General features: G+C 39.3%; 1 pseudogene; it reads right to left on the bottom strand.

Moving 5' to 3' along the window:
- Nucleotides 1-21,489: 21,489 nt before the first annotated feature.
- LOC102922696 (vomeronasal type-2 receptor 116-like) lies at nucleotides 21,490-52,785 on the bottom strand (annotated as a pseudogene).
- Between the last annotated feature and the right edge of the window lie 12,807 nt (nucleotides 52,786-65,592).

Genomic DNA, 65,592 nt, shown 5'->3' with positions numbered 1-65,592 from the left:
GAGGGTTGATTACAAGTTCTTGTTAAGGGTTAGGAATAGGACTAAGCAAAAGAGATTAGATTTAAGGTTCTTGTTTTTAAAAAAAGACAGTTACTAGTTTTAAATACTTTACATTGGATTGATTTTTTTATATTGAATACAAATTATATATATTGAGATTGATATTGTTAGAAAATGCTATATGTATATTTCTAATCTTGTTCAAGATATTGTACTTATATCATTCATTTAACAATGTAATGCAATTTGCTGATCCTTGAATATTAATTATTACCAACTATTAGGATATAGAGAAATGAAAGTTAGTAGTTAGACATTACAATCAGACTTGTAGTCACATTAGGTGTGTTTTCAAGATCAAACGGATATATTGTAGACAGAAAGGTCATTTTCAAACCCTTCAGAGATCTACAGATTATGGCATTTAAAATGTTTCAGTAACTTAGAAAATTTTTCTTATTTTGTTATTGACTATGAGACATGTTGGCTCCTGGCAGTGCCACCCTACTTCAGATAAAATATGGGTATTGAAGAAACTGCATATGGAGTTAACTTTCTTTTTGGCAAAAGTTAGCCACTGAACAACAAAGTATCCTCGAATCAACTGCTGACAAACAGGACAGACGGGACATGAAATAGAGGACTAGCGATTCTTGCCAAAACAAGTGTGGTTGTGGCTTTAACAAAAGGCATCTTCTGAGGCCAGAACAATATGGCACCATGCCTGAAGTGGCCTTTGCAATCCAAAAGGGCACAGTGCCCTTTTCTTCTAAGGCAACTGAACAGGCAGTGACTGATGACTTCTGATGTGCAGTGGAAGAGCAGCTGAAACAGTTATTCTTGAAGAGTAACTGAACTCACACCTCTCAATAGTAGACTGACATTTAATAGAGGGATGTGGGGAAGAATGGGATGATAAGAAAAAGACACACACACACACACATACATACACACAGAGAAAGAGAGAGAGAGAGAGAGAGAGAGAGAGAGAGAGAGAGAGAGAGAGAGAGAGAGCCAAGAAGAATGGACAGCTGAATGCAAAAAAAACATAAAAAATTTCCAGAATTTAGAATCATAAATCATGACATGATACTACTGGAATTTATGTGGTTCTGGTACATGGAATGCTCTCAACAAATGTGAGGTCAAACTGTTGACCCTGTGTATATCCTAGTTCACAAATGAGTCTCTGTCAGATACGATAAGCCTATAGGCTGAAGATGATGCTCCAATGGTGTGGAGAAACCCTGGGTAACTGTCCAGGCAGCTGCCTGTTTCTGTCAACTCACATTTATTTTGGAAGCTGCTTGCATGCATTTCCTGTTTTTATTTTGGTTAGGTAATATTTCCTTCTTAGGTCTCTAAGGGAGTTATAGTTACAGTTTAGATAGTTACAGTTTTCCTTGTTAAGAATTTTAGAAAAGAAACTCACTGAAGAGTAAGTGTATAAATTTGAAAGACATTATAAGATAGTTCTGTTAGTAATATAAGTTAGGATAGAAAGTGAATCAGGTACATTTTGGACTTACCAAAATAGGAGAGATAATGGAATTATTTTCTCTGAATTTGTCAAATGCAAATGGACTAGACATTGTTTAGGTATTTATTGCTTGTATATATGGAATATAGTTATTGTATTATTGTATATAGTTTTTCTTATATTAGTTATAACTTTTTTACTTTCATTAAAAGAGAAAGGGGGAAACACAGTGATATTTTACATGTGCTGAAGTGGGATTTTATTTGTATGTTAATAAATAAAGGTGCCTCAGGGTCAGAGCTAATAACAAGCCATAGCAAGAGCTAGGCATTGGTGGCACACACCTTTAATCCCGATCACAATACAGACAGATCTCTGTATGTTCAAGGATACAGCCAGCATGGAGACACACACCTTTAATCTCCATACCAACCATAGAAGACCTGGAGGTCTGTATAGACAGGCAGTGATGTGGAGGTCATGTGGTTGGGTTTACAACCAATGAGAAGCACAACAGAAAGTCAATAAAAAGACAGATGCACAGGAAGTAGGTCTCTTGCTGAGGGGAAAGACAGCAGCAGCAGTGAAGGGTAAGAAAGTGATTTTAGTATCAGTTCTTAGCTACTGCTCTGACCTCTTGGGCTTTTAACTCTGCATTTGGCTCTGTGTTTCTTATTTAATAAGATTGTTACATCTATATCCAACTTTGGTAGAAGAATGGGTGCCTGCTCTCACTGCAGTTAGATATACCAGGACTCACTGATATCCATGGGATTCCTGCCTTTATTTAAAGAATAACAGTGAAGGAGGATTGGATGTTGTGAGGTTGGAGGGTAAAGGAGGGGGAACTTAGAAAGAGGGAAGGGAGGAGACCCTTTGGGTGGAATGTAAAATCAAGAAATAAATCAATAAAAATATAATAATAAATACAAAAAATGAAAAAGAAACAAATACACAAAGAAGATAAAGGGAAGCAAATTATGACAAAAAGTCTACAAAAATACCATTCTGTCCATTTTGTGTTATTCAACCAATCCTGTGCATGGAACTGGTCCTGAAATTTGTCTAATAATATACTCAGTGAGACTCCACTGGAGAAAACAGATTTTCCTTTTCAAAGCAGGTATCAGTTTCACATAGCTTCTTTTTAGGGGTGAGAAGTGGTGTCTACTTGCTCCTCACAATTATGAGACATCATCTGAACTTGTACCATTTGAATCACAACAGGTCTTGGGCATGCTCACACAGTCTGATTGAGCTTATATATGTGTGAGTGCCATTGTGTCTGGAAGACAATGCTTCCTTGGAGTTATCCATCACCTTTGACTCATAATTCTGTCTGTCTCCTCTTCCACATAGATCTCTGAGCCTTGAGTTGAAGGAATTGATGAGACAACTCACTGAAGACAATGTGCTCCAAAGTTCCTCGCTCTCTGCACACACTCTCCAGTTGTGGATTTCTGGGTTAGTTCCCATTGACGACAAGAATCATCTTTTCTGATGAGAGCTGAGTGAGGAAATGATCAATGAGCATAGCAGAATATCATTAGCATTCTATTTATTGCTGAGTTCCTTAAACAGAATAATAGTATTAGATTTTCATATATACTGAGGTTCTGGGAATCTTTATCCATGTCAGGTCCAGTTCCATTTCATGGACTGGACATTAAATCCAGTCATACATTGCTTGCTTAAACCCCTAGTATTTATGTCATTATTGTACTTATGTATCATACAGGCAGGTCATCACTATAGATCACAAAGTCTGTAGGTGGATTGGTAGTTACAGTTCTCCTCTGGTAGAATGCAGAATACCTTCCAGTACCATAAATGCAAGTCAGTTCAAGCACTAGCTTGACTTTTCCATGTTCAATGAAATAATGAGGGACAAATAGCCAAACGAATGGAAACACATGAACTATGAACCAAAGGCTGTGGGGCCCACAACTGGATCAGTCCCTCTGAATATGTGAGACAGTTGATTGGCTTGATCTGTTTGGGAGGCAGCTAGGTATTGGTATCAGGTCCTGGGCTAATTGCATGAGCTAGCTGTTTGAAACCTGGGACTTATGCAGGGACGCTTGGCTCAATCTAGGAGGAGGGGAGTGGACCTGCCTGGACTGAGTCTATCAGGTTGATCTCAGTCCTCGGGGGAGGCCTTTCTCTGGAAGAGGTGGGAATTTGGGGTGGGCTGGGGGGAAGGTGAGGGGGCAGGAAGTGGAAGAACAAGGGAAACTGTGGCTGTTATGTAGAGCTTAATAGTATTGTAAAATAATAAATAAATAAATAAATAAATAAATAAATAAATAAATAAATAAATAAATAAATAAATAAATAAATAAATAAATAAATAAATAAATAAAACAGAAATAATGAGTTGTGTCTTCTGCCATAAAGCCTTAACGGAAACTTGTGTAGAGTAACCCATAACCTTGGGAATAGTCAATGATGTTTGGTAGTTTCCATGGATCCCCTTTGGCTAATGACTCACCAAGATATGTTACCTGTTTCTGGCATTAGATAAATATTTGGTGCAGAAAATGTCTAGCTGGGGCACTGTTCCCCCTTGATTTGGTGATTCCATTCAGACTTCCTTTACACATGTGTGAATACTTTAGGAACCTTCCAAGTAGCAAGTATCTCAATAGTTTTCAAATGGCCTTGAGTGTGAGTTGTCCTTCTAAACACACCCACAATTACCACTCTCTGCCATTCCCTCCCTATTTAATCCTCTAATTCTAGTTTTTCCTGTACCTTTGCATAAAAGTATGTTCCATTTTCTCTTCCATGATAGATCCTCTCTACACTGACCTCTTACTACTTTCTTGACTACTGTGGTTATTCAGATGGTAGCATGCATATCCAAGGTTTAAAAACTAATAGTCACATGAAAAAGAAAACACATATTTGTCTTCTTTTGCATGGTGGGGTCTTCAGTACATTCCTCAAGAGTATTTTCACTATGTTCAATATTTACTTGTTAATTTCAGCAATCCTTAAATAAAGATTATTTATTATTTTATATCCTGACCACAGTTTCCCCTCCCTCCTCTCATCCAAGGCTTTCTCGCACCTCACTTCTTCCCTGCCCTCATCCACTCCTCCTACTTTTCATTCAGAAAGGGTCAGGCCTCCAGTGGTTATCAACAAATTTTGCCATATCAAGTATCAGGAAGACTAAGCACCTTCTTTTGTATTAAGTCAGCCCAGAATAAGGAGTAGGGTCCCAATGCCAGCAACAGTTTCAGAGATAGCCCCTGTTCCCACTGTTAGGAGTTCCACAAGAAGACAAACCTACACAACTGTCACACACGTGCAGAACACCTAGGTCACTACCATGCAGGCTCCCTGTTGTTGGTTCCCTCTCTGTGAGCTCCCATGATACCAGCTTAGATGTTTCTGTGGGTTTTCTTGTGATGCCCTTGATGGCTCTGGCTCCTATGCTCCTTGCCCTCTCTCTCTCCAGTAGGATTCCCCAAACACAGAACAGGGTCTGACGGTGGGCCTCTGCCATTGTCCAGGAATTACTTTTAAAAAATTACAACTGAAAAAAACCCACATAGTTCAAATGTGCTATGATTTCATTAACCATTCCTCATTTGGTGAGATTCTAGGATGCTTACAATTTCCAACAATTATAAATAGAACAAGAATGAAAATGATGAACAGGTGTCTGTGCAGCAAGATGCAGAATTCTTTGAGTATGTTTCCAAGAATAATATTGCTGGATTTTGAAGTAGATAGATTTACAACCTCATGAGGAATTCTCACAATGGTTTCCATACTGGCTGCACATGTTTTTACCCCTACAAGCCATCAATAAATGTTTCTCACTCTCGGAATCCTCACCAGCATATGATGTCACTTGTATTATTGGTCTTTCACATTCTGATTGATTTAAGAGGAATTTTCAAAGGAGTAATTATTTGCATATCCGTGATAGCTATGAATGATTTCTTTAAGTTTTGTTCAGACATTTGTGTTTAATCTTCTGAGATCTCATTGATTAATACTTTACCCTATTTTTAATTTGGCTATTATTTGCTTGGTGTTCATATGCATTTGAAATACTAATCCATAATGTTCAGTTTCCTACCAATATTTGTTGAGTAGATTGAATCTTCTTTTTTTTTTAAAGATTTATTTAGTTAGTATACAGCATGTATGACTGCAAATCAGAAGAGGACACCAGATCACATTATAGATGGTTGTGATCCACCATGTGGTTGATGGGAATTGAATTCAGGGCCTCTGGAAGAGCAGTCAGTGCACTTAACCTCTGAACTATTTCTCCAACCCCCAAGAATGAATCTTCTACAGTGGTTGTTGCTGAAACCGTTGTCAAAGCCCAGGTGACTATTCCCATGGAATTGAATTATGAGTTTTCCATTTTGCTTTCTTGAAATATTTATATAATACTGAGTTAGCACTGTGATCCTCTGTTACTGTTGCCCTAGGTTATAAATAAAATACACGTATTGTGATACCTCTAGCAGCAGTGGTTCCTTTCTTCAACTTTGCTTGGTCTATCTGGAATCTGATTTGTTATAAGAAATTTTGGATTGTTTTTTCCTATGTTTTTCGTTATGTTTCAATGGAATTTTGATAGAGATTACATAGAATCTTAGATTATTTTGGTAATGTAACAAAATATTAATGCACAATACTGATTGTGACAACCCATCAACATGTCAGATAGTTTCATTTTCCATTGTCTTCTCTTTCTTTCCTCACTGTTACAAAATCTTCACCATGAAGACCCTTGAGCTCCTTGATTGCATTTATTCTCAGTTATTTTAATGTGGGAAATTATTGTAACTGTGGTTGCTTTCTTAACTTCTTTCTCAGTATCATCATTCCTTGCACACAAAAATGATCTTTTGTATCTTGATTTTGTATTCTCCTGATTTCCTGATGGTATACATTAAGTCTAAGACACACTCTCGGAGTATTGACCACCTCATGTACAAGTTTATACCATCTCCTGGTGAAAAAAGTTTGACTTCTATTCTTGATTCATTTCATTCTTTTTTCTAGGCTTATTGTTTTAGCAGAATATGAGCAATACTTATTTTTGTGATACATAAATGAGTATGTTCCCTCTTTCAGTGTTTTTAAGGGAAGGTTCATAGTTATCCTCCATTTGATGTATTTCTGGGCATGAGTTTGTCCTGTGCAGACCTCATCCCATTGAGACATTACCCTTCTATCCCTAATATTTTAGGGATGCTGTAGAATGTCAGATGTCTTTTCTGCATCTGTTGAGATGATCGTGTAATGTCTGCCTTGTCTATTAAAGCTTTCTGTGACATTCACTGAGTTTTGGTGTTAAACCATCTTTCCATCCCTAGTCCACAGTGAACCTTGTGGATACATACTTGAATTTGGATTGCATGTATTTTCTGGAGAATGTTTGGTTTAAGTACATCAGTAATATTTGCCTATAATTGTCTTTTCCTTTATTCTGTTTTGATGATTCCTTATCTGGTTTTGGATTCAGGGACATACTGAATTTTTAAAATATCATTGTTTCTATTACTTTCCTTTCAATTTCTGAGAATTGTTTGAATGACATTCTTGCTGCATTTTCTTTAGGTATCTGGTAGAAAAAGTAAACCAAGATGTGGCAAACACCTTAAGCAAATCCACTGTAAGGACTGAGATTGAAACAGTTATATAAAATATCATCTTCCAACTAAAAACCCACCAGACTAGTAGTAGTCACTACTAGATGCAAATAAATCTTTCAATAACTAACACCAATGCAATTAAGCTACTAAATTATTGCATTCAGCAGAAATGGATGAAGTACTATCTAAATATAGATATGAAGGCAGTGTCGTTCTGATGTCCAAACAAGGTTTATACAAAGCAAAACTTATATGATCATTTAATAAAACACTCATATCTTTTTGAGACAGGGTCATTTATGTCTTCCTGGCTATCTTGGTATTCACTATATAGACAATATTGGTCTTGAACTCACCAGAGACTGCTTATATCTGCCTCCAGAGTACTAAGATTACAGACATGCTCCATCATGAGCAGCTATTTGTAGATTCTTAATATAGTACTTTTAAATCATTCACAATGACTGTAAGCAACAGGCTTCCATATTTGAGGTCTTAAACAATCCACAGAAAATTATTTATGTAAAAATGACACACATACACACACACAGACACACAGACACACACACACACACACACACACACACACACACACACATATATGAGTATATATATATATATATATATATATATATATATATACTCAATAATGTGAAAATAATTCCTTTAAAAAATTAATTAAGAGAACATAAGGGAACAGGATGGTTGAGCTGGAATTGGGAAGGAGTGGGGGAGCAATGAAAGAGATACCATGACAAAGAGAGACATCATGGGGATAGCTAGAAACTGAGTACAAGGGAAGTTCTCAAATTCCACAAAACACCCAAGCTTAGACTACTAGCAATAGTGGAGAGGGTGCCTAAACTGCCTTACTCCAGTAATCACATCAGTGAATACCCTATCTGCCATCATAGAGCATTCATCCAGTAACTATTAAAAGCACTCTCAGAGATCCATAGCCAAGCACCAGGCCACGCTCCACAAGTTTAGTCGTAGAGAGGAAAGAGGGATTCTATGAGCAAAGGGCATCAAGATCATGATGGGGAAATATACAGAGAAAACAAACCAAAATAGTGGGACCTCATGAACTTTGCCCAACAGCTGTGGAGCCTACATGAGACTGGAGTAGGCTCTCTGCATAAGGCAGACAGTTGTGTAACTTGATCTGATTAACGGGCCCCCTGGCAGTAGGATCAGGATCCATCCCGTCACAGGAGGTGGCTTTTTGGAGCACAATATCTATGATGGGACACCTTTCACAGCCTTGATGCAGGGACAGGGCCTTGGGCCTGCCTCTACTGAATGTACCAGGCTCTGCTAAATCCCCATGGAGGACACCTTATTGGAGGAGGGAATGAACAGTGGTTTGCTTAGGGAGAAACCTGGTGGGGAGAGAGGATGGAAGAGACGGAGATACATGGTTGGTATGTAAAATAATTTTAAAAATTCCTTAACAAAAAAAAACACAAGAAAAAGAGGAATAGATGTAAAGACAAGTATCAAAGAATAAAACATTTAGACTTAAAAACATCAGACACATACATATTTTATAGTAGCAGAGATGACCCAGTGTGTAGCTTCTCCAAGCCAGTTCTCAAATGTTGACAGCTACCACTGAGAGGTCCTGCCACTATAGCAAGTGAGAAGGGGAGTAAGCAGTCACCACTATAAGCAATGCCCTGCCTTTTTTAGAATGAAAACATAACATTTGAAATGCAGACAGTCCTTTTTGACTTTGAAGATAGAGGTAGACCTGACCTTTGTAATCCTTAAAAGTCTGTAACTGTGCATATGTTTGAGTAAGAAAGGACAAAGGACACACCCAAGTACCTCATAGTAGACAGATCTCATACATCCTCCCCCCTTGCAGCTTCAAATGTGTGGAGTGATCACATGCAGAATATCTGAAAGCTTAACTGAATGCCTACATGAATACTCTCTCTAGTGAAGATTGGCATAAATATTGGAGACCCTGCTTCTGCACTAGGAGTCTCACACTTTTAGAAGTAACATTAGCAGACTCTGGAAGAGACGGGAATGCACCTTGTGACTACTGAACTCAACGTAGTACTCTGGAGCTTCTTGTTTTACAACACCACTGTCTACCTCACAAGGGCACCTGTGAAAAGGAAGGCTGCCTATGATCGATCAAAGTAATGAATGTTGTTTTTAATTTTGCTGTCAGCCTTGTAAATGGAGGCTACTTTGAAGAAAATTTTAAAAGTCTCACAGCTTGATAAGAAAGTGGGAAAAAGTGATTATTAAATATCAAAACATATTTTGCATCAGTTTTAGTGATAGGATTGGGAGAAAGGACATAAGCTACCAGCATTTCTCTACCCATTCACACACCTATTACACATTATATATCATGACATTTACATGAAAAATGCAAACACACTTACATCACATCCAGAACAAAGTTGGAATACTCTTTGTCCACCCATATAGGCACTGCAAGAAGGTAAAAGACAAAACCTGTCACCACCTCTCCAGGCTTGTCTTCATTCTGCTTCATTCTCCAAAAGCACTTGGGGTGAGTGTGGTTGGACATGAGGATGGGGATGTTCAGGAGTCAGAAGAAGAAATGCAGAGTGAGCATCATGTCCTGCCTCCAAATCTCTAAGCCAGTTGTGTGGACTGTGGATGCAGAATAGTTTATCAAATGGAAAACCATGTATACGCATCTGCTTTTATATCTGCTGCCTACTGGAGAGATCACTTATGTGGATGAGATGCCTTGCTCTCCAGGTGACTCCACTACCCTGGAGAAATGTCAAGCACTTTCTGACCTAGGGCTCTGCATGTGACGTCCACAGCAGAGGTAATAAACATGGGTTGGAAAATAATCTGATGACATCTCAGCCTCAGGTCCTGTGACATCAACTAATATCCCTGAATATTGAGGCCCATGGGAGAAAGCAATTTGGGCAGATTGGTCCCAGTGCAGAGTCAATGTGTTATTTGTTTGAACACCTTTAGAAATGATCTCAGCAGAATGTATCAGAAGATGGACAGTTAGATGTAAAGGTAAAGAATTGAAATGACCCATGACAATCAAAGTTCATGTGGATGCACTGTGTGTTCTATTCCGGAATGCAAATGAAAGAGCCTCAGTCTCATGTGTACAGCATCCACCATTCATAGAGCATAAGCAGTATGGCCTATGCTACATCTCTCACAGAGACCCAATAATCAACCAGTATCCCTGTTCTCCATTTTAAGAAGCTCCAACAATCAGGTCAAATCTAGAAATTCTTGTCTTATACTGTGTTCAGAAATGCCCACGCCATCATTATCCATGAGAAATTAAGCTGAGCATTTGAGTTATGAATCATGAACTTCTTCCCTTATGTCAGTTCCTTCTGATGACCTATTCAACTTTATCCTTCATTATCTATTCATTTCTGCTTATATTAGAACCCAGTAGTGACTCCAAAGCAGAACTGTGTCCAGTAGCTTAGAACCCATTAGTAACTGGGATAAAGCCTGTGTTCAATGTGTAAGCTGTTCTTATCCCATTGTAATGCTCATATATTTTGGCTGCATTCTAGAATATGTGTGGCCAGTGGGAGAGCTCATTGATGAGTGTGGGCTGAGGAAACTCCTTTAGATGATGTGGATTACAGAGCAAAGACCACAAATGTAGGGCAATTAGTTGGTGTGGAGGATGGTAGATGTTATTTAGTACTGGAGATGAGGTACACAGGGCTGGTGTTCTCTGGATCTTGTGCAATATTTAAAAATCAACATTTAACACATGCATGGCCCCCAAGATCAGTGATGACCTGCCTAAGACTGTCTAAGATGTGAATATTGACAGATGTGATGGGAGTAGTTGTTCATATGAAAATGAGAAATTTCATGTTTCAAAACTGAATCTGTATTGATCACCGCAATCAGGACTAATTCTTTCTTTCTACTAATTATTGTTAGTTTTTAAATTAGTGCATAACATAATGGGATTTAGTGTGGCATTTTCATGTGATGCAGATATAGACAGATGTAATTGGAGTAGTAGTTCATAGTATCTTATGGCATGCATTCCCCATATGTAAAGCAGATGTAAAATTCCTGGTTAACTCATAGTAGGACTATACCACAGGACTGTCAGGAGATGGCACATGCTGTTCTGGAAACCAGACAACAGCTCCATTGGCAAACGTGGTTCAAAAAGGAATCTAAAAACATACCAAATCAATGTAGGGATAAAGGTACACAAGTCTTCCAGAATCAGCTTTTTGGAGGAGGCCAAAATGCTGCAGTACAAAAACAATGTTTATATGATATCCAAACCTTAATTCTATGTTGAATGGAAGCCTTAAATGCATGGGACAGAGTTGAGGAACCAGGAAACATAACTGAGTCATGTACAAAGGTTATAAAGGGCTGGAAATAATCTTTCACAGATTTCTTACAAAGACTGTCTTCAGCAGTAAAGAGAATGGTCCCGAATGCAGAAGCTAGTCAGATAATAATTGAATCTTGTGCTTTTGAGAAGGCAAATGCAGCATGCAAGAGAATAATCAAGCCATTAAAAGCAAGATCTGCACCCTTGGAAGATTGGATTAGAGACACAGTTAATGTTGAGGCTTGAGTCCATGATATGTGGATAGGAGAAGCCATTTCAAGAGGTTTGAGGAATGTCAGAGGTTTTGGATGTGGGGAGCAAGGACATTGGAAAAGGGATTATAAACAGGGCATTCCTAGAAACAATATTTCTTTAAGGAACAATGGCAACAGAATTCCTCTTCCTTCTGGAGTATGCAGAAGTTGTGGTAAGGGAAAACACTGGACCAATGAATGTAGATCAACAAGGGACAGGGAAGGTAATACTTTCCTCCCTCTTCAGGAAACTCCCAGAGGGGCCTCAGGCAGGCCTCCACAGCAAATCCAGTTCAGAACTTTCCTGCAGTCATAGAAGAAACCCCTACTCAGAGCAATTAAATAACCAAATGCCTATTGGAATAAACAAGAGTACTCAGAGAAATGGAACAACTGAGAAAGGGAGAACAGAAAATTCAGGAGAAAACATAAAGAAAATTACTTGGCAAACTTATATAAATGAACAAAGACCAAAATTAACAATAAAAATAAATGGTGATTTGTAGTCTGGTCTAGTAGATATAGGTGCTGACATGACCATAATTGCATCAGAATTCTGGCATCCAACTCGGCCTCTTCAGGAGGTAAATGTTCAACTGTTAGGATTTGGAACATTATCTCAAGTGAAACATAGTGTAAGATGGCTCCAATGTATAAGTCCAGAAGGACAGCGAGGAGAATTAAAACCATATGTGGCTAACATAGTAATGAATCTGTGGGGTCAAGATGTGTTACAACAATGGAATACTCAGATTAACATCCTTCCAACCTCAGAAATCTTGAGACTTTAGGTCTACAGAAGAGGTCTCATCACAAGCTCCAGCAGATCATAGATTGGGTAAATAGAGGGGCAGGATAAGTCATATCCTTGGGTCTGGGCCTGGGAAGCTGTAGGATTTGTCTACCTGATGTCAAATGGGGACAACTCTCCCATGCTTACAACTTCAGGGCTGGCTCACACACACCTGCACTAACAAGTATGGATCCATTGTGCTGCACTGGTGAGGTACAGGGGCTGCTCTCCCAAGTATTGCACTGGTAGGGGTCAGGTATAGCTCTCCCACACTATGACCACAAAGCCAGCTCTATTACTTGCCCCAGATATTGATGGGCATGGGGGAGGAGGGCAACTCTCCTCCAAGATACCACCTCATGACAGATGTGTAACAGGGACAGATCTCCCATGCTCACAATTTTTAAGCTGGCTCATCCATAACCACACTAACAAGGTTGGCTATATTCTCCTTTTCTCCTGAGGTATAGGGTTTGCTCTCCCAAGTGTTGAAGCTGCTGAGGGTCAGGTATAGTTCTCCCATTACTATTGCCACAGGACATGCTCTCCCTAGTACCCATCTGTCTGGTGGTGGCATGGAGGGGCATGAGCTTGCTTCCTCCCCCTCCCCTCACCCAGCAATGCCTGGTTCATGTGGAAGAGCTGGCCCTATGCTCTTAGGAGCTGAAGGCATTCTTTTACTTGCTGTCCCCTCTTCTCAGATGACTTGAGATGTGATGACTCAGATGTGTCAAGTTGTTAGAAAACCATCCAGCACAATTGACCCCATATCATCTTGACACACAAATACATCACCAGAAAGCCACCTTTCCTTTCCCATCCATCCCCAAGATCTCACATTAAATTCTAAGTAGAGCCTGGAGAGATGGCTCAGCATTTAACAGCACTGGTTATTCTTCCTGAGAACCTGGGTTCAAGTCCCAGCTCCAACATGGCAGCTCACAACTCTCTGTAACTTTAGTTCCATGGGATCCAATAACCTGACACCAATATATATTCAGGCAACACACCAATGCACATAAAAAAAGAAATACTTTTAAAAACATGAGTAACTTTAAAATGTCCCACAGTTTTAAGTGTCCCACAATGGAACACACTAAAATTTCACACAGAGGTTAAAAGTACTGGCAGATTTTCCAGAGGTCCAGACTTCAAACCCCAGCAATTGCATGTTGGCTCACAACCAGCTGTAATGAGAGCTGGTGCATTATTCTGGCATTCATAAATACATGCATACAGAACACTATACATAGTAAATAAATATTTTTTAAAAAATGCAGTCCTGCTGGGCAGTGGTGGCACACACCTTTACTCCCTGCATTCAGGAGACAGAGGCAAGTGAATCTCTGTGATTTCAAAACCAGTCAGATCTACAGAGTGAGTTCTAGGCCAGCCAGTACTACACAGAGAAACCCTGTCTCAAAATACAGTCACTTTATCCGAAAAATCATTCTCTTTACCATATCTAGTCTCTTTTCAAACCCCAAAAAATGCTTTTAAAAGTTTGAACTCTCGGGCGGAGACAAGCAGACGCAGGTAGGCCTGTGGCAGCGGCCCGCAGAGGTGGATGGGTCCGGCGGCAGCGGCCGACAGGGACATTTAGGCCGGCGGTAGCCGGTGGAGACATTCAGGCCCAGCGGCAGCCCACAGAGGTGGACAGGCCCTGCTGCAGAGATAAGCAGACAGAGGTGGACGGGCCCGGCGGTGGCGGCCGACAGAGACATTCAGGCCCAGCGGCGGTGGCCCACAGAAGTAGACAGGCCACTGGGCAGAAACGGGCGGACGCAGGTGGGTCCGCAGCGGCGACTCGCGAAGGTGGAAGGGCCCGGTGGCAGCGGCCGACAGGGACATACAGGCCCTGCGGCGGAGACAAGTGGACCCAGGTGGGCCTGTGGCGGCGGGCCACAGGGGTGGACAGGCCCAGGGACGGAGAGGGGCAGACGCAGCTTGGAACGGGGACGCCCCTAGCCCCAACACCTGGGGAAGAGGTTATCTCCGTGGGTCAGAACCAGGGCGAGTCTGGGCACTCCGTTTGGGGACAACCCAGGGCCCAACTGCTGATCCTGTGAAACCCAACAACTTGGAGGAGTTGGTGAGACTACCCTGCTCAGCTGAAACCCATCTGGGAGAGGATTCAGATGCCTACAGTTTGAAGTCTGAAGAAACAAGATCAGCTGAGGAGTTGACAAATGAACAAAACGTGACCTGGGAACACAGAAGAAGGCGCTACCCAGCCACTAAACCAGATCACCAGAATCATAAGTATATAATTCATCGACTGAAATCAGCTGTCCCTGAAGAAACAGCCCAATAGCACCAATTTAACCAAGAACCCCTACTAAACCAAGACTAAAAATTAGAACAAGAGAGGCACTCTCAGACACAGACACCACCTGCACCGCACAGAGGAAAATATGAGTAGACGCCAGTGCAAAAATACAGGCAACAACATAAAGACCTATATGGCAACATCAGAACCTAGTGATTCTATACCTGCAAGACCTAAACATACCATGACAGAAGAAACAGAAGAGATCAACCCTAAAAATGACTTTAAGAAGATGATAGAGGCCCTTAAAGAAGAAATAAAACATTCCCTCAATGAGGAAATAAAAACTTTCCTTAAAGAGGAAATGAAAAACTACCTTAAAGAGGAAATAAAAACTTTCCTTAAACAGGAAATGAAACACTCTCTTAAAGAGGAAATAAGAACTTCCCTTAAAGAGGAAATGAAAAACTCCATTAAAGAGGAAATTAAAAACTCCCTTAAAGAAATGGAAGAAAAAATGAACAAAAAATGGGAAGAAATCAAATCAAGCCAAGAAAAAGCAATTAAACAGATGAAAGAAACATTCCAAGATCTGAAAAATGAATTTGAGACAATAAAGAAAACACATGCTGAGGGAATGCTGGAAATAGAAATCCTGACAAAACGAACAGGAACTATAGAAACAAGCATAACCAACCGATTGCAAGAGATGGAACAGAGAATCTCTGACACTGAAGACATGATAGAGAAAATAGATTCGTCAGTCAAAGAAAATACTAAAGACAAAAAAGTTGTAACACAAAACGTCCAGGAAATTTGGGACACCATGAAAAGACCAAACCTAAGAATAATAGGGATAGAAGAAGGAGAAGAATACCAACTCAAAGGCACAGAAAATATATTCAACAAAATCATAGAAGAAAACTTTCCTAACCTAAAGAAAGAAATACCTATGAAGATACAAGAAGCTTACAGAACACCAAATAGGCTGGATCCAAAAAAAAAGTCCCCTCGCCACATAATAATCAAAACACCAAACACACAGAACAAAGAAAAAATATTAAGAGCCGCAAAGGAAAAAGACCAAGTAACATATAAAGGTAAACCCATCAGAATAACACCAGACTACTCAATAGAGACTATGAAAGCGAGAAGATCATGGACAAATCTCATGCAGACACTAAGAGACCACGGATGCCAACCCAGACTATTATACCCAGCAAAACTCTTAATCACCATAGGCGGAATAAACAAAATATTCCAGGATAAAACCAGATTTAATCAATACCTGTCTACAAACCCAGCCCTACAGAAAGCACTAGAAGGGAAAATTCAACCTAAAGAAGCTAAACACATCCATGAAAAATCAAGCAATAGATAATCCCACACCAACATACACCACAGAAGAAACAAGCTGGCGTAGCTATCCTAATATCTAGAGAAAAAGGATGTTTCAAAAGAGAAGAAGTCTTGTGGCAATGCCTCAGTGGTTCAGGTAACTACCAGAACTCGGAAAAGTTGGTTGAACTTAGGATTGACTGGGAGGCCAAAGATTTAAAAAGCAGAAGATTCTCTCAAGACATAAGTTGTGTGATAATAGTGTGGCTTGTGTGTGTGAATGAGAATTTGTAAATGTTGAATTCTAGGCTTCGACAATCATTGTCAGTGCAGATTAAGCTGCAAGTATTTATGTTCTAAAACTTAAATTATAAAGCTAGTTACGTCTTTCTAACAACTAGTTTTAATGTTCATGAGCATATTTTACCTACATTACTTTTTCAGGATGTTGAGAAAGCACAGGCTGGAGGCTGGGGGCTAGATGGTTTTGAGGAAGAGGTCTTGGTGGACTCTTTCATAGAGCAAAGGGAAGCAATGCCTTCTGGGAAATGAGCTAAGTTTTAATCTAGTCTTTAAGATTAGAAGTCAAAAACAAAAATATTAAGGAAAGGAAAACTTAATTGATCTTTGAAGTATTGTTATGTGGAATTGAGTGGGACTTTTGAGGCCTTTCTTCCAGAAAACAAGGACTTGGTTGTCAGGCCTATATTAGGCCTAAACCTTGGTGCCATGTAGTTGTACTTAAATCATTTCAATGGAAAGTGTCTTAGTGATTGGATCTTCTAGTGCAGTTTGGAGTTCTTCCATTTGAAAAATGTGATATTTACATGGGATTGTTTGAATCTTGTTTTCTAGTCCCTCCCCATCACCACCCTCATAATCTGAAGGTAGATTTTTCTCTTGATAAAGGAACAAAAAAGGTGAACATCTTGTTTGTAAATAGGTATCTAGTAACTAGTGGTAAACTTGAAATGGTAGAATTCTTTAAAGCCTAATTCTAGGTAGCCTTAAGAAAATGTATCTTAATTATTTTTGAACCTGTATTCACCTTGTTTTTTTCAAATATCTTAAGTTATATTTTCTTTTTCAGAGCTGCTTCTTATTTGGGGCTACTTTTTTTTTTTTTTTTAAATTGGGGCGTAATTCATAAAAGGGTATATTGTTTTGATGAGACTTTTTACATCTATGGCTGGATGTCTTTCTTTAGTCTTCCAAGAAGGGCCATTTTACTTTTTTAGAGTTACTTTTTAAAGTCATGAGGTCAACAACTTGGACTACTATGCATGTAAGCGCTAATGCAAATTAAAGCCCAAGTTGACCTCCAGCAGCAGTTCATTCTATGTTGACAGTGAGAGAACACTTTGCCTGTTAGGATACTGTTACTCGTGGACTGAAATGCTGAAAAAACGCCTCCCCCTATTTTGTTTTTTGCAAAAATCAAGGTATATTCTAGGGTTTCCTGGTTGACCTCAACAGATAAACTGAGATGATAGTCTTAGATCAGAAATGATCTGAATGTAGATTTACAGTCTACGTGTACAGCTGGGTAAGTGAGATCGCTTTCACAGTTCTGCATGTATCCCATCAGCTCCCCATTAGTCACTGAACTCTTAAAACTGGTATTGTAACATTATCACAATGTTTTGCGCCAATTTTATAAACTTTACAGTACAATATGTGTTCCTTTTCTGAGGCAAACCAAAGGTATATTTCTCAAGGTTCTGCTGCTATCAGCTGCGTTGATGGAGGATTTTTTATACATTTGTAATAGATAGGAATAAACCAGAAAAAAAGAAGAAAAAAAAAGTGGTGGAGGAAAAGGTGAACACTGCAAGAATACTCAAAAGGGCTGAGAGTTGCAAACGCCAAGAATGGCTTTGCATAGTAAATGGAATAGAACAGCTCTGAACTATAGCTTACTTTTCCTGGTTTGGTCGGACAGAATGATTGAATGCTTTTGTACAAAAATCAGAGCCTTAAAAACAAGGATTTGGTGAGATTGTAAAATGGTGTGCCACTTTGGCAAAACAGTTTGGTGGTTGGTCAAAATGCAAAACATTGTTACTCTGTTACTCAACAATTCTACCCTTAGGAATATATCCTCAAACTACTGAAAATGTGCACCTATGAAACATGTACATGAAGGTTTACAGCAGTGTGTTGCTAATAGTAAAAAAGTTAAAACAACTCAAATAGCTATCAAATACTGGAGAGAAATAAAATGTGGCTTATTCATACAATAGAATATTATTAAGACATAAAAATGAATGAGAAACTGACAGATTAAATGACTTTGGTGAACCTTCATAATTTCATTTGTAGATCTTTCCATTTCTAACTTATAAATACATTTGGGGTTATAAATTATAAAAAAAAAAAAAAAAAAAGTTTGAACTCTCTCAGGTGTGGGCTCCTAAAAAATAAAAATTTGGTTAAATAATTCCTTACTTCTAGAGGGAAAGGCCCAAGGCAAAGTCTCTATCTGACAAATAAAAACCACTTTCCAACTGTGTAAACGTGTGATTTCCAATGATGGAACCACTTACTACCTTCTGAGTTTCTCCAAAGGGCTTGGGTCACTTCTTCAGCTCCATCCTCTGTAGCACACACAGCTTGCCTTCCAAGCTTGGGATGGCTCCATTCTATAGCTGTTGTTGTTCTTGTCAGTCACCCCACAGTACTGACATCAACCACAATGCTGGGTCTTCTGCTGCAACGTGACTACACTTTCATCAATGCCTCTCATAGACTCTCTTCATGGTTCCAAGTCTCAAATTCTATGTGTGATTACTTTAATTTTGGACCTTCAAATGCTAGTGTACTTCCACATTCACCAATGGCATCTCCTGGCTTCTCACAGTGCAAAGTCTCAGCTGGAATCCTTGGCCAAATCATGCCTTCAAAACCAGTACCACCTGTATGACTCTCACACCACCAAATTTGATGGCCAGCATGAAATACAACTGCCTCTGGGACACAGCATCTCTGTGCTCTCAGAAACCACTTCTCATAGGATTTCAACTCAGGAATGTTGGGCCTCTCTTTTTTGTATGTGTTTTTGGTTTCAAGCTGGCCTTGAAATCACAGTTATCTGCCTGGCTCTACCTCCTGAGTGTTGGAATTAAATGTGTACACCACCACCACTGTGGGTTCTTCTTCATCACCACTAGTTTCTCAACTCCACACAACCAGAATTGAGTTTCTCAGTAAAACAAAGGTTTCACTTTAGTAGTTCAGATATTTTGTTAATCATAGCTGATTACTCTGCCAGAGCTATCCAGGGCCACAGAATCTTAATTCAAAATAATAAATGGCACCAACAGAATCTTGAAACTTCCCTCTGAAACTTCACAAGCCATATTCCATCTTCTGGATTGCTCTCAACATTCTTATATTCCAAGCTACTGTTCAATAAACACTCAAAGTATTTTCTTATACAATTTTTCAAAGTCCCTCCATAATCCAACTACAAAACAACATGGTCAGGTCTGTCAAAGCAAGAACCCACTCCTAGTACCAACTTGTCTTAGAGTTTCTATTGCCACAATAAAACAACATGACCAAAAACCAAGCCGGAGATGGAAGGGCTTATTTTTTGCATATATTTTTCACATTTGAGTCCATCATTGCAGGAAACCAGGACCAAAATCAAACAGAAACTGAAGCAGAGGCCATGGAGTGGTGCAGCTTACTGCCTTGCTCAGCCTGCTTTCTTATAAAGAACTCAGGCCCACCAGCCTAGGAATGTCACCATCCACTTTGAGCTGGGCCCTCCCAGTCAATCACTGATTAAGAAAATGCCCTATAGCTGGATTTCATGCAAACATTTTCTTTTGGGGGCATGGGAAGCATCAATACAGGGTTTCTTTATGTAGCCTTGGCTATCCTGTAAATAACTCTGAAGACCAGGCTGGTCTCAAAATCACAGACAACTGCCATCCTATGCCTCCCAAGTGCTGGCATTAAAGTTGTGCACCACCACCACCAGCTTTAAAACATTCTCTTAATTGGGGTTCCCTCCTCTCAGATGACTTTAGTTTGTGTCAGATTTGCCAAAATACTCCAGTGCAGGGTACTTGAGCTGAAAGAAGAAGTGGACAAATGTCTCATTCCAATCCCAGAAGCAATATCCAGTTGATAGCCAGCTACTAATGAAAGTTTAATTTCCACCAAGGGAGTCTCACTGGGGAAACAAACTACTTTGAAGGGTAGGCTGCATATTCAACGGTAGATGACAACAGAAAATGAACACAGTGGCATCCTTGGATGTTTTTTGTCTCACAGTATCATGTCAGGGTGTTTTCTTTTTTGGTTGTTTGTTTCTTTGTTGTTTTTTCTTGGTTATTGTGGTTGTTGTTGTATTGTTTTGTCTTCTTATTTTTTTCTTCTTTCATTTTTACCCTATTAGTTTCTCTGAGTATGTATAATGGCTAACACTTTAAAGTTTTTATGAGACTGAGAATGTGCAACCAAGTGGGTCTCTGATTCATCTAACTTGTTTGGGCTTCTTTCTTTCTTTTTTGTTTGTTTTGCTTAATCTAATATGTCATTTTTTGTTTTATCTTAGTATATTTTATTTTATAATTATCACATAGAAATCTGTTTATTTTCTACTGATAGACAGAAAGGGTTAGGATTATGGTGAGCGTGTGTGTGTGTGTGTGTGTGTGTGTGTGTGTGTGTGTGTGTGTGAGTTTGTGTGTGTTGAGTGTATTGTTATGTGCATGTGTGGGTATAAGAGTCCTTGAAGGCCAAAGAGGACATTGATCCCTTGGAGCTACTGTTACAGGGGGTGTGAACTACATTATATGAAGTCTGTGTATTGAACTCTGGCACTTTACAAGAGCAGTACATGATTTTGTCTGCTGACACATCTCTCCAGCTTCTATAATATTCCCCAATATCTGTTTATTGAAACATCCATGTCACTCCTCAGTTCTACTTCTCTAACTCCCAGGATGCATCAGGATTCTCTAGTCTTCCCCCCTACAAGGGGTAGCATTGTGTTGCCTTCATCTGCAAACATGAGGTCACAAACTTCCTTCAACTTCTCAAATAATCAGTTGCTGTCAAATTCTTACATTCACTAAGATATCAAAAAGAAGCCTCTGAGTTAATTTCAAATTTTATTACATATTAGAGATAAATACAGCACTTCTACTCTGCACTAACATTCAAGTTAGTAAAAGCCAAGTCCTTTAAAAATAGTTGGCTGAGTGGAAGGTTATGGGAGACAATATAGATAAAAGTGGTATACATGACACTGATAAACAACACCATTAGAAGAAACAGTGAGAGTCACTAGCTAATGAATAACCTTGCATTGTATCCTAATAGATGGTTCTGTACCAACATTACATTTGTCAGTTAAAATTTATGAAAGGTCAGTTCTGGAAAATGTTTTCTCCCTTAACTTTTGAAGAGAATTTCTCTCTGGTCTTAACAAAATGATGTAGCACTTGGGGACAAAGATGCATCCCAGCAAGCCAGCACTGGAGGCTAAGATGGAGAAGACTTCCACAGCCACCATTACCTGGCCTTTGGAGCTGTGGTAGAGAGGGAGAAAAGTGACTCAGACAGTGCAGAACAACAGCATGCTGAACGTCATGAATTTGGCTTCATTGAATGTGTCAGGGAGATTCCTGGCCAAGAAAGCCACAGTGAAGCTTCCCAGGGCCAGAGAGCCCAGGTATCCTAAGACAGAATAGAAAACAGTTACTGAGCCCTTGTTGCACACAATGATGATGTGGCCATGCTCAGAGTGTGCATCAATGTCAACAGAGGGAGGAGATGTTCCCAGCCAGATTGCACAGAGAATAATTTGGATGATGGTGCAGATGGGAATAATGTAGTTAGGTACCCCTGATACCAGGAGCCACTTCATCCTTCTTCCAGGAGTAGTGACTTTGAAAGCCAAACCCACAGTAATTGTCTTGGCCAACACAGTGGAAACAGCCACAGTGAATAAAACTCCATATGTTATTTGCTGCAGGATGCAGGTGACTGAGTTGGGATGGCCAATGAAGAGCAAGGAGCAGAGGAAACAGAAGATGAGGGAGATGAGCAGGATGTAGCTGAGAGTGAGGTTATTGGCCTTCACCATTGGAGTGTCTTGGTGTTTCACAAAGATCCCAAGAACCAGAATGGTGAATGCAGACAAACACAAGGCCATACAGGACAGAGTCATCCCCAAGGTGTCATCAAAGGCCAGAAAGGTCACAGGAGTTATTGGTAAAACAGCATGAACAAGACAACATGAGAACTCCCAAGTGAGAGTGGTAATACAGAATATTTGAATTGAACAATAATATCCCATTCATAAGCTGTATTTTCCACCACAGCAAGTAAGTGATATATGAATGTAATTGTGCTAAACTGTGGATAATAATGGAGCACAATGATGTGCTTCAAAGTTTTTATGTCATTCAATGAATAAAACCCACCTATCATTTGTTGTCTGCTATGATTACATTTTTTTATTTGTTGTTTTTAAGGAACTGGGAAGATGGCTAAACTGTTAAGAACATGGTCTGCTCTTACAGGAGGCCTAAGTCCAGGTCCCAGAACATGTGTAGTGCCATATTACTAACAGTAACTCTGGTACAAAGGGTATCAGATGCCTCTGGTGGCCTTCACATGGACCTGGCCCTGTGTGGACTTACTACCCTCTACACATGCCTTTTTCAAATATTCATAAACATATGTTTTTTGTTTATTTTTGGGTATTTATTAATATAGATGCTCTTTATAGTTATTAACTTAAATCAATTTTATTACAATCTGTTATTTTTGCACATGTGTGTAAGTGGTGTGTGTGTGTGTGTGTGTGTGTGTGTGTGTGTGTAAAGTACAAGTTGTCAAGAAGGCATCTTGTAGGAGTTGGCTCCATCTCATTTCAAACGGCTTCTTGCAATGAGTTCAGGTCATCTGACTTGTGGCAAGAGATTTACCTGATAACTCTTCTAATTGAACCTAAATATCATTTTTTAAGATTTAGTTATTTATTGTGTATGATGCTCAGCCTGCATGTATGCCTGCACACAAGAGGCGGGCAGGGAATCTCATTACAGATAATTATAGAAAGTTATAGGTGGTTTCTGGAAATTGAACACACGACCTCTGGAAGAGCATCCCATGCCCTTAACTGCTGAAACATATCTCCAATGCCCCAAATGTCCTTTTTAAATGTTCTTTGCATATAGACAATGACTAGCAATAAAAGTCAAAAACCAATTCTGGACTCTCCTTTGAATTTGGCCATCTCCAAATGAATAACCAGTTGACTTATATGGTTTGTGTATGCCAAACTATCATTGGAATCATTGTGGCTCTTTCTTTTCACTACAAAACTATTTTATCTATATTATTGTGACATTCATTGCTACTGTGTACAAAAATCTTAAGTGGGACATCTGTCTTTATCTACATCAAGTGTCCACACTTTTCCCCATATTTTATATGAAATCAAGTGCTGTCTCGTGTTTAGCTGTTTCTAGTAATTTTACCCACAGTTACTACTCTTTAGTTACAACAACCTACAATGACATCAATCTCAAAACCCTCTGTGAACCTCCCTCACATGGAAGTAACAGCACTTGCATCCTCCCAAAGTTTCCTTAGCAGGCTCCCATTGCAGCCTTATGGTACCACCCTAAATTCACATCTTCATGCTGTCTTCCCCACACACCTGTCACCTAAATGACAACACAAAGTACTAGCAATTCATCTAATGCTGTATAAAAAGCATGCACATCACCACACAATACTTATTTACCATTTTAATATATGGTGAATCTGTGGTGGTATTGTGTTCCCCAAAATATTGTGGATCCTAATAAACTTACCTGGGGTTAGAGAACGAAACAGCCACTAGATACAAAGGCTAGAAAATGGTGGAACACATGCCTTTGATCCTAGCATTCCAGAGGTAGAAATCCGTCTGGATCTCTGTGACTTCAAGGCCACATTGGAAACAGCCAGGCATAGTGACACATGCCTTTAATCCCAAGAAGAGAGCCTTTAATCACAGAGAGTGATGGCAGAAAGCACAAAGATATATAAGGCGTGAAGACCAGAAACTAGAAGCATTTGGCTGGTTAAGCTTTTAGGCCTTTTTTGAGCTACAGTTCAGCTGAGACCAATTCTGGATGAGGACTAAGAGGCTTCCAGCCTGAGGAAACAGGATCAGCAGAGGAACTGGCAAGGTGAGATAGGTGTTGTTTGTTCTGCTCTGATCTCCCAGCATTCACCACAATGTCTGGCTCCAGGATTGATTTGATTAATAAGACCTTCTAAGATTCCTGCTACATGACTCAATACTTTTCTTTGTCAGCAATGTTTGTGGGCATTGGCAAAAACAAGTTGTGTACGATTCACGACTTCAGTAGTAGGAGATGACTCAATCATTAAGAGTCCTTATACTTCTGCAAAGAACAAGGGTTTGGACTCAGCATCCATGTGGAAGCTTATACCTGTCTGTAACTCAAGTTCCAGGGGCTTGTATGCACTATTTTGGCCTCCACAATCTCCTGCACATAAACTCACACAGAAACACTTAGATACGTTCAAGGAGAATAAATGAATAACCAACAATTTACAAAGACTTGTGACTACAATCTAGTCTACATGTACCTTTGAAGGAATATAATCATCGGACAGATATAGTGTAGAATTTCCGCACCGGGCTGTTTGATTTTTCAAAACACTTTCTTTTACAAAATACTACCAGCAATGATTTTACACTGAGTCAAAGGTGTATGTGAAGGCACAGGTTGTTATTATTAAGGACATTATTATTGATCATATACTTGTAAAACAAACTTAGGAGAGGAATATATATTATTTGTGCTCTAAAAGGGCCACAGAACTTAGTAGGTCCACAGACCCTCCCTAGGTCAACTGACTCCATGATAGAAGTACCACTCAGACTATAAAACCCACGACCTAGCAGCACCTCTTGCCAAACTGAAGCAAAAGCCTAATCCATCATAGTGCTTATAGTTCTGAGAAAGTCTCAAAATATACTAACTTTGCTTTTTAGCTTCTATGGATCTACTTTTGGCTCACTGTTCTTGGTAACTGAAGTATGTCAACACAGAACATGGTTCTTTTGCTTCAAATCTCACCCTGAGACAGGCTCAGTGCTACACTGGGGTCCTGAACATCAACTGTAGTTGACATCCAGTTAATGATGACTTTATTTGGCTTAAACCTATGTCCCAGCAGTCTTCTCTGGTGAATAACACAGAGCAGTGCACCCCCCATCCAGGCCCCTTTGAAAGTGCAGTGTGGATAGCAGACACCAGTCAATCTGAAGGATTTCTTCCGGCAGTAAACAATTACCTGTCTCATTGGAAATCTCATTTGCAGGGCAGGGGGTGCAATCAAAACAGCAGGCTGCCATTCCTTCTTATTGGAATTTTCTGAATCCAGGGTGACAATCAACACTGCACACAGCAGAGGGCATCTGAGGAAAAGCAGATAGATGCTGGGCCAGGAGTCTGACTACTCCTTTAATAGTTATAGCATCTCATCATGTTGAGAAGTTAACAAGTTTTCTTTCTATCCACGACCTTTGTGAACACATTTCTTTCAGTGCTTTGTACAAGGCCACACATGAATATGTGAGAACAAATTGATGAAATATTGAGGTGCTTCTGAACTACTAAAAGTTCAGGAAGAAATAGGAGTATATGTTGTGTCACCACTGGAATGCCTGAACTGAAGACCCTACCCACCCATTGTGTAGCTTAGCTTTGTCAACTTTACACAAAGCAGAGATACAAGAATAAAAGAGAAACTACACTTGGAAACCCAAATGGCCCCACTTGACACTGGTTACAACTGTGAGGTGTGCATCAGTACATTTTGGTCAGACTCACCTGTCTAGTTCCTGTGGCCCACTCTATCATGTCTGTATATAAATGGAGCTGTTCACCATATGGAAAATATGGCTTAAACTCTCCTATTTTCACCTTAAATCCAACACCATGGGGGAAATTAGAAATGTGGTAAATGTAATACTTGGCTTGCAGTTTTTCTTTCTGATTCATATGTATTGCATCTCCAGCAGGATTAACAAAGTGAATATTCTTCAGAAATAGGTGAAGCTGAAAGATAGACAACACTCTTCAGTATGTATTACCTTATTTTAAGTTAGAAAATATGTTCTGATTTTATCCTCAGGCAAATTTATTGAAAATGCCCAAGGGAGAAACTCAATGAAAGCATGTGAATAAATAAAGTCATTGTGTTCCTAGAAATTTAGTTCTCTCAGAGGAAACCCTCAAATACAAACACAGAAATACACACAAACACCAAATATAAATATGCACCACACACACACACACACACACACACACACACTTCCACACATACACCCATGCAGAGGCACACACATGATAGAGCCACACTCATTCACACAATATACACTAACACACACGTAGAGACAGACCTAAGCAATCAAGTACTGACACAGACATAGAAACACATAGATACATAAAGATAAAAACAAACACAGAGAGACACATTGATAAAAAAATATTCACAAAGAGACACACACAACAAATATATGCTCATATAAACAGTCACGAACAAACACAGGAAAGAAATATTCATACATGCAAAGTAGCACATCCATACACATGCATACAAAGTCACAGATGTACTCAGACACTCACAAAGACACAAACATGAAGACATACAGAAAATCAGACACAAGTATACTCACACACAGATACACAATTAGGTATTGAACTGAATCAGGACTATTTCCTGTAATATAGCTATCAGAGAATCATGAGGGTTAAGGTCTCAGAGCCTACAGTGGTGTCAGAATCATTGAGTACAATTATACACTCCATCCCTTATAGCAAACACCACATGCATGGCAAATATGGGTCTCAGCATGTGAGAGACCCTTAAAAGATTATAACATTGATGACACCAAGTAACATCCATGGGAAGTTACAGTACCTGTGAGCAGTCAGAATCCAGTTCTCTCAGAGTGTTGATTTGCTGGTTTTCTACTTGTTGAAGAACCATTTCATGGAGAGCATGAGCCATAGCATACACAGCATTGTATATATCATAAGCCTCATCACTAAAGGCCATGTCAAAACTCTGTAGCATTAACCATTCCAGTGAGATGTTCAAAGAGCAGTTCTCCAGTGTCTTACAGTTATATGTTGAGGCTTCACAGCTAAAGTACATCCACCCCAGTCCTGCCAGGAACATGTCTGTGTATTTGGAAGGGTTCAGTGTCTGAACAAAATTTTTAAAACCAGAAATCTCAGCATGGTGGTGTTGAAAAGCAAGAGTCCCATGGAATGAGTCAAGGATGAAGTCTCTCCTACTGGTAATGACATCCCACTGTGAGGTTGTGACCCATATTCTCTGTATACCCTGTGATACCCACATTCTAAAGCACAGAACTAGAGTACTGCCTGTGTCACCATAAATGATAACAACATTTGTGGATGATGTCTCAATTTGGTTGTTATACACTTCAGCTCTTGACATGTATAACTCCACGTTGACTGGTATCATGATCACAAAGGCTAAGCAGACTCTTTGGACTTCACTCTCTCCTCTCAGATCTGAGAGAAATTGGAGACCCTGGTCATCATCTGAGATGACCAGCCCAACCCAGTTCCAGTTGAAGTGATGCATCAAAGAGACCATGGCCAGGGCCAGAGCTGTGTCCTTGGGGGCCATCTGATACAGATTGGGAAACTGTTCATGATCACTCAGGTTTGGATGGAAAGGTCCATAGGTGAGCTGAAAGACATAAAACACGGGGAGCAGCATGAGGTTTTAGGAATGTCAGAAATCTCAATGACAGCCCTGAGGTGTGTGAAGTACCAGTTTTAAATGACAGGAAGGGCAATTTTTCCCTATTACTACAGTTATACTACATTAGAAACATGAAAAAAATTATTTTCTACAGTTTGTTCAAGGAATATCCCCTTGACTGCTAATTCTTCTTCTCATCTATATCTCAAACAATGAATTGGGAATGTCCCACTGAGTGGCTGATTAATTACACTTGAACTTGATTTACATAAATTTGAAGCCAATCTCCCCCTTATACTCTCCTCAGCATCAGGCTTAGCCAAATAATGAGAAAGATTCCATACTTTCCCACTCAAACAACCTCACCTGCGGATATCTGCCGAACTGGAAAAAATGTACCAGTCTCAAGGATGGTGCTAACATTGGTCCTGTAATCACTACACAGCATTTGCTCTTATCTTTACAGATGTAGTTAAGGGGAAGTATATGCCAATTTCGAAAATTTTGAAATGCTTGTTTATCATCATATTTGTCAGTGAAGAAGTTAAACATGACCTGACGACTTCCCTTCTGGACCAGAGACCCCAGCCACTTCCTGAGACTTAGAGACCGGCCCCCAGCTCCCAGCCAGCCCCCGACGACTTCCCTTCTTGACCAGAGGTGAGTACCCGGGTCCAACCCGGACCCCATTCCTGGGCACCAGCCACCCCGGGAGGACCTGCCCAACTTGGCACCAGGTTCTGGATACCGGGCAGCTCCCCTTCTAGCCCCACTGGGAGGGATCCCCATTTCCAAGCCCCCGGCAGCCCCTGCAGTCTCTGCGCCCTGCCCCCACGCCCATCTGACCAAGACCCCAGCCACTTCCTGAGACTTAGAGACCGGCCCCCAGCTCCCAGCCTGTCCCTGACTGCCATTCTGGACCAGAGCTTGCCCCTGACTTCCCTTCTGGACCAAAGAGTTGGACAAGAGAACTCCCTTTTGGACAAGAGAGAGAGTCTTCCTGAGTCTGTCAGCTCTTTGTGAAACAAATCCACTGATAAGACCAAGAAGGAACCACAAGGAGATGGGCAGACGTCAAAGCAGAAGTACATACAGCAAAATGAAGAGCAATACAGCATCACCAGAACCTAGCTCGCCTCCAACATCTAGACCTGAACACCAAAAATTGGAAGAAGCAGAAGAAAGTAGCCTTATGAGTAACTTCATGAAAAAGGTAGAGGCTTGTGTAGAGGAAAAGACAAGAAAATTGGAAGAACGCTGTAAACAACTAGAGGAAAGGGCAAACAAATTAGAAGAAAACAATAAAGCCCTCCAAGAAAACAATAAAGTCCTGGAAGAAAACATTAAAATCCTGGAAGAAAACAATAAAGCACTGAAAGAAAATCATGAAAAAGCAATGAAACAAACAAAGGAAACAGTCCAAGAACTGAAAAGGGAAATTGAAAAAATAAAAAAGACACAAACAGAGGGAATGCTGGAAATAGAAAACCTGAGTAAAAGATCAGGAACTTCGGATGCAAGTATAACCAACAGAATGCAAGAGATGGAAGAGAGGATTTCTGGCATTGAAGATACAGTAGAAGAAATAGTTCCATCAGTCGAAGGAAACACTAAAGCCAACAAAGTCATGAACCAAAATGTCCAAGAAATCTGGGACACCATAAAAAGACCAAACCTATGAATTATAGGGATAGAAGAAGGTGAAGAATACCAACTCAAAGGCACAGAAAATATATTCAACAAAATTATAGAAGAAAACTTTCCCAACTTAAAGAAGGAAATGCCTATGAAGATACAAGAAGCCTATAGAACACCAAACAGACTAGACCCCCAAAAAAAGTCCCCTCGACACATAATAATTAAACAACTAAATGTACAGAATAAAGCAAGAATATTAAGAGCAGCCAAGGAAAAAGGCCAAGTGACCTATAAAGGTAAACCCATCAGAATAACACACTAAGAGACCATGGATGTCAGCCCAGACTAATATACCCAGCAAAACTTTCAATCATCATAGACGGAAGGAACAAGACATTCGAAGACAAAGCCAGATTTAAACAATACCTATCCACAAACCCAGCCCTACAGAAAGCACTAGAAGGAAAATTCCAACCGAGGGAAGTCAGATACACACTTGAAAACACAGGCAATAGATAAAGCCACAACAGTAAACCCCAAAGAAGAGAAGTACACACACACTACCACCAAAAATAACAGAGATGAAGAATCACTGGTCATTAATATCCCTTAATATCAACGGACTTAATTCACCTATAAAAAGACATAGACTTACAGAATGGATACGAAAGCAGGACCCATCTTTCTGCTGCATACAAGAAACACATCTCAAATTCAAAGATAGACACTACCTAAGAATAAAAGGCTGGGAAAAGACTTTTCAATCAAATGGTCTTAAGAAACAAGCAGGGGTAGCCATCCTGATATCCAACAAAATAGACTTCAAACTAAAATCAATCAAAAGAGATCAAGAAGGACATTACATCCTCGTCACAGGAAAGATCGACCAAGATGAAGTTTCAATTCTGAACATATATGCCCCAAACACAAGGGCACCCACATATGTAAAAGAAACATTACTAAAGCTTAAACCACATATAAAACCCCACACATTAATAGTGGGAGATCTCAACACCCCACTTTCACCACTGGACAGATCTCCCAAATCGAAACTTAACAGAGAAATAAAGGACTTAACCGATGTCATGACCCAATTGGACCTAATAGATATCTACAGAACATTCCATCCTAACAAGAAAGAATATACTTTCTTCTCAGCACCCCATGGAACTTTCTCTAAAATCGACCACATACTTGGCCACAAAGCAAATCTCAACAGATACAAAACAATCAGAATAACCTCCTGTGTTCTATCAGATCACCATGGTTTAAAGCTAGATTTCAACAACAACAAAAACTACAGAAAACCTACAACCTCATGGAAACTGAATAATGCTCAACTGAATCACCAATGGGTTAAGGAAGAAATAAAGAAAGAAATTAAAGACTTCCTAGAGATCAATGAAAATGAAGACACCACATACCCAAACTTATGGGACACTATGAAAGCAGTGTTAAGAGGGAAATTCATAGCACTAAATGCCCACATAAAGAAGTTGGACAAATCTCACACTAGTGACTTAACAGCACACCTGAAAGCTCTAGAACAAGAAGAAGCAAAGTCTCCCAGGAAGAATAGACGCCAGGAAATTATCAAAGTGAGAGGTGAAATTAATAAATTAGAAACTAAGAGAATAATACAAAAAATTAATGAAACAAAGAGTTGGTTCTTTGAGAAAATCAACAAGATAGACAAGCCCTTATCCAAACTAACCAAAAGACAGAGAGAGAGAATCCAAATCAACAAAATCAGAAATGAAAAGGGGGACATAACAACAGACATTGAGGAAATCCAGAGAATTATAAGGTCATATTTCAAAAACCTCTACTCCACAAAACTGGAAAACCTAAAAGAAATGGACATTTTTCTGGATAGATACCACATACCTAAGTTTAATCAAGACCAGATAAACTATTTAAATAGTCCAATAACACCTAAGGAAATAGAAACAATCATTAAAGGTCTCCCAACCAAAAAAAGCCCAGGACCAGATGGTTTCAGGACAGAATTCTACCAGATCTTCAAAGAAGAGTTAATACCAATACTCTCTAAATTGTTCCACATAATAGAAACAGAAGGAACATTACCAAACTCCTTCTATGAGGCTACAATTACCCTGATTCCTAAACCAAACAAGGATGCAACAAAGAAAGAGAACTACAGACCGATCTCCCTCATGAACATTGATGAAAAAATACTCAATAAAATACTGGCAAACAGACTCCAAGAACACATCAGAAAAATTATCCACCATGATCAAGTAGGCTTCATCCCAGGGATGCAAGGGTGGTTCAACATACCAAAGTCCATCAATGTAATACACCATATAAACAAACTCAAAGAAAAAAACCACATGATCATCTCACTAGATGCAGAAAAGGCATTTGACAAAATCCAACACCCCTTCATGATAAAAGTCTTGGAGCAATCAGGAATACAGGGAACATACCTAAACATAATAAAGGCAATATATAGCAAACCAACAGCCAACATCAAATTAAATGGAGAGAAACTCAAAGCAATTCCACTAAAATCAGGAATGAGACAAGGCTGTCCACTCTCCCCATACTTATTCAATATAGTACTTGAAGTTCTAGCCAGAGCAATAAGACAACATAAGGAGATTAAGGGGATTCAAATTGGAAAGGAAGAAGTCAAGCTTTCCCTATTTGCAGACGACATGATAGTATACTTGAGTGACCCCAAAGATTCCACCCAGGAATTGATAAACCTTATAAACACCTTCAGCAACATAGCAGGATACAAGATCAACTCAAAAAATCAGTAGCCCTCCTATATACAATGGACAAAGAAGCTGAGAAGGCAAATAGAGATACATCACCCTTTACAATAGCCAAAAATGACATAAAATACCTTGGGGTAACACTAACCAAGCAAGTGAAGGACCTATATGACAAGAACTTTAAGTCCCTGAAAAAAGAAATTGAAGAAGATCTCAGAAAATGAAAAGATCTCCCATGCTCATGGATAGGCAGGGTTAACATAGTAAAAATGGCAATCTTACCAAAAGCAATTTACAGATTCAATGCAATCCCCATCAAAATACCAACACAATTCTTCACAGATCTGGAAAGAACAATACTCAACTTCATATGGAAAAACAAAAAACCCAGGATAGCTAAAAGAAACCTGTACAATAAAACAACTTCTGGAGGCATCACAATCCCCGACTTCAAGCTCTACTATAGAGCTACAGTAATAAAAACAGGCTGGTATTGGCATAAAAACCGACATGTGGACCAATGGAATCGAATTGAATGTTGGAGACCAACTCTGGACAGCTGTGTCTTGAACCTTGTGTTACCTGCCAGGATTTATCAAGCCTCGTGTAAATAAGAGGCTTTTAGTCTAACCTAGGAATGTAGGATTAAATAAACCTCTTTAAATCAGCTAGCTGCAGGGGCCTGGGACCAAAGCGACCTCCTGCTGACCCTCCTTAGGAATTTTCTTTGTCCTCTCCTCACTCCTGCTCCCCCTCCCTACCTGAAGCCCTGTTTATAAGCTCTAACACCAGTCAATAAACTGAGGCCTTGATGCAACTCAGACTGCTTTGTCTTTCTTCACGAGCTTGGTCTCCTTTCCCTCTCGCCCCCCATTGATTCACAGGTGGTCCCTCCTCGAGACCCTCGAATAACCTGGCCTGCTGGACGGGTCAAGTGGCGCCCGAACGTGGGGCTCGAGGCACGGTGGCTCACTACTGGACGGCAAAGAGAAAACGTGGTCTGGCCAGACTCACTAGGGTAGAGGTGCCCCAACAGCATCACTCGTGCGCCGCGGGCAGCCTTGAGGTAAGTGCCGTTCACTAATCAATGGGTAAAGTACTCTCTAAAGAGGCTGTCTTCATTAAGGAAATGAAGATTTCAGGGAGAGGGGAATAAGAGTCAAAAAGAAAGAAAGAAAAAAAAAGATTTAATTAAGTTTTTCTATTTTGTGGAAGAAAAATGTCCCTGGCTGGTTATTAATGGCCCAGGCATCCACCCTTTGACGTGGAATAAAGTTGGAAAGGATATCAGTAACTTACTTAAGGACTGAGAGAACGTCCTCGATGCATTCTTTAGTTACTATGGAGTAATCAGAGATGTTTTAAAGGATTCAAAAAAAAAAATAGTAGGGTGTCATATCTTCTGGCACTTGCTGAGGACCTATTAAACGATGTGTCTGTCCCAAAAGATGGTAAGAGTGAGGTTGCCACAAATCACATTGAACAAAAGACCAAAAGACCCACCGGGACCCTCAAGGGTCCAGAGGTTTATTGACATCTACCGGTAAGAGCGCTCTCTGTCTTGTCTCTGTCTCTGTCTTGTCTCGTTAAGTTTTGTGCCAGTCGACTGATTTGTACTTTGCAGGCTCACTGGGACAGACGTGTCCGGACAGTGATCCTGGGAGGGAAAGAGAGACGTCTCATTCCCTGATTTGGGCAAGGGACCCCCTAGTCCCGAGCCATTTGGGGCCACCTCAGATGTGACCATTTGATTTTAGGAGTCTCCTCCAAGGAGTGCTTAGGAGAGGAGCATCTTTGGGTACCTTTCGCCATGGTGGGAGGAAGTGCCACTTTGTATTTTGTCCCGGGAAATTGTTAGAGCCATGTTGTGGGGTTTTTTTGTATGTTTTATTGTGGTCATTGTTACTTTACACTCTGTTTCTCTTCCAAGAAATAAGGTACATGTCTGACTGACAGGGATATGAAAGCCCCTGATGTCTGTTTGATCAAGGACAGAGATCCTCGAGTCTCAATTGTTTTTGGTGTGATTGAGCCTGGAGGGTCACTCTCCACAGAGCACATCAGGCTGTCATTGTTCTTGGAGCTTTGTTGGTTGTCTCGTTGGGGCAAAGTTTTTCTTTCGTGTGCCCTTGGTCTTGTGTGTAGTGTGTTAACTGTTCTCATTGTTGACTTGACTGTGACGGACGCTATGGGACAGTCCCCTTCTTCTCCACTAGACCTTTGCCTAGCCCACCAGAAGGAAGTGCGAGCCACAATTGAGGGGCTCGCTTGCTGTGAGTGAGGCCATCATCATCTCAGTGCTGATGTGCCGGTACTTGGATTGTCTGTGTAAATGTCATCTGTTTCTGCTACTCATCTCCCTTATTTTCCCGGGGAGAAGGAGAGAGAGGCACAGTGAGGGCCACCTCCCTCCTTCCCTAGCTCTCTTGCTATCAGGACTGCAGGCAGCTGGCTGCTCTCACGAGGGTGGGGGTGCGTGCTCTCGGTACAGGAGGGCTAAGATTCTCATGTCCTGCTCTGGACAGGACAATGGCTACCTGCAACTGACAAAACTGTGTGAACACTGAACAGAGAATCTGACTTTAGTCAGAGGAGTTAACAAAACTTTTTTTTCAGGAACACTGGCAGCCAAGGACATACTTTATGACCACTGCTCCCCCTCCCTTCCTTTACTGTGATAACTTCAAAGTCTCTTCTGCCAGCCAGGAATTTCTCTTGTTAACCCTTCTCTGTCCTGATTGCGAAACCTCAGTAACCACCCCCCCAACTTCATCCCCTACAGACAAAGAGAAGCTAAAACCAGGATTCTTAAATGTAGATAAGAACTTAGACGCCTTTTTCCAGGTGGCTTTATCAACTACAGAAACTTAAAAAAAAAAAAAACACAGAGTTAGGATATATGACCATCTGACAGAGAATAAGTGGTCATAAAACATCCCAAACTCCCCAAACTCCCCAAACTCCCCAAACCCGGGAGACAGCTCATAAAACTCCTAAACACAGTTGCTAAACAAATGAGAAATAAAGATAACATGAAAAACTACTGATATGAACCTAAAGAGGGATGTGGGCGGTGGAAGATGAATTATGTGGTCTGTGCTAGCCTCACAAAGAAGGCTCTTGCTCCTTCCAACCTCCCTGCTGTGTGTGTGAGAGGTTTGGAACAAGCCCCCCTGCCGAGGCTTGTAAACTTCATTTAAATAAACCTTGCTTTTGCATTCTGTACCTGAGGTCTCCAGTAGCTTCATTGGGAACGGGATCTGGGCATAACATTGATATTGCTTGAAAAAGAAATGTTAAATTACCAGTTCAAGATACTAGGAAAATTATGCTTTGTTTCCACAGGAAAAATAAAAATTTACATGGGTTTTGGTCATTTGAGTTCAATGTGTTACAAATACTTGCCATCATTTAAGAAAATTGGTTTCAAATTATTGTTGGTTAAGACAAAAGTTTAAATAAATGATTTTTTGACTTGAGGAAGCAGTTTAAGATATAAAAATTTAAAGGCTTAAGCATGTCATGAGGGTTTGAAAAAAAAATAAAATAAAACTTTAAGGTCTAACTTTAAAGTTTAAGTAAACATGTTTCAGATTTCTTTCTCTTGCTATTCTGCTGTTACATGGAGACTCCAAAGGGTCATAGTTTTAAAAATGTCTGTCTATTCTGCAGGTATGAATGAAAATGTGGCCACATGTATGTTTGGTTTTGAATGTCTGAGTTTGCATGCATGTCCTTCTGTGTTAAGGAATACAAGTTAATACTAGTCATCTGGCTATCCAGATACTAGTTTAAAGCATAAACTGTTCTATTTAAATAAAAACAAACTGAGAGGTATATTTGACTAATATATCTATAGGAGAACAAATTAGCCTGGTCATTATTACCAAACTTAGAGATATTTTCAAGATTAGGCCTAGATTTGTTTGGCTCAGATACATTTAATAGATAATGGTCCTCAAACCTGTCAATGATCTGATGAATATGACATTTAAATTATTTGATTAAAAACTTACTATCAGAAACAGAGACTCCTAGCTCCCCAGCTCCTAGCAATGACTCCCAAGGTCTCCAAAGAAGATATGGAATGACAAGAAGATGCCACCTGAATTGTGAATGACACTGACCACAGGGCAAGATGTCCCAATGCAACACCTGCCTCCAGGACCCAGCCCAGACTGTGGACAAGTAGTAGGACACTGTCAGTCTTCCGTGTCCCTATTCCACAGAAAAGGTACTCTGCCTTATGGGCTTGATGGTGGTAGAAGATTGATGTTATTCTGACTGGAGGTCCAACGCTATAGAGACCTGGGTAGGGATTGATCACTGTAATTTATAGGATTAGAAGCTTCTTGGTCTGCACTCAGATATAGTTTATCTTTCTCAGATTTCTGATAGTACTGATGGCTAGCTCTAACTTTGTCAGCATGGCAGCATCAACCAGATCCTTCTGCAAGGCCATAGCTAGCCTTTTAGCTCACTTTTAAGAAAATGTTCTAAGATGTAAAAATTTAAATAAATCATAAAGGTTCGGGTATGAGTCTAAAATAAGATATGTTTCAGATTACTCTCCTGTTCTATGGTTCAGAGCTTAACATTTAGGAGTCCTGATGAGCTGATAGAGCAATGACCACTTACTGTTCAGTCTCAAGCTCAACATTTTGGATTTGTTTTAGATGTGATCTAGATATGTCTACATGTAAACCTAAAAGTGCTTTTCACCAGGCTTAAAATCTCTGTCCAACTTACACCTGGCTTTCTGGACAGAAGAAAAATGCCCAAATCTGTAGTTCTTGTTGGGACTCAAAGGTATAAGTCTACTTCTGCTGTTTTACAGATACCCATTATCTGCTTTGTCTATAATATGGATTTCAGTACAGATTGGTAATACTAATGTATCTAAAACTTTTATGTCATTTTGTAAGTAGGCCTCAAAGGATCAAAAGAGTCATAAAAACATAGACCCACTCCACAGAGGTCGAAAGAACCCAGATAAGTATTCCTAAAGATGGTATTTTTCCTCTCTCATGGTCTTGGGATTAGTGCTTTTCCTATTACTAAGGGTATAAACCTAAGGGTTCCAAATAAATTCATAAATTTTAACCTCTGTTCCTAGTTCAAATCTGTTTCAACAGATTTCTACTTGGCTGGCAGACACCTCCAAGTTTCAGTTGCTGACTCCACCACTCCAGACGACTGTGGACTCCGGACGTGCTAAAGGTTAACGTGGACCAGCCCAGCTAACATGATTCTTCTCTGTCACTATGGTGTCAGGCAGCTACATGCTACTGACATATGCCCCCTGCCCAGTCTTTGACCAGATTTTCAGCCTTTTGGGGGAGGGGCCCTGATAACGACACCCCAATGCCAGCTTGAAGCAGTTCCAGAAGAGAATACATCGTCCCATTTTCCTTGTTCAAAAAGGGCTGAAATTCTGGGTCAAAAGAAAACTCCCTGGCATAGAAACAAGATGGCTAATTATACATAGACTATGCATGGACATTATAGGCCATGAGTTATTAAATGTAATGCCATAATTTTAAGATTAAAATTTGCCAAAAAGAAAACGGGGGAGTGAAAGACCCTAGCCCTTCAGGCTTACACCCCCAAGCCTCAGGAATAGAGAAAACTTCAAGCACCAGGAAATGAGAAACTAAAAATCTAGTTCCAAGAGCAACCTGACTTAGCCATTGTTCAATCTCCCCTACAACCATATAACAATGTAAAGAGATTTCTGGTAAGAGATGTGCTCAACTGTGACTGGGATAGTTGCAAGTGTTCCAGGAAGGACCACTGTGACTTTTGTGTAAACTCCACTCCCGCCTTGATACCCCCCCTTGAGGTTTCAGGAAAAATGTACCTGTTGATGCAAATTACCCGTCTGTGATCACTCTGTACCCAAACCATGATCTTGTGAAACGAAATTGTATGGGAATTGTAATCTTATGGGTTTTTCCTTTATTAGCCTTTATGGGGCTGCAGTAAGATGCGGCTCTTGCTCTTAGGAGCAGGGTTTGCCCTTCTATATAAAAGCTTTAAAGAATCCCCTTGGCCTTCTACCCTGATCCCCACCCTCCTGGCCCCCTTGATTATTTTCCTTCTCCTTCTCATTACCTTTGGTCCCTGGGCCTTTCAGCGGTTGAATCGGTTTATCAAAAATCAGATTGATTTGGCCTTACCACGACACGTCTCGATTCATTATCACAGAGTAGATTCCTAGGAGGCCAGCCAGGAGCCCCATCAAGGATTCAGATTCAGTGTCCTAAAGCCCTAACGTCCCCCACGGTCTTGCTAGAGAGTACTCAATGACGGGAATAGTACAGGGCCCACGCAGGAGACAACAGCATACAGAGGTCGTTGAGACCGGCTCAACATGGCACCTGCCATGCGTGGGAGTCCCCCTGTATAGCCTAAGACAGAGGCTCTCTCGGACCTCCACAACCCCGATCACATGGACTTGGTCCATTTTTGAGAAAAGAGGGGGATATGTTGGAGACCAACTCTGGACAGCTGTGTCTTGAACCTTGTGTTACCTGCCACGATTTATCAAGCCTCGTGTAAATAAGAGGCTTTTAGTCTAACCTAGGAATGTAGGATTAAATAAACCTCTTTAAATCAGCTAGCTGCAGGGGCCTGGGACCAAAGCGACCTCCTGCTGACCCTCCTTAGGAATTTTCTTTGTCCTCTCCTCACTCCTGCTCCCCCTCCCTACCTGAAGCCCTGTTTATAAGCTCTAACACCAGTCAATAAACCGAGGCCTTGATGCAACTCAGACTGCTTTGTCTTTCTTCACGAGCTTGGTCTCCTTTCCCTCTCGCCCCCCATTGATTCACAGGTGGTCCCTCCTCGAGACCCTCCAATAACCTGGCCTGCTGGACGGGTCAATTGAAGACCCTGACATTAACCCATACACCTATGGACATATAATTTTTGACAAAGAAGCCAAAAGTGTACAATGGAAAAAAGAAAGCATCTTCAACAAATGGTGCTGGCATAACTGGATATCAGCGTGTAGAAGGCTGCAAATAGATCCATATCTGTCACCGTGCACAAAACTTAAGTCCAAGTGGATCAAAGACCTCAACATAAATCCAGCTACTCTGAACCTGCTAGAAGAAAAAGTAGGAAATAGTCTTGAACGCCTTGGCATAGGAGATCACTTCCTAAATATAACACCAGTAGCGCAGACACTGAGACAAACAATCAATCAATGGGACCTCTTGAAACTGAGAAGCTTTTGTAGAGCAAAGGATACGGTCAACAAGGCAAAGCGACAGCCTACAGAATGGGAAAAGATCTTCACCAACCCCACATCTGACAGAGGACTGATATCCAGAATATATAAGGAACTCAAGAAATTAGACATCAAAAGGACCAACAGTCCAATTGAGAAATGGGCGTTAGAACTAAACAGAGAATTCTCAACAGAGGAATCCCAAATGGCTGAAAGACATTTAAGGAATTGCTCAACTTCCCTAATCATCAGGGAAATGCAAATCAAGACAACTCTGAGATACCACCTTATGCCTGTCAGAGTGGCTAAGATCAAAAACACTGAAGACACTTTATGCTGGAGAGGATGTGGAACTAGGGGAACTCTCCTCCACTGCTGGTGGGAATGCAAGCTTGTACAACCACTTTGGAAATCAATATGGCGCTTTCTTAGAAAATTGGGAATCAATCTCCCCCAAGATCCAGCTATACCACTCCTGGGCATATACCCAAGAAATGCTCAATCATACCACAAGAGCACTTGCTCAGCTATGTTCATATCAGCATTGTTTGTAATAGCCAAAACCTGGAAACAACCTAGATGCCCTTCAACTGAAGAATGGATAAATAAATTGTGGCACATATACACAATGGAATACTACTCAGCAGAGAAAAACAAGGACATCACACGGTTTGCAGGCAAATGGATGGATCTAGAAAAAATCATCCTGAGTGAGGTAACCCAGACTCAGAAAGACAAATATGGTATGTACTCACTCATAGGAAGATGCTAGATGTGGAACAAGGATGACTAGACTGCTACTCACATCACCAGTGAGGCTACCTGGAAAACGGGACCCCAAAAGAAGACACGGAGAAATGGACGAGATCTACATGAATAGCCTGGTCATGAGTGGGATCAATGAAGGGCGACAGTCGAGGGAAAGAGTGGGAGATACTAGCTGGATCAAGAAAAGAGAGGGAGAACAAGGAATAGGAGACCATGGTAAATGAAGACCACATGAGAAGGTGAGAAGGGGAGGAAGCAGAGAGCTAGGGAGGCCCACGGAGATCCACAAAGATACCCCCTCAAAAGACTGCTGGCAATGGTCGCGAGATGGCAGGAACTGACCTACTCTGGTGATGGGATGGCCAGACACCCAGATAGTGGTGCCATAAACCCCATCCAAGGACTGAGGAATCTGAAGGCAGACATCCACGGCTGGGCCCCTGGTGGAGCACTGGGAGTCTAATTAGTGAGTAAGAAGAGGGTTTATATGAGCGAGAATTGTTGAAGCCAAGGTTGGATAAAGCACCGGGACAAATAACCAAATGAATGGAAGCACAGGATCTATGAACCAAAGGCTGAGGGGCCCCCAACTGGATCAGGCCACCTGAACGGGTGAGACAGTCATTTGGCTTGATCTGTTTGGGAGGCAGCTGTGCATTGGTGCCAGGTCCTGGGTTCGTTGCATGAGCTGGCTGTTTGAATCCTGGGACTTATGCAGGGACACTTGGCTCAGTCTGGGAGGGGGGAATGGACCTGCCTGGACTGAGTCTACCAGGTCAACCCCGGTCCTCGGGGGAGACCTTGATCTGGAGGAGGTGGGAATGGGGGGTGGGCTGGGGGGAGGGGTGGGCGAGAGGGGGAGAACAGGGGATTCTGTGGCTATTATGTTGAACTGAATGGTGTTGTAAAATAATAATAATAATAATAATAAAAATAATAATAATAATAATAAAACCAAAAAAAAACATGAGAGACACATTTGGTAGAAGATATAGATTCCTGTTGATTTCTTCCACTGCAAAAGCCAAAGGCAGAGCAAACTGGTAGATTTCAGTTGGTACTCTGAAAATAAGTGCACAGGATTTAGTACTGATAAGGCTCTATAGATGAAAGCTTTGTAGTTAATACAAGGATTATCATGCATTCGATGGCATTTTCAGATATAGCTTGACAAATTCCCCTGTGTTGTAAGGTTCGAAAAACAGTAGATGCTTGAGAGCTTGAAAAAACCAAAAAAGTTTATTTGAGTGGATGTCACAAAAATAACTAATGTGTTCTTGTCTACTTTGACAGAGAATTTCATCTTGGCAATTTGAGTACTGGATGCACATTTGATAAATGATGTGTGTGTGTGTGTGTGTGTGTGTGTGTGTGTATGTGTGTGTGTGTATCTGTAGGAAGCTTGAGAATGCAGTTCTCATGGGGGCTAGAAGAGGAAGCTGGATCCTGCAGAGCTGGAATTTTAAGTGGTTTTGAGGTGCCTGCCAACATGGGTGGTTGAAACTGAACTCAGATCATTTGACAGATCAGCAAATGCTCTTAACTGCTGACTTGTGTCTACAGCCCCATTTTAATACTACTTTCTATATTCTAGATATTCTTCAGTATAGTATAGCCAGTAGATATTTTTTCCATCTGTGTGGGCTGCCTCTTAACATGCTAATAACATTATTAATGCAAAAAAATAGTTTTATGCAATCACACTTGTTTAAATGTGGTCTTATTTCCTGAGTTATTCTATATTTTTAGATATTTACTTTATCAGATTCACCCTTTCTGGACTTACACTAAAGTCTGTGATGATTTGGACTTAATTTTGGAACAGGACAATGGTTGGAAGATACTTCTTTTCCACCTCTGGTTGGCAGGTTTTCCACTAGCATTTCTTGAATAGGCTGTCTCTTCTCCACTTTATATATGGAGGGATAGCCTACTATTAAATTGAATTTTTTCCTAGAGTGTATTTTGATAATGTATTTCTCTTCACCCAATTTCTTCTTGTTCCTCCTCACCTACCTACCTACCTACCTACCTACCTTTACATTGTTTTTTCTCTATTTTTGTTTAAAAACAAAACCAAAAAGAGGAGAAAAAGGCAAAGAGAACACCACAAGGGCACTTAGGGATTCAGCTTAGTGGTAGAGCACTTGCCTAACAAGTGCAAGTCCTTGGGTTTGGCTCTCAGCTCTGTAAAGAAAAAAACATAAAAATGAAAATTAAAACAAACATCAAAAACCAAATAGGCATGTCTTTCCATAAGTTGCTGTGTGAAGTGTCTCTTATGACAATAGGTCTAGACATCAGTTAATGAATATGAAGGAATATCATTAGGAATCATTCCACTGATTTTTTTTCCAATTATGTTTGTTTCTATCCCAGGTCTCTGGGATATCTTGATTCTCAGTCCTGGTTCTCAAGGGGGATTTCCTCTCATGGAATGGGTCCCCAGCTGTGCCAGTCATCTGTTGGTCCCTCTCACAATTTCTGCACCATCTGTACCCCAACATACCTTGTAGGTGGGACAAATTGTAATAGCCAAACATTGAGCAGAGCGTGGGGAATACTGCAAAAGAGGGATAGGAAGGATTGTAGGACCCAGCAGTGTCAAGGGCACCACAAAAACCCACAGAATCAACTAACCCGGGCTCAGAAGGGTTCACAGAGACTGAAAAGACAACCAGAGACCCTACATGAGACTAACCTAGACTCTCTGCCTATATGTTACAATTGTGTGACTTGGTCTTCGTGTAGGACTCCTAGAGATGTCTCTGACTCTGTTGCCTGCTTGTGGGACCCATTTCCTGCTGACTGCCTGATCCAACCTTGGTGGAAGAATGGCTGCCTGCTCTCACTGCAGCTTAATATACCAGGAATCACTTATATCCATTCGATTCCTGCCTGTATCTAAAGAATAACAGTGAAGGAGGATTGGATGTGGTGAGTTTGCAGAATAAAGGAGGGGGACCTAGGAAGAGGGAAGGGAGGGGAAGCTTTGGGTGGAATGTAAAATCAAGAAAATAAATAAATAAAAATATAATAATAAATACAAAAAATGGAGAAGAAACAAATATACAATGAAGACCAAGGGAAGCATATTATGACAAAAAGACTACAAAAATACCATTCTGTCCATGTTGTGTTATTCAACCACTCCAGTGCTTGGGACTGGTCCTGAAATGTGTCTAAATATATGCTCAGTGAGACTCCATGAGAGAAAACAGATTTTCCCTTTCAAAGCAAGTATCAATTTCACATAGCTTCTTTTTAGGGGTGAGAATTCATGTCCACTTGCTCCTCACAATTATGAGACATCATCTGAACCTGTACCATTTGAAACACAACAGGCCTTGAGCATGCTCACACAGTCTGGTTGAGCTTATATATGTATCAGTGCCATTGTGTCAGGAAGACAATGCTTACTTGGAGTTATCCATCATCTTTGACTCATAATTCTGTCTGTCACCTCTTCCGCATAGATCTTGGTCCCTTGATTTGAAGTAATTGGTGAAAATAGCTCACTGAAGACAATATGCTCCAAAGTTCTTCACTCTCTGCACACACTGTCCAGTTGTGGATTTCTGTGTTAGTTCCCATTGACTACAAGAAGCATCTTCTCTGATGGGAGCTGAGTGATGCACTGATCAATGAGTATAGCAGAATATCTTTAGGATTCTTTTTGTTGCTGAGTTTCTTAAACAGAATATTAGTACTAGATTTTCCCCTATGTCTTTCGCTTGTATATTCTGGGGCTCTGGGAATCTTTATCCATGTCAGGTCGAGTTCCATTTTATGGAGTGGACTTTAAATCCGGTCAGACATTGATTAGTTAAACCCCTAATATTTATGCCATTATTGTACTTATATATCATGCAGGCAGTTCGCTTGTAGATTACAAAGTCTGTAGCTGGCTTGGTAGTTACAATTCTCCTCTGGTAGAATGCAGAATACCTTCCAGTAACACAAATGCAAGTCAATAGTGGTGAATGCTTTGGGTAAGCACTAACTTGACTTCTCTGTGTTCAATGAAATAATAAGTGGTGTCTTCTGCAATAAAACTTACTAGAAACTTGTTTAGAATAACCCATAGCATTGGGAATAGCCAATGATGTTTGGTAGTTTCCATGGATCCCCTTTAGCCAATGACTCAACAAGATATGTAACCCATTCCTGGCACTACATAAATATTTGGTGCAGAAAATATCTAGCTGGGGCACTATTCGCCCCTTTATTTGGTGATTCCATTTAGACTTCCTTCACACATGTAAATGCTTTAGGAACCTTCCAAGTAGCACGTTTCCAGATAGTTTTCAACTAGCCTTGAGTGTGAGTTGTTCTTCTAAACACACCAACATTCACCACTCTTTGCCATTCCCTCCCTATTTAATCTTCTAATTCTGTTTGCCCTGTGTCTCTCCATAAGAGTGTGTTACATTTTCTTCTTCATGTTAGATCCTCTCCTCCCCCGTTCCTTACTATATACTTAACTTCTGTGGTTATTCAGATGGTAGCATGCATATCAAAGTTTTAAAAGCTAATAATCACATGTAAAAGAATACCTGCATTTGTCTTTTTCTTTTTGGGTCTTAGGTACCTTCCTCAAGGTGATTTTTACTGTTTCCTATAATTACTTGTGGATTTCAGGAACTCCTTTTTAAAGTTTATTTATTATTTCATATCCTGACCACAGTTTCCCTCCCTCCTCTTATCTCAGTACTTTCCCCCATCTCACCCCTTCCCCACCGCCATCCACTCCTCCTACTGTTCTATTCAGAAAGGGTCAGGCCTCCAATGCTTATCTACAAATTATGCCATATCAAGTATCAGGAAGAATAAGCACCTTCCCTTGTATTAAGGCAGCCCAGGATAAGGAGTAGGGTCCCAATGCGACCAAAAGTGTCAGAGATACCCCCTGTTCCCACTGTTAGGAGTCCCACAAGTAGACAAAGCTACACAACTGTCACACACGTGCAGAACACCTAAGTCACTACCATGCAGGCTCCCTGTTGTTGGTTCCCTCTCTGTGAGCTCCCATGCTACCAGGTTAGATGTTTCTGTGAGTTTTCTTGTGATGTCCTGGATTGCTCTGATTCCTATGCTTCTCTCTCTCTCTCTCTCTCTCTCTCTCTCTCTCTCTCTCTCTCTCTCTCTCTCTCTCTCCTGTAGGATTCCACAAACTCAGAATAATGTCTGACTGTAGGTCTCTGTCTCTGTTCAGGAATTCCTTTAAAAAATTATTACAACTTGCCGGGCGGTGGTGGCGCATGCCTTTAATCCCAGCACTTGGGAGGCAGAGGCAGGCATATCTCTATGAGTTCGAGGCCAGCCTGGGCTACCAAGTGAGTCCTAGGAAAGGCGCAAAGCTACACAGAGAAACCCTGTCTTGAAAAACCAAAAAAAAAAATTATTACAACTGAAAAAAACCTTATAGTTCAAATGTGCTATGATTTCTTTATCCATTCTTCAGTGGATGAGGATGCTTACCAATTCCAACAGTTATAAATAGAAGAAGAATGAAATTCATGAACAAGTATCTGTGTAGCAAGATGCAGAATAATTTGTGTATGTGCCCAAGAATAATATTGCTGGATCTTCAAGTAGATAGATTCACAACCTCATGAGGAATTGTCACACTGGTGTCCATAGTGGCTGCATTTGTTTTTAACCCCACAAACAATCATTAAGTGTTCCCCACTCCTGGAATCCTCACCAGCATGTGCTGTCATTTGTATAATTGGTCTTGGCCATTCTGACTGATGGAAGAGGAATTTTCAAAGGAGTAATTATTTGCTTTTGTGTGATGGCTAAGAATGTTTTTTTTAAGTGTTGTTCAGACATTTGTGTTTAATCTTCTGAGATCTCACTGATTCTTTACCCCATTTTAATTTAGCTATTCTTTGCTTGATGTTCTTATGCATTTGAGAAACTAATCCTTAATGTCCAGATTCCTACCAATATTTATTAAATGGACTGTTTCTTCTACACTGGTTGTTGTTGAAACCTTTGTTAAAGGTCAGGTGACTATACACGTTTAATTGAATTATGAGTTTTCCATTTTGCATACTTGAAATATTTATATATTTTAGAGTTAGCACTTTGATCCTCTGTTACTATTGCCCTAGGTTATAAATGGGACACAAGTATTGTGACACCTCCAGCATTGTTTCATTTCTTCACCTTTGCTTGGTCTATCTGGAATCTGATTTTCTATGGGAAATTTTGCATTTTTTCCTGTTTTTTAGTCATGTTTTCTTGGAATTTTGATGGAGATTGCATAGAATCTTAGATTATTTGGGTAATGTAACCAAGTATTAATGTACACATTGGTTATGCCAACACATCAACATGTCAGATAGTTTCATCTTCCATTGTCTTCTCTTTCTTTCCTCATGGTTAACAATTTTTCACCCTGAAGACCGTTGAGTTCCTTGGTTGCCTTTATTCCCAGGTATTTTATTGTGGGGAAGTTATTGTAACTGTGGTTGCTTTCTTGACTTCTTTCTCAGTATCATCATTCCTTGTACACAAAAATGATATTTTGTATCTTGATTTTGTATTCTCCTCTTTTCCTGATGGTATGCATTAGATCTAAGACACATTGAGGGAGTGTTGACCACCTTATGTACAAGTTCATACCATTTGCTGGTGACAAAGTGTGACTTTGTTTCTTGATTCATTCTGTTCTTTTTTCTGGACTTATTGTTTTAGCAGAATATGAGCAAGACTTACTTTTGTGATATACGAATGAGCATCTTCCCTCCTTCGGTGTTTCTAAGGGAAAGTTCTCAGTTATCCTCCATCTGATGTAGTGCTGGACATGGGTTTGTCCTGTGCAGACTTCATCCCATTGAGACATTATCCTTCTATAACTAATGTTTCAGGGATAGTGTAGATTGTCAGATGCCTTTTCTGCATCTGTTGAGATGATCATGTATTTCTGTCTTGTCTATTAGAGCTATCTGTGATATTCACTGAGTTTTGGTGTTAAACCATCTTTCCAACAATGGAATGAAGCCACCTAGTCCACAGTGGATCTTGCTGATACATACTTGAATTTGGATTGCATGTATTTTCTGGAGAATATTTGGTTTAAGTACATCAGTGATATTTGCAAATAATTGCCTTTTACTTTTTTTCTGTTTTGATGATTCCTTAACTGGTTTTGGTGTGGGGGACATAGTGAGTTTCTAAAATATCATTGTTTGTATTATTTTCCTTTCAATTTCTAAGGGTTGTTTGAATGACATTCTTGTTGCATTTTCTTTAGGTGTCTGGTAGGGAAATTAAACCAAGATGTGGCAAACACCTTAAGCAAATGTACTGTAAGGATTGAGATTTAATCAGTAATTTAAAAAAATCATCTTCCAACTAAAAATTTGCAAGACTAGTAACAGTCAGGTTACTACTAGTAACAGTAAGGTTAATGCAAATAAAGCTTCCAATAACTAACACCAATGCTATTAAGCTATTAAATTATTCAATTCAACAGAAATGGGTGGAGTAATATCTAAATATGTATATGAAGGCAGTGTCAGTCTGATATCCAAATAAGATTTATACAAAACAAAATGAATATAAACATTTAATAAAACACTCTCGTATCTTTTGGAGACAGGGTCAGTTATGTCTCCTGGCTCTCCTGGAACAAAACATTTAGACAATGTTGGTCTTGAACTCACCAGAGACTGCTTCTATCTGCCTCCAGAGTGCTGGGATTACAGACAAACTCCGTCATGACCAGCTATTTAAAGACACTTAATATAGTAATTTTAAAACAACTCCTTAGATGAAAACATTCACCATGAGCCTAGGCTTCTTTCTAAAGGTGCAAGAATGGTTCAGGATAAGGAAATCTGTAAATGTAATGTATTGCATAAATGGCTTAAGGAATGAATCACCCATTTCCCTGAAAACTTCATGATGTCATTATTTTTCTCTGGTGAGTAGTACTCCATTGTGTATATGAACCATATTTTCTTTATCCATTCTTAACTTGAGGGGCACCTAGGTTGTTTTCAGGTTCTGGCTATTACAAATAGTGCTTCTATGACCATAGTTGAGCATGTGTCCTTGTGGTATGATTGAGCATTCTTTGGGGATATGCCCAAGAGTGGTATAATTTGGTCTTGGGTACAACTGATTCCCAATTTTCTAAGAAACCATCATATTGATTTACAAAGTGACTGTACACGTTTGCATGCCCACCAACAGTGGAGGAGTGTTCCACTTGCTCCACATCCTCTCCAACATAAGCTGTCTTCAGTGTTTTTTATCTTAGCCATTCTGACAGGAGTAAGATGATATCACAGAGTCATTTTGTTTCTTGCATTTCCCTAATGACTAAAGATGTTTAGCAATTCATTAAATGTCTTTCAGCCATTTGAGATTCTTCTGTTGAGAAGAATGAATGTAAAATCTCTTCATAAAAAAGTAAAAAGAAAAAGAAAAAAGAAATGAATCACAGTGCCATCTGGCTAGATGCACAAAGTACTTGGGACAAAACTTCAACCTCTTTTTGTTTCAAAAGCCCCAAATAAGAAAAGAATAAAAGGATACTATGCTACACTGGTTAATTTTTGTCCATGAGACTCAAGCACAGACATATCTTAAAATAGAAAGTCTTTGGGTGGAAGTTACCTCCATCAGATTGGCTTGTAGACATTTCTTTGAAGGCATTTATTGATTGTTGTTTGATATATGAGGACAAAGCTCACTGTGGGCCATGCCATCCCCGAGCAGATAGAGCTGGGTTGTATTAAAAATCAAAGTGAGCAAGCTGTTCAAAGCAAGCCAGTAGGCAAAGTTCCTCCATGGTTCTTGCCTCTGCTCCTGCTGGACTTTCTGACATGTCTTCCTTCAGTGATGGACTGTCAGCAGGAGAGGAAAGTAAGATAAAAAGGAATCCTCTGCAAGTTTTTTTGGTCAGGTTTTATAACAGCAACAGAGCAAACTGAAATATATACTGGCACTGTAATAACATTTGTGACAAGGAGCCAACAATGTAATAAACAGAAAGAAACTCGCTATTTCAGATGAAACCAAGAAAAACATAAGGGCAGTCATATAGTCCGTTTTGGGAGTAAGGATGGGACAGAGTCATAAAAGGTATCTTAGTTAGGGGTTTTATTGATCTGAAGAGACACCATGACCATGCCACCTCTTATGAATAAAAGCATTTAATTGAGGTGTCTTGCTTATACTTTCAGAGGTTCAGTCCATTATCATCAGGATGGGGAGCATGGCAGCACACAAGCAGATGTGGTGCTTGATCTGAGAAGCCTACATGTTGACTCAGAGGCAACAGGAAGTGGACTGAATGTCACACTTAGGAATTTTGAGAAAAGAGACCTTAAAGACTGCCTCCACAGTGACACACTTGTTTCAACAAGGCCATACCTCCTAATAGTGCCATTCCATTTGGGGTCCATTTTTTTCTCAGTCTACCATGGAGGTAACTCTGTTTGGCCTAGAACATACTATGCAAAGCATGCTAGCCTCGTACCAAACAGTTTGGTCTGTCACTGCCTCCTGAGTGCTAGGATTAAAGTAGTTCACCACTATGTCCAGCTTCTCTCTCCAACATTTTATGCTATGCAGTGATTGAAGTCTTAGCCAAAGGAAAAGGACAAGAAATGACATACATGGGATACAAATAGCAAAGCAAGAAGCCAAAGTTTCCTCCCTTGAAGAAGACATGCTTCTATTGAAATATATTATTTTGAGAAGTGTTACATTTGTTTATGCTGTGGAACATTTGTTTCAATAATGTGAACATGTGTTGCATTCTTTTATGTTGCATTTATTTAACCCTGTGAAGCTGTGTTACTTTGCCTGTGTAATTGGTCTAATAAAGTGTTTAATGGCAAGAGAAAGGATAGAAAATGCTGTCAGACAGACAGGATAAAAAGGAGGATAAATTTTGGAAGAAAATATTGAGAAGTAAGAAAATTAGGAGTGGAGGACTTGAGGGGCCAGCCATCCAGCTACAAAGCCACAGTGTCAGGAGTAAAGAAAGAAATACAGAAATAGAGAAAGAAAAAAGGCAGAGGCAAAAGGTAAAGGGGATATTTTAGATTAAGAAAACTGGCTAAAAATAGCCAAGCTAAGGTCAAGTAGTCACAAGTAAGAAATAGACTCCATGTATTTATTTGGGCACTGGGTGCTGTGGCCCCCAAATAGACAAAGAGTAATAAAGAAACCAACAACAGGCTTCCATATTGGAGATCCTAAACACTCCACAGAAAATATTTACATCAAAATGGCAGAATACAAAATTACTACAAAACTCAGTTGCTTCCCTACATACAAAGAACACATTTGCTGAGAAAGAATTTAAGGAAACCTCATTCACAATTGCCTCAGAAATATGGTAAAATAATCTTTATAAAAACTTGAAGGGCATAAATAATGAAAACTTTAAAATAATGAAGAAACTGAATATATCATTAGTAGACAGGGAAATCTTCCACATATATATGTATATACATATTATACATATACATATACACATACACACATATATATATACATATGTATATATATATATATATATATATATATATATATATAGAGAGAGAGAGAGAGAGAGAGAGAGAGAGAGAGAGACTGGAATACTCAATATTATGAAAATGATTACTTTAAGAAATTAATCAAGAGAACATAAGGGAACAGAATGGTCATGCTGAAATTGGGATGGAGTGGGAGAACAATGAAAGACATACCATGATAAAGGGAGACATCATGGGGATAGATATAAACTAATACTAGGGAAGTTCCCAGGAATCCTCAAGGATACCCCAGCTTAGACTACTAGCAATAGTGGAGAGGGTGCCTGAACTGGCTTACCCCAGTGATGTGATCACATCAGTGAATACCCTGTGTGTATTCATATAGCATTCATCCAGTAACTAATGAAAGCACTTGCAGAGATCCACAGCCAAGCACCAGGCCAAGCTCCAGGATTTCAGTTGAAGAGAGAGAAGAGGGATTCTATGTGCAAGTGGCATCAAGATCATGATAGAGAAACCTACAAAGAAAACCACACCAAACTAGTGAGACCTCATGAACTTTGACCAACAGCTGTGGAGCCTGCATGGGACTGGACTAATCCCCCGGCATAAGGGAGACAGTTGTGTAGCATGATCTGACTAAGGGGACCCCTGGCAGTAGAAGCAGGATCCCTTCCTGGTGCATGAGCTGGCTTTTTGGAGCATAATACCTATGGTGGGACACGTTGCATAGCCTTGATGCAGCGGGAGGGCCTTTGACTTGCCTCTACTGAATGTACCAGGCTCTGCTGATTCCCCATGAAGGACACCTTGTTGGAGGAGGGAATGAATAGTGGTTTAGGAGGGGTGAGTATGGAGGGGTGGGAGGTAGAAAGAGAGGGAGATATGTGGTTGGTATGTAAAATAAATAAAAAAATCCTTAATAAAAAAAATCAAGGAAAAGAGGAATAGAGGTAAATGTAAGTATCAGAGAATAAAACATTTAGACTTAAAAACATCACACACACACACATCATTTACAATGATAGAGATGACCCAGTGTGTAACCTCTCCATCCCAGTTCTTAAACGTTGACAGCTACCACAGGCAGCACCTGTCACTATAGCAAGTGAGAAGGGGAGTAAACAGTCACCACAATAAGTGATATTCTTTTTCAGAATGAAAACACAACATTTGAAATGCCCACATTCCTTTTTGACACTGAAGACAGAGAAAGATCTGGCCTTTGATATTCCCATAAGTCTATAATGGTACATGTGTTCAAGGTAGGGAAAGACAAAGGAAACACCCACGTACCTCACAGTAGATAGATCTCATACATGCTCCCCATCGTAGATTCAGAGGTGTGGAGTGATCACATGCAGAGTATCTGAAAGCTTAACTATTTGGCTACATGAATACTTGCTCCAGTGAAGCGTGGCGCAAATATTAGAGACCCTACATCTGCACTAGGAGTCACAAACTGATACATGACATTAGCAGACTTGGGAAGAGACTTGAATGCTTCTTGTGATACTGAACTCATTGGAGTCGTCTGGAGTTTCTTCTCTTAGGACACCACTGTCTACCTCACAATGGCACCTGTGAAAAGGAAGGCTGCCTATGATAAACCAAAGTAAAGAATGCTGTTTTCAACTTGGCTTTCTGCCTTGTAAAAGGAGGCTAATTAAAAAAAAATTTAAAGTCTCGCAGCTTGATAGAGGGAAAACAATTATTATTAAAAAGCAAAACATATTTTGTGTTAGTTTTTGGTGATAAGATTGGGAGAAAAGGACAGAAGCTCCCAGCATTGCTCTGCCCATTCACATACCTATCCTGCATTATATATCATGACATTTACGTGAAAAATGCAAACACACTTACAGCTCATCCAGGGCAAATCTGAGATACTCTTTCAAGTCCACCTGCACTTCACTGCTCTGCACTGCAGTAAGGTAAAAGACAGAAGCTGTCACCACCTCTCCAGGCTTGTCTTCATTCTGCTTCATTCCCCAAAAGCACTTGGGGTGAGTGAGGTTGGACATGAGGAGGGTGATGTTCAGGAGCCAGAAAAAGAAATGCAGAGTGAGCATCAGGTCCTGTTTCCAAATCTCTAAGCCAGTTGTGTGGACTGTGGATGCAGAATAGTTTATCTAATGGATAGCCATGTATACACATCTGCTTTTATGTCTGCTGTCCACTGGAGAGGTAATTTATGTGGCTGAAATGCCTTGTTCTCCAGATGGCTCCACTACCCTGGAGGAATTTCATGCACTTTCTGACCTAGAGCTGTGCAGTTGACGTCCACAGCAGAGGTTTAAAAAATGGGTTGGAAAATATATCTGAGGACATCTCAGCCTCAGGTCCTATGACATCAACTCACATCCCTAGACACTGAGGCCCATGGGAGAAAGCAATGTTGGGCAGATTGGTGCAAGGCCAGCATCTCTGTTTGTTTGAACAATTTTAGAAATGATGTCAGTGGAACGTGTCAGAAGATCCACAGCTGGATGTGAAGGTAAAGAATTGAAACAACCCATGACAATCAGAGCTCCTGTGGACACACTATGTGTTCTATTCCCAAGCCTCATGTGTACTGCATCCACCATTCATAGAGCATGAGCAGTATGGCCCATGCTATATCAGCCACAGAGACCATATAACCAACCAGTATCCCTGCTCTCCATTGTGAAGCTCCAACAATCAAGTCAAATTTAGAAATTCCTTGGCTATTACTGTGTTCAGAAATGCCCAGGCCATCATTCTCCATGAGAAATAAGCTTAATATTTGAGTTATGAAACATGAACTGCTTTTCTGAAGTCAGTTCCTTCTGATGACCTACTCCTCCAAATTTATCCTTCATTATCTATTCATTTCTGCTCATATTAGAACCCAGTAGTGACTCCAAAGCAGTACTGTGTCCAGTAGCTTAGAACCCATTATTAACTGGGATAAAGCCTGTGTTCAATGTGTAAGCTGTTCTTATTCCATTGTCATGTTCATATATTTTTGGCTGCATTCTAGAATATGTATTGCCAGTGGGAGAGCTCATTGATGAGTGTGGGCTGAGGAAACACCTTTAGATGATAAGGACTATAGAGCAAAGACCACAAATGTGGGGTGATTAGATGGTGTGGTGGATGCTAGATGTTATTTAGTACTGGAGATGAGGTACACAGAGTGGGTATTCTCTGGATCTTGTGGAATATTTAAAAATCAACATTTAACACATGCATGGCCCCCTGGTTCTGTGATAAGCTGCCTAAGACTGTCTAAGATGTGGATATAGACAGATGTGATGGGAGTAGATGTTCATATGAAAATGAGAAATTTCATGTTTCAAAACTGAATCTGTACTGATCACAGGAATCAGAATTAATTCTTTCTTTCTACTAATTATTGTTAGTTTTTAAATTAGTGCATAACATAATAGGATTTAGTGTGGCATTTTTATGTGATGTGGATATAGACAGATGTGATGGAAGTAGATGTTCATAGTATCTTTGGGATGCATTCCCCATATGCAAAGGAAATGCTAAATTCCTGGTCAACTCATAACAGGATTATACCACAGGCCTGGCAGGAGATGTCACATGCTATTCTGGAAACCGGACAACAGCTCTAGTGGCAAATGTGGTTCAAAGAGGAATCTAAAAACATAACAAAACAATGTAGGAATAAAGGTATACATGTCTTCCAGAATCAGCATTTTGAAGAAGGCCAATATGCTGCAGTAGTACAAAAATAATGTTTATATGATATCTAAAACTTAACTCTATGGTGAATGGCAGCCTTGAATGCATGGGATAGAGTTTAGGAACCAGGAAAAATAATTGAGTCATGTACAAAGGTTATACAAGGCCCAAAGGAGTCTTTCACAGATTTCTTAGAAACACTGACTTCAGCAGTAAAGAGAATGATCCTGATGCAGAAGCTTGTCAGATAATAATTGAATCTTTGGCTTTTGAGAAGGCAAATGCAGCATGCAAGAGAATAATCAGGCCATTAAAGGCAAGATCTACACCCTTGGAAGATTGGATTAGAGACACAGTTAATGTTCAGGCTCATGACCATGATATGTGGATAGGAGAAGCCATTTCAAGAGGTTTGAGGAATGTCAGATGGTTTGCATATGGAAAGCAAGGACATTTGAAAAGAGACTGTAAACAAGACATTCCTAGAAACAAGGAACAATGGCAACAGAATGCCTCTTCCATCTGGAGTATGCAGATGTTGTGGTAAGGGAAAACACTGGACCAAGGAATGTAGATCAACAAGGGACAGGTAGATAATACTTTGCCTCAGTGTTTGAGAACCTCCCAAGGGGCCTTAGGCAGGACCCCATAGCAAATCCAGTTCAGAACTTTCCTGAAGTGATAGAGGAACCCCCTACTCAGAGCAATTAAATAACCAAATGCCTATTGAAATAAACCAGACTACTCGGAGTAAGGGAACAACTGAGATAGAGAGAACAGAAAATTCAGGAGAAAACATAAAGAAAATTAATTGGCAAAATTGTATAAATGAACAAAGATCAACATTAACAATAAAAATAAATGGTATTTTTAGTCTGGTATGGTAGACATAGGTGCTGACGTGACCATAATTGCACCAGAATTTTGTCATCCAACTTGGCCTCTTCAGGAGGTAAACATACAACTGTTAGGAATTGGAACATTATCTCAAGTGAAACAGAGTGCAAGATGGTTCCAATATACAGGTCCAGAAAGACACAGAGGAAAATATAAACCAGATGTGGCTACCATAGCTATGAACCTGTGGGCTCAAGACCTGTTGCAACAATGGAATACTCAGCTTAACATCCTTACAACCTCAGAAACAAATCATAAATAAGCACGTTTCTGAGAGAAATATTAGAAGATATTATTCTAATGAGTGGTCACCAGCCATCCATATTATACAAGAACAGGGCACAACAACTGATGATCTCCCAAAGACACCAACAGCTCTACCTTTAAAATGGTCAACAGACAAGCCTGTATGGGTTCATCAATGGCCTTTAACAACAGAGAAACTCCAGGCTTTAGAAGAGCTGGTGGAAGAACAGTTAAATGCTCAGTATATTGAAGAATCAACAAGCCCTTGGAATTCTCTTGTATTTGTTATTAAAAAGAAATCTGGTAAATGGAGAATGGTAACAGACCTTAGAGCAATTAAAAAAGTAATTCAGCCAATGGGCTCTCTACAATCTGGGATTCCTTTGCCTACTCTGTTACCAAAAGGATGGCCTCTCATAGTTACTGATTTAAAAGACTGTTTCTTTTCAATACCCTTCCAAGAAAAAGATAGAGAAAGATTTGCTTTCACGGTGCCTACTTACAATAATTCTCAACCAGTTATTTAAACATTTCAATGGAGCGTTCTCCCACAGGGAATGTTGAATAGCCCAACTTTGTGCAAATATTTTGTACAACAGCCATTGGAAGTGATACATAAAAATTTTCCTAAATCTATAATTTATCATTATGGATGACATTTTTCTAGCTCACTCAAATGCAGATACTTTAGAAAAAATGTTTGAAGAAGTAAAGAAAATTTTGCCTTGCTGGGTATTACAAATTGCTACTGAAATGATACAAAGAGGAGATTCTATTAATTTTTTAGGATATAAAATAGAGCTACAAAAAATTAGACCTCAAAAGGAGCAAATTAGGAGAGATAGACTACAGACTCTTAATGACTTTCAAAGATTATTTGGAGACATTTCTCATCTACAAAGTATTTTTGGGATAAAAAATGATGAACTGAATAATTTGTTCAAAACCTTAGAAGGCGACAAGGTCTTAAATAGTCCAAGAGAATTATCACCTGAAACTGAGAAAGAATTGGCCTTGGTAGAAAAGAAAGTACATGAAAGATCGTATTGATCAAAAGCTGGATTGCATTTTGGTTATTTTACCTTCTAGGCATTCTCCTACAGGAATATTAATGCAGAGGAAAGATATAATATTGGAATGAATATTTTACCAAATAAACCAAATAAAAAATTAAAAACTTATGTGGAAAAAATCTCTGACTTGATTTGGAAAGGAAAATTGATACCTTATCAATTATGGGGAATAGACCCAGCAGAAATTGTCATACCTTTAATTAAGCAGGATACTGGAAAATTATGGACATAAAGTAAATCTTTGCAAAGAGCTTGCAGTAATTTTTTGGGAGAAATTAACTGCAAAGATCCCAAAAGTGAGAATTGATCTTATAAAGTGAGCTGATTGGATCTTGCCTCTAATTGTATGGGAAAAACCCATATCTAGAGTTCGTTCATTTTAAAAAGATGCAAACAAACAAGGAAAGGTATGTTACAAATCAGAAAATTTAAGTAAACTGGTTCAAAGTCCTTATAATTCAGTTCAAAAATCGGAATTGTATGCTATTCTTTTGGTATTAATGGATTTTTCAGAACCTCTCAACATAGTTACTGACTCTCAGTATGCTGAAAGAGTGGTATTACTTAATCAGACTGCAGAATTTATGCCTGATTGATGGGAGCTATAAGCCTAAGAGACCCTTGACACACATGCTGCCATATTTGGGTTTCTCTCCTCTTTTCTTAGATCTAGGCCTTGCTTAGGTCTCTATAGCACCAGAACTTCTTCTCACAGATATCAGAACCTCTTCTCAGATATCAGGTGAATGAGCTGCAGTTATGCAATTAGGCAGTTAGACAAGGGTAAATATATAATCTTCAGAGCAACATTTCCTGCTGGTCGAACAGCCCATAATTAAGTCCCTTCCTGCTTGCAACCCCCATAATTAAATCCTTTCCTGCTCGAAATCTCCTTTGCCTACCTATATATGCCTTGAGAGAAAAATAAAATCTTGGAGCTTGATCAGACATCCTGCCTTTTCTCATTCTTTGTGTCCCTTGACCCTCTCATTCACTGGCCCTCCCTATAGGTCCCCATTGAAGGCCCTGCTGGCTGGGGCACCTGATGCTTCAGAATTAACTTCACTACTTAATCAATTACAAGATACAATCAGGAAAAAGTGTCTTCCTTTATATATAACTCACATTCGATCCCATACTGGTCTGCCAGGCGCCCTGGCACAATGTAATTACGAGATTGATAAATTATTGATAGGAAATGTGCTAGAGGCCTCAAATTTCATAAAAAAAATTATGTCAATAGTAAAGGTTTAAAAAAGGATTTTTCATAAACCTGGCAACAAGCCAAGGAAATAGTAAAGAAATGTCCTACTTGTTCCTTTTACAATCAGATGCCATTACCAGCAGGATGTAATCCAAAGGGTACTCAGAGAAATGAAATCTGGCAGACTGACATGATTCACTTTGCAGAATTTGGAAAATTGAAATATGTACACCATACCATCGATACTTCTTCGGGATTTCAATGGGCAACTGCTTTAAGTTCTGAAAAGGCTTATTCTATAATCACTCATTTGCTAGAAGTTATGGCCATCATGGGTACACCTGCACAAATTAAAACTGACAATGCTCCAGATTATGTCTCTGTTAAAATGAAACAGTTTTTTTTTTTGTTTATTACAATAAAAGCATATTACAGGTATACCACATAATCCTACAGGCCAAGCAGTTATAGAAAGATCAAACAGAACTCTAAAGAATAGGCTAAATAAACAGAAAGGGGTAGCAACCCCCCCAGAAATAGACTGCATAATGCTATATGAACTTTGAATTTTCTCAATGCTAATGAGAAAAGAACAACAGCTGCAGAGAGACATTGGATAATAGAAAAAAAGTACAGAATTAAATCAGCCTATATACTTCACGAATGTGCTGACTTCAGAATGGAAACCAGGGTATGTGTTATGTTGGGGATAAAGTTTTGCTTTTGTTTCTACAGGAGAAGATAAGCTGTGTATACCATCAAAATTGAAAAAGGTTCGATTTGAACAAGAAAGACATCTTTATTAGAGGAGGTGATAGTTCATCAACCAGCATGGACATCCAATTTAAACTAACTTATACCATTAACACATGCCTTTTCATTGAATCAGATAATAACTTGCTGAAAGGGAACCTCTCCAAAATTAGTCTTGGAGAAATGTTTTGTTTTTGTCTTTTAGGAGAATGAAGGCTAAGGAATCTGAAGATCACTAACAAATGAGACAACTGAAGAAAAGGGACAAATCATCTATCCCAGGAAACAGAGTAAAATGACCTGTTGGTATATCATCTACAAAATTTCATAAGTCTTCCTAAATGTTTGTTTCTGTTCTTCTCTAAAGATATTTAACACTATTGATCTTGTAGTGCCAGTTCAATTAAAATTTAAAGCTGACTTTGGAGTTGGAGAATGGCTCTCTCCTTTGTTAACCTCAAGCATGTTGTTAAAAGGAAAAAACAAACTCTCTGTATCATGCCAGAAGAAAGAGCCATCTTCTGATATGAGACTGGAGAAAAACCAAATCAATTAAGCGACTATTTTATTATTACTGATCTCAATTCTTTGATTCTATTCTGATTCTTTAAATTTTTCTTAAAGTATGAATTTTATATCAAAATTTACAATATTTATATATATATAAATTATATATATATATATTTTAAACTTTGTTAATATATCAATGGTCATATAGTGTACTAACTAAATCTAGATAAAAGGCTTCAATGAGCTGCCTATACATGTCTTTGTGTTTGAGTCTTTATCAGTTTTCTGCAGGAAATCACGGCCAGGCCTAAAATCAACTGAAGTCTCCAGGAAGAAGATGGGGCATCACAGCAACAACAATTCTATGTGGACAATGATAATATCACTAAGCTGACCAACATCATTTATAGATCAACTTTGGAATGAAAACTGCTCAGAGCAATTTTGAGATGGCTAGATGAGTCGATCCAGTTTCATAGACTACTTAAATAAGGACTTGAGATAAACCCTGAACTTTGGCATATGCACAAACTGTATAACAAAGGATATAGCTACCTTTCCTAGAATTTGACAATTAACCTATTTTTTTTTCTTTTCAGAATAAAGATGCCTTCACCCATATCCAGCAGGAAGCAATTTTAAGAATATGACACTCATATTTCCAAATAGATTGTGTGGAACAGGTGGTTTTTTATCTTTTAATGGGTTTGGGGTTTGGGATAATTTTTATTGTTTAGGAGGGTTGGTTGCAAGTTGTTGTTAAGGGTTAGGAAAAGGGCTAAGTAAAGGAAATTAGATTTAAGTTTATTGTTTAAAAGAAAGAAAAAAAGAGAGAGAGAAAGAGAGAGAAAGAAAAGAAAGAAAGAAAGAAAGAAAGAAAGAAAGAAAGAAAGAAAGGAAGGAAGGAAGGAAGGAAGGAAGGAAGGAAGGAAGGAAGGAAGGAAGAAAGAAAGAAAGAAAGAAAGAAAGAAAGAAAGAAAGAAAGAAAGAAAGAGAAAAAGACAGTTACTATTTTTAAAAACTTTACATTGGATTGGATTGTTTTATATTGTATACAAATTATATATATTGAGATTGAGATTTTTAGAAAATGCTATATGTATATTTCTAATCTTGTTCAAGATATTGTACTTATACCACTCATTTAACAATGTAATGCAATTTGCTGATCCTTGAATGTTATTATTATCAACTATTAGAGTATAAAGAAATGAAAGTTAGTAGTTATACATTACAATAGAACTTGTCATCATATTAAGTATGTTTTCAAGATTGAGCAGAAATATTTTAGATAGAGAGGTCATCTTCAAACCCTTCAGAGATCTACAGAATATGGCATTTAAAATGTTTTAATAACCTAGAAAATTTTTCTTTTTGTTATGATTGTGAGACATGTCAGCTCCTGGCAGTACAAATCTACTTCAGATAAAATATGGGCAATGAAGAAACTGGGGCTGGAGAGATGGCTCAGGGGTTAAGAACACTGGCTGCTCTTCCAAAGGTCCTGAGTTCAATTCCCAGCACCCACATGGTGGCTCACAACCATCTGTAATGAGATCTGGCACTCTCTTCTTGCCTGCAGGGATACATGCAGACAGAACACCATATATGTATAAATCTAATAATCTAAATAAATCTAAAAAAATAAAAATAAAGAAATAAATAATAAAAAAAAATATGGGCATTGAAGAAACTGCATATGTAGTTAACTTTCATTGTGGCAAAAGTTAGCCCCTAGACAACAGAATATCGTGGAATCAACTGCTGACAAACAGGACAAAATGGACAGACAGGACATGAAACAAAGGACTACCAATTCTTGCCAAGACAAGTGTCATTGTGGCTTTATCAAAAGGCATCTTCTGAGGCCAGGACAATATGGCACCTTCCCTGAATTGGCCTTTGCAATATGGAAAAGGCAGCTGACCAAGCAATGGGCCGATGACTTCTGATGTGCAGTGGAAAAGCAGCTGAAACAATTATTCTTAAAAAATAACTAAGCTCACACCTCTCAATAGTAGACTGGCATTTAATAGAGGGATGTGGAGAAGAATAGGATGCCAAGATGAAGCCACACACACACACAGCTAAGAAGAATGAACAGCTGAATTCAAACAACATCAACAATTTCGAGAATTTTAAATCCTTAATCATGACATGACACTAGTGGAATTCAGGTCATTCTGGTACATGGACTGCTCTCACAAAATGTGAGGTCAAACTGTTGACCTTGTGTACATCCTACATCACAAATAAGTCTGTCAGATATGCTAAGCCTATAGGCTGAAGATGATGCCCCAACACTGTGGAGAAATCTCAGGTGACTGTCCAGGCACCTGGCTGTTTTTCAACTCACACTTTTTCTTGAAGTGGCTTACATGCACTTCCTGTTTTTATTTTTGTTAGGTAATATTATTACCTTCTTGGGTCTCTGAGAGAGTTGAAGATTAGTTAGTTATAATTGAAGATATGTTAGTCATAGTTGAAGAATAGTTAGGATAAAACGTGAATTAGGTACATTTTGGATTTACCAAAATAGGATAGATAATGGAATTATTTTTTTCTGAATTTGTCAAATACAAATGGACTAGACATTTTTATGTATTTATTGCTTGTATATATGGTATGTAGTTATTGTATTTTTGTAGAGAGTTTTTCTTTTATTAGTTATAACTTTTTCCTTTTTTCTTTATATTAAAATAGAAAAGGGGAAATATGGTAATATTTTATTTGTACTGAAATGTGATTTTATTTATATGTTAATAAATAAAGTAGCCTTGGATCAGAGCTAATAGCAAGCCATAGCAGAAGCTGGGCAGTGGTACATGCCTTTAATCCCAGCACTTGGGAGGCAGAGCTAGGTAGATCTCTGTGTGTTCAAGGATACAGTCAACATGGAGACACACGCCTTTAATCTCAATACTAACCATAGAAGACCTGGAGGTCTGTGCAAACAGGCAGTGGTGAGGAGGTCATGTGGTTGGGTTTACAACCAATGAGAAGGCAGAATAGAAATTCAATAAAAAGGACAAACACAGGAAGTAGGTCTCTTGCTGAGGAGGGCAGATGAAGCAGTGAAGGGTAAGGTTTTTAGCTCTTAGCTATTGCTCTGACCTCTTGGGCTTCCATCTCTGCAATGGCTCTGTGTTTCTTATTTAACAAGACAGTTACATCTACATTTGGCGCCAAATGTGCCAAATCCATAAAGAGGATTTCATGTCTTGGGACTGGTTCTCTATGGTCTTGGATGAAATCATACTGATTGTGGCTGGAGAAGATCCTAAAAAAAAAATTTATGCATACTGTTTGTTTTTCTGAAATCAAGGCCTCAGATTCAATGCCTGAGGGAAGTAATTATTGGGTAATTCCACAGCAGAGTGAAGAATCCATTTAGAAAGAACTTGGGATGGTTCAAGAGATAACTCAAGTCACCAATAAAATTATAAACAAATACTTACATATACAAGTTTTGTATATACACCCTGGACCCTGCAGAATCCACCTTACCATACTCATGGGTGGGCAGATACTTTGTTAATATGCTGTGCACTTGGATTTTTATATATTGCTTTCTGCAGTTTCCTATTTTTGAGTGCTCCTACAGAAGCATCAGTGAGTGCTGAGTCATAATGAACTACCATTTAACTGGTAAAGGAAATGTGGTGATTGTTAGATTTTTCCTAGCTTATGCTGTCTACCCACTCAACAAAACAATTGATTGGTTAATGACTAAATTTAACAGAGATATTATGAATGAGTAAGTCTTTTATTCATTTATTCCTTTTCAAGTTTTGGCATTTATATGCGCTAGGTGAAGTACAGACTCTAACATCATTCCATCTCTATCCCATTAAGATATTTCCTAGTGACTATTCTGGTATTTTCAAATAGAAGAAGGAATTAGGGGTTTATTCTTCCTCTTTTCTGTTGTAGACATAAGGAATTTCCCCCATATTCTCTGTCATGCCTATATCTCCTTGGGATTTTGATGCTTGAAATATTAGTTCTTCAAGAGAAAGATTATATAATAGAAGATGTATAGAATATCTGAGGGGTTTCTAGAAGTCTGCACACACTCCTGTGAGAAGGAATGATGTCACTAAAGTTAGTTACTAGCAATTTCCTTGTTTGAGGCTGTTGTGACAAATACTGTCTCAGTTTGCTGGAGAAGATTTCAGAGAGAGAATGTAGGAATTAGACACTGGGAACTACTCTATGCATTAGAAATGCCTTCATCTGTTTCAGATCCTTCATCTGACATTTAATATTTGTAATATCTAATAATGTATCATGTTCACCTGTATGCTGCACATATAATTTATCCAATGTGTATTTTGTTCATTATTATGAGTGTGTTTCTGTGCACACATTGACTGTGATTGGGCCTCTGAAAGATGTTTCTAGGCATTCTCAAAGATGCAGGATTAAGGCATACTGTCAGACTAATCTGCACAAGCATCTTTGGTCCTGCTAAAGAGAAACCATCATGTATGTTAGGATTTGAAAGAAGTCAGGTATATTTTATCCTAGGCTGACATGCCCATACCCGGAGGTAACCATATAATAAGTGTCAGAAAATGAGAACTGTGGCTTACACTCAAGTCTGAACTCAACAAAGGCAACATGGATATGTATATTCAGGAATTAAGTTGGAGGCAATGGATGTAAACCCACCTGAAACAAATATAGGACAGATGGATTGTTGTCCATGTGACATTACTATGTCTGTTGAAATATGGCTATTGAGTTCAGCGGTGAGTTCAGCAGTGGAAGGGGATAATGTTCAAGTGTGAAATGTCATTTGACATAAAGGATATTGTGATAGGTTTATTGTGAAATGGACATACCAATGGTAGCTGGGAAGATTTAAAAAATTGGCATCTCGATAATATATTCTATAAGAGAGTCAACTGGCTCCAGGGAACATTGCTTACTTCATGTAAGGTTACAGTGCTGTATGGTCTACCAGACACTGGATGTTGCATGCTAGGAGACTCCTCTGCCTTACAGCAGATAGTGTCCCTGTTGCTCCCTGTTCCTCTTCTTCTCCTCTGATCTCCAATCTAAACAGCTCAGGCACAACTCTCCATCAACCTGAGTCCCTCTTCAGGTTGTACAACAGAAACCGAATGCCTGCAAAGATCACACTTGTAATTTCATCAGCTCTCTGTGACAGGCTTGTCTAATATGTACAAGAAGAGAGGGCTTTGTCAATGTGATTTGATATGTTATGAAGTCAGAAAGAAACTAAAATAAACATATAAAGCTGTAAGCATTTAACATATTTGATTTAGACAATCCATGTTCAATTTATACTGTAAATAGAGAATGAGACAATGCAAGCATATACACTTCAACATTCATGACTGCTTTCATGCTTTTGATAAAAAAAATTTATATAGCTGTGAGGAACTATGTGTATAATTTAAATGAGAGATTGTTCTGTCATTCTCCAGTTAAATTTCCTCGCTGTGGCTGAATAAGTATATTTCTCTTAATTACCAAAACTACAAAACACCATAAGTCATAGAGCTAGCATTATTTTATATGACACTAATTTTGTGTCCTCTAATTTTCTAATTGGATTTTACTTTCTTGTCAAAATTAAGAAGATAGTAAATGAATAGTTGACAGGTAGTGAATAATGTCTAGTAGGTACAATATATGTCTACCATCAGATTAAAGCAGATTAATCTACATGAGCACATGTTGATGTACACTAATAGAATCTTTATGCACGGTGATTAATTTCCCTGCAAAGTAGTAATGACAGTTTCCCACTGTGTTAGAGTGCTTTTTCTTAACACTAACTTAAAATATGACTGACAGTATATTCAACTTGCATTGTCACAATTATCTGTGCATTTGTATATTAATAACTTGAAACAATTTATGTATTTGAAGAATATGAAAACTCAGATTTTAAGATTTTTATTCTATTTTGCTGGGGATATATTTCAATTTATACTTTTTAGTAATTAAAAGATATAAATATCTGCTCACTGGCTGTTTGAAACAATTTTTACAAGGTATTATTTATTTTAATATTTATATTATGTCACACTGAAGGTGTAAAATAACACAAACTTTTAGTTGTACAAGGTATATTTATCAGTTTACAAAACTATTTTTCAGAAATTGCACAGCTTTCATACTTCACTCTAAAGCTATTTTCTTTAAGTTTTTCATTGTCATAGTTATCAGTAATATTTATAAATGTTCATTTATCATCATGGCATCGGTATCTAGGGGATAGAGGATGATAATGCATCATATATAAATATGTGCAGTGATTAAACTATGGAAATTAACATGTCTTTCTTTTCCATTTTAATCATATTAATTATCCATTTTATAACAAGCCATGTTTTATTAGAACCAAGCATCTTACTGGGTATCATGGTGGTGATATGCCAATATCATGGTGGTGATAATGC

This window comes from Peromyscus maniculatus, chromosome 1 (assembly GCF_049852395.1).
Source record: "Peromyscus maniculatus bairdii isolate BWxNUB_F1_BW_parent chromosome 1, HU_Pman_BW_mat_3.1, whole genome shotgun sequence".
Classification (NCBI taxonomy): Eukaryota; Metazoa; Chordata; class Mammalia; order Rodentia; family Cricetidae; genus Peromyscus; species Peromyscus maniculatus.
This window is presented reverse-complemented; position numbering and strand designations above follow the sequence as displayed.